The sequence below is a fragment of the Anomaloglossus baeobatrachus genome, chromosome 1, assembly GCF_048569485.1.
Source record: "Anomaloglossus baeobatrachus isolate aAnoBae1 chromosome 1, aAnoBae1.hap1, whole genome shotgun sequence".
NCBI lineage: Eukaryota > Metazoa > Chordata > Amphibia > Anura > Aromobatidae > Anomaloglossus > Anomaloglossus baeobatrachus.
The window spans coordinates 638,905,624-638,977,712 of record NC_134353.1 but is presented as its reverse complement, the minus strand read 5'-3'; the positions used below and the strand labels follow the sequence as shown (position 1 = coordinate 638,977,712).

The 72,089-nt window shown below is 47.5% G+C and overlaps 2 gene segments (V, D, J or C); both read left to right on the top strand.

Annotated features, from left to right (window-relative positions):
- Window positions 1–28,070: 28,070 nt before the first annotated feature.
- LOC142243370 (Ig heavy chain V region 914-like) lies at window positions 28,071–28,559 on the top strand. The segment is given in 2 exon segments: window positions 28,071–28,116; window positions 28,219–28,559. Coding segments are annotated over 2 exon segments (387 nt in total).
- Window positions 28,560–46,599: 18,040 nt separating this feature from the next.
- LOC142243298 (Ig heavy chain V region 914-like) lies at window positions 46,600–47,085 on the top strand. The segment is given in 2 exon segments: window positions 46,600–46,645; window positions 46,748–47,085. Coding segments are annotated over 2 exon segments (384 nt in total).
- Window positions 47,086–72,089: the final 25,004 nt, after the last annotated feature.

Sequence of the window (72,089 nt, the reverse complement as noted above, 5' to 3'; positions counted from 1 at the left end):
TTGCACTAGTGTGACTATAGCAAAGTCCAATAGCCACGTTTAGGATGCCACTAGGTACACTGAGTGTTTGCTAGTATAATGGCTTAGTTATAATGAGTTGGAGTGTGCAATGCAGGCAGACGTGCTCTGCAAATGTCTTTGCACTAGTGTGACTATAGCAAAGTCCAATAGCCACGTTTAGGATGCCACTAGGTACACTGAGTGTTTGCTAGTATAATGGCTTAGTTATAATGAGTTGGAGTGTGCAATGCAGGCAGACGTGCTCTGCAAATGTCTTTGCACTAGTGGGACTATAGCAAAGTCCAATAGCCACGTTTAGGATGCCACTAGGTATACTGAGTGTTTGCTAGTATAATGGCTTAATTATAATGAGTTGGAGTGTGCAATGCAGGCAGACTTGCTCTGCAAATGTCTTTGCACTAGTGTGACTATAGCAAAGTCCAATAGCCACGTTTAGGATGCCACTAGGTACACTGAGTGTTTGCTAGTATAATGGCTTAGTTATAATGAGTTGGAGTGTGCAATGCAGGCAGACGTGCTCTGCAAATGTCTTTGCACTAGTGTGACTATAGCAAAGTCCAATAGCCACGTTTAGGATGCCACTAGGTACACTGAGTGTTTGCTAGTATAATGGCTTAGTTATAATGAGTTGGAGTGTGCAATGCAGGCAGACGTGCTCTGCAAATGTCTTTGCACTAGTGTGACTATAGCAAAGTCCAATAGCCACGTTTAGGATGCCACTAGGTACACTGAGTGTTTGCTAGTATAATGGCTTAGTTATAATGAGTTGGAGTGTGCAATGCAGGCAGACGTGCTCTGCAAATGTCTTTGCACTAGTGTGACTATAGCAAAGTCCAATAGCCACGTTTAGGATGCCACTAGGTACACTGAGTGTTTGCTAGTATAATGGCTTAGTTATAATGAGTTGGAGTGTGCAATGCAGGCAGACGTGCTCTGCAAATGTCTTTGCACTAGTGTGACTATAGCAAAGTCCAATAGCCACGTTTAGGATGCCACTAGGTACACTGAGTGTTTGCTAGTATAATGGCTTAGTTATAATGAGTTGGAGTGTGCAATGCAGGCAGACGTGCTCTGCAAATGTCTTTGCACTAGTGTGAGTATAGCAAAGTCCAATAGCCACGTTTAGGATGCCACTAGGTACACTGAGTGTTTGCTAGCATAATGGCTTAGTTATAATGAGTTGGAGTGTGCAATGCAGGCAGACGTGCTCTGCAAATGTCTTTGCACTAGTGTGACTATAGCAAAGTCCAATAGCCACGTTTAGGATGCCACTAGGTACACTGAGTGTTTACTAGCATAATGGCTTAGTTATAATGAGTTGGAGTGTGCAATGCAGGCAGACGTGCTCTGCAAATGTCTTTGCACTAGTGTGACTATAGCAAAGTCCAATAGCCACGTTTAGGATGCCACTAGGTACACTGAGTGTTTGCTAGTATAATGGCTTAGTTATAATGAGTTGGAGTGTGCAATGCAGGCAGACGTGCTCTGCAAATGTCTTTGCACTAGTGTGACTATAGCAAAGTCCAATAGCCACGTTTAGGATGCCACTAGGTACACTGAGTGTTTGCTAGTATAATGGCTTAGTTATAATGAGTTGGAGTGTGCAATGCAGGCAGACGTGCTCTGCAAATGTCTTTGCACTAGTGTGACTATAGCAAAGTTCAATAGCCACGTTTAGGATGCCACTAGGTACACTGAGTGTTTGCTAGTATAATGGCTTAGTTATAATGAGTTGGAGTGTGCAATGCAGGCAGACGTGCTCTGCAAATGTCTTTGCACTAGTGTGACTATAGCAAAGTCCAATAGCCACGTTTAGGATGCCACTAGGTACACTGAGTGTTTGCTAGTATAATGGCTTAGTTATAATGAGTTGGAGTGTGCAATGCAGGCAGACGTGCTCTGCAAATGTCTTTGCACTAGTGTGACTATAGCAAAGTCCAATAGCCACGTTTAGGATGCCACTAGGTACACTGAGTGTTTGCTAGTATATTGGCTTAGTTATAATGAGTTGGAGTGTGCAATGCAGGCAGACGTGCTCTGCAAATGTCTTTGCACTAGTGTGACTATAGCAAAGTCCAATAGCCACGTTTAGGATGCCACTAGGTACACTGAGTGTTTGCTAGTATAATGGCGTAGTTATAATGAGTTGGAGTGTGCAATGCAGGCAGACGTGCTCTGCAAATGTCTTTGCACTAGTGTGACTATAGCAAAGTCCAATAGCCACGTCTAGGATGCCACTAGGTACACTGAGTGTTTGCTAGTATAATGGCTTAGTTATAATGAGTTGGAGTGTGCAATGCAGGCAGACGTGCTCTGCAAATGTCTTTGCACTAGTGTGACTATAGCAAAGTCCAATAGCCACGTTTAGGATGCCACTAGGTACACTGAGTGTTTGCTCGCATAATGGCTTAGTTATAATGAGTTGGAGTGTGCAATGCAGGCAGACGTGCTCTGCAAATGTCTTTGCACTAGTGGGACTATAGCAAAGTCCAATAGCCACGTTTAGGATGCCACTAGGTACACTGAGTGTTTGCTAGTATAATGGCTTAGTTATAATGAGTTGGAGTGTGCAATGCAGGCAGACGTGCTCTGCAAATGTCTTTGCACTAGTGTGACTATAGCAAAGTCCAATAGCCACGTTTAGGATGCCACTAGGTACACTGAGTGTTTGCTAGTATAATGGCTTAGTTATAATGAGTTGGAGTGTGCAATGCAGGCAGACGTGCTCTGCAAATGTCTTTGCACTAGTGGGACTATAGCAAAGTCCAATAGCCACGTTTAGGATGCCACTAGGTACACTGAGTGTTTGCTAGTATAATGGCTTAGTTATAATGAGTTGGAGTGTGCAATGCAGGCAGACGTGCTCTGCAAATGTCTTTGCACTAGTGTGACTATAGCAAAGTCCAATAGGCACGTTTAGGATGCCACTAGGTACACTGAGTGTTTGCTAGTATAATGGCTTAGTTATAATGAGTTGGAGTGTGCAATGCAGGCAGACGTGCTCTGCAAATGTCTTTGTACTAGTGTGACTATAGCAAAATCCAATAGCCACGTTTAGGATGCCACTAGGTACACTGAGTGTTTGCTAGTATAATGGCTTAGTTATAATGAGTTGGAGTGTGCAATGCAGGCAGACGTGCTCTGCAAATGTCTTTGCACTAGTGGGACTATAGCAAAGTCCAATAGCCACGTTTAGGATGCCACTAAGTACTCTGAGTGTTTGCTAGTATAATGGCTTAGTTATAATGAGTTGGAGTGTGCAATGCAGGCAGACGTGCTCTGCAAATGTCTTTGCACTAGTGTGACTATAGCAAAGTCCAATAGCCACGTTTAGGATGCCACTAGGTACACTAAGTGTTTGCTAGTATAATGGCTTAGTTATAATGAGTTGGAGTGTGCAATGCAGGCAGACGTGCTCTGAAAATGTCTTTGCACTAGTGTGACTATAGCAAAGTCCAATAGCCACGTTTAGGATGCCACTAGGTACACTGAGTGTTTGCTAGTATAATGGCTTAGTTATAATGAGTTGGAGTGTGCAATGCAGGCAGACGTGCTCTGCAAATGTCTTTGCACTAGTGGGACTATAGCAAAGTCCAATAGCCACGTTTAGGATGCCACTAGGTACACTGAGTGTTTGCTAGTATAATGGCTTAGTTATAATGAGTTGGAGTGTGCAATGCAGGCAGACGTGCTCTGCAAATGTCTTTGCACTAGTGTGACTATAGCAAAGTCCAATAGCCACGTTTAGGATGCCACTAGGTACACTGAGTGTTTGCTAGTATAATGGCTTAGTTATAATGAGTTGGAGTGTGCAATGCAGACAGACGTGCTCTGCAAATGTCTTTGCACTAGTGTGACTATAGCAAAGTCCAATAGCCACGTTTAGGATGCCACTAGGTACACTGAGTGTTTGCTAGTATAATGGCTTAGTTATAATGAGTTGGAGTGTGCAGAGGGCAGGAGGGTACAGTGCCAGGATTGTGGGGCTCTGGGTAGAGGAATGGAAGCCTGCCTTTCTATTCCCTCCTAATAGGGAAATGCAGGGAGGAAATTCCTGACCTTGGCTACACAGACGCTGTCGCTGTTTTCAGGACCTGTCACCTTAACTCTGACCCTGCCGGTTTGAGCCCTTAAAAGGACTGCTAGAAAGTGCTCTCCCTAAGCTGTCCAGCGCTGTGTATGGAGCGCATACAGCTGTATCAGCGATAGGACAAAGGACGGAGCTGCGACAGTGATGTCTGACACCAAAGACGCAGAAGAGATAATGGCGTCCTGGAGGAAAATGTCCGGTTTTATAATGCAGGGACATGTGACATGGACATCCTATCACACATGCCGTTGCTTCTCTGGCTAAAAGTCCACTTAGCTGTGTGTGTGTCTGTGATTGGCTGACATGCTGGCCCGCCCCACTACACGCGCGCGCTTAGGGAAGGAAGACAAGGAAAAAAAAAAAAAAAAAAATGGCGATCGCCATTATAGAAACAGCAGTGATCTGAAGGCGCTGTTCTTGCACACTATACACTGAAATGTCATAATAGTGTGATTCACAGAGTGACTTACACTATTACAGCGGAAACCAAGCTAGGAATTAGCTGTTTTTTTGCTGCTAGAACCGTTCTCGAACGTTTCTAGAACTATCGAGCTTTTTTCTAGTTCGATCTAGAACAGGGCCCAAAATCACTCGAGCCTAGAACTGGAGAACCTCGAACCACGAACCGCGCTCAACTCTAGTCAAGAGGCCCGAGTACCAGCCCGGCCCCCTCCCCCGGCCGACACCGTGAATATGGAGTAAGTCAGCGGAGCCCCGCTGCAAGTTGTCCCCGTTGGGACCATCAGTACCGTGTTAAAAGTTTTGAATGATAAGTAAATCAACAGAAGATGTCACCTGATTGGAACTTTGATTGAACTGGCCATTGCCGGCAACTGGTCCCCGTAGGGACTGTCTGCAACCGTTGCGTAAAGGACTTCTTACGGACAAGCCCGAGAACTGGCAGGGCAACCACAAACTAGTGGGATGTAAATAAAAATTGTTGGCTTGATACCGTTACCGCCTCCGGAGAGGCTGATTTGGGAGGATGGGCCTGGAGGAAAGGGATGGCCCAGGCCCGCCACTACTGTAACCGGTGGCGATCCTCCGGGGGTTCAGGGGTCCCCCATGGACGTGGGTCCCCTGAAAGAGACCTTACCCGCTCGGGCAGCCTGGTGATGGACTGGGGCAAAAGGTTCTGCCCATTTGCTTAGGGGCAGCATCAGGGCCAGGTTGTTTGGGTGGGTGACTGAAGGACCCGTTCCGTTGTTATTAAAAGTGTATTATTGTTGCAACGGTTGAAGTGATATGCCTCCCGTAAGGGAAGTTGTATGAAAAAAAAAAATGCATGTGTGAAAATGTTTAAAAACGTTTTATTCTTTTTCAGTTCGTGAAAAATAAAACAGGTGATGCACAGGCAGCCCGCGGACGGTCTGCATTTTACTAAGGGGGAATGTGGCTCCCTGGACAAGCCAGGGGCCACAGGTAACAACACACACACACCCCCACCCCCAGCAGTTCACAGCAGTCATCCCCAGTGAGACCTGATTTCTTCCCTCGGGTTCAGACAGACACACCAGGTGGGCGGAGTCAGGCAGATAGGCACGCCCACCGAGTAGCTGGCCTGATGCAAAAACCAGCTCAGACAAGACCAGGCAGAGGAAGAGAGAGGAGGTCTGCAGAGAGGCAGACGCAGACTGGGGCCTAGGTTGGAGCCTAGGGCCCTCGTGTAGCCAGTGAGGCAGACGGTAGTGGCCGTCTGCAGGAGCCGGGAAGACAGTCTTGATGGAACCGTAGGTAGCCGGGACAGGGTAGTGGCCCGTCCGGTACCGAGCCGGGGAGCCAGCTGGAAACCGGAGCACAGGAGGAGCGTACACGAGGGTGAAGGAAAGGACTTACACTACCAACCTGGGGTCAGGGGAAAAACACCGCAGCCGTCTGTGGGACCCGTCCATCCAGCCGTTTCTTTTACCGGATCTTGTACAGAAAAGATCTGGCTCGACCACTAGTATAAATAGGTGCTCTGGAGAAAAATCGATACAATAGCAAATATACTCCGGCACACTGAGAAAGATATGAGAGGAGTCCAAAATGGTGCTCAAAAAAATGTTTTTATTAATCTATATTCTTATAATGTCCATTGTCCAACGTTTCAACCCGGAGGTTTTCTTCAAGGACTAATTTTTTTATATACAAAGAAAAGAAAAAGAATATACATCGTCATACATATGCAATATACATGAATATTTTACAGGAAAGGAAGACATACATATTACATTAGTAAGATGAAAAACAAAAAAGAGATGAGCTCTCCATAGGGATGTACATAGAGAGTTCCCATGGTAACAGTAATAACACTAATAGGGTTTACAAAGTATGCTATACAACGTAACAAAGAGCAGAGATGGGTGACATACCTATGTCAAATTTGAGTAAATTTTTGAATGAATTTTCAGAGGAGCACCCAGGCGTATCAGGCAAATACGGGAATTCTCATGTCAGAATTACGCTATGAGGGCGAAAAGTACATTATGTCAATACATGTCACTAGATTTAGTAAAGGGGGGAAAAAAAGGGGGGAGGGGGAAGGGATAGAGTGGTATCAAGGGCATATCTGTTGCAGTAATTACTAGCTGTCAAGACATCGAGTAAGTTAATAAGATGTAGAGGGGAAAGGACCAAGTCCGTCTAGTGAACCAAATCGAGAAATACATGAGTACAAAAAAATAGTATGAGGTTACCGTGGTGTAAGTATCATATGTGGATCTACCTTGTATGTAAAGATAGGTGGACTTAAGGTCTGGAGTATTATTTTATTCACCAAAGAAGAGCCTTTGTGGGTCCGTATGGATGTTACTGTAGCAGTAAGAATAAACAGGTTCGTTAGATCCCACATGGGGTAGAAGGAGTACCACTAATGATATGGACACTATGAAACAAGGGTCCCAAATGAATCAAATATTATATGCAATATTGTAGTTACCATGAGTATTCAGGATGAATCCACAAGGGTCATGAATTGGCTGATAACAGAGAAAAAAAGGAGGGGGGTTTATGAGCTCAAATGGTTATAGGAAAAGGAGGGTAGATAGGGATACGGCATACCTCAAAGGATGGCATTCATATTGAAAATGTCATGAAGTATAGGTTTAAAGCAGGCTCAGGGTAATGCATCAGGGGTCATATGATGTGGGTATACAACCTGTTATAACTGATAAGAGGATAATATAAGGAGCATGAGGTGATTAAATCAGTGAGGTGAATAGGTAGAAACAATAACATACCTTCCTAGCAGGCTGTGCAAGGTGCACTAGTCGTGAGCTGGCCAAAGCCTCTATAGGAGGGAGAGGAGAGGGAGTTAGTAATAATCTGTGTGGGAGCTAGGGGTTGTGGAAGCTGGTACATACCTTCGTGGTGAGGGAACCTCAGGTGGAGCGTCAGGTGACGCGTTTATGCCAGTGGATGGGCTATTTATGCTGTGAAGGGGGGCGTCCACTTTCTGTGTGGATTAGAACGCACCTGTGATCCACATGTGAACGCCGATGCGATGACGCAATGCCCCGCGCATGCGCGGTGGAGCAGGACGCTGAGGACTCGGCGTCCCGCCCCGTGCATGCGTGGAAGGCAGAGCGCTCGCATCAGCGCATAGTGAAGCCTGAGCGCGTGCATGCTAGGGCACACAGCCAGCGCGAGCCCCGTGGGGAGGGGCGCCATAGTGACACCGCGCCTCGTGAGCGTGCGGAGGGCAGGGGACCCCGCGCACGCGCTGCAGAATACGTGAGCTAGAGCAGTGGGGGGCGGTGTCACTATACAAACCTATACTGGGGTGAGCAATGTAGTGGGGGTGACGTGCTGGAGACAGGTGCAATCAGGTGACATGGGAGACCTAAGGGTGAAAAAAAGAAAGAATTAGTGGATTATAACATCGCATATACGGCTAGACAAGTGTATCCTTATATATATATATATATATCTCGCTCTGCTGTAAGAGGTGAAAAAATACATGAGCACAGTAGGAAGCAAACATGAATACAGCAAAGAAGCTAGTGGATTACGTCATATTCCCTATTTAACCCATTGGGTTCCAGGGTTCTCAAAGTATGTATCCAGAAAGCTTCACGTTGTTTTAGGGTTCTAATCCTATTACCACCCCTTCTTATTGGAGGTACATGTTCGATAATTTGGTATTTGAGTTGGGCCACGCTGTGTCCATGTGTCACAAAGTGATGTGGAATAGGTAATAACACCTGTTGGCAACGGATGGTCGATTTATGTTTATTGATCCGGCTATGTGGGCTGGATAGCCTCTGGACATAACTTTAGAACCCATTTCTTGGAGTCTCAACTCGCGCTTGTCAGGGTCGGATACAATTCTTTCCACTCTTTTGTGTTGTGAGATGGGAAGAGCTTTTTTGGTGTGAGTCGGATGACAGAATTGTATCCGACCCTGACAAGCGCGAGTTGAGACTCCAAGAAATGGGTTCTAAATTTATGTCTAGAGGCTATCCAGCCCACATAGCCAACAACCGCGGGTCACGATCCGATACAGAACGAACTGATATACCCCGTCTAGCGTGTGTTAATACCTACCACCCGTTTTCACCGTTGATCAAAGGCATTATTGCAAAACATTGGCCACTATTACATACCTCATATCCCACTGTGTCCGAGTTTTCCCAACCTCCTTTATTCTGCTACAAGAGACCCAAGAACCTAAGAGACAACTTAGTGAGGGCCGATATTGGGTCCTCCACAGGAGTATCAAGTCAAACTTTTCTAGGAACCCCTAAGGTTGGCAATTATCCATGCCTACATTGTTTACAGTGTAATAACTTAACTCGGGGAGACACGTTCACCCATCCTCATACGGGTAAAGTATTCCACATTCGTGACTACCTGACATGTGACTCCTCATTCTTAGTATATCTTATAAAGTGTCCCTGTGGTCTCGGATATGTTGGGGAGACCACCCAACATATCCGAGACCGGATCAATAAACATAAATCGACCATCCGTTGCCAACAGGTGTTATTACCTATTCCACATCAGTTTGTGACACACGGACACAGCGTGGCCCAACTCAAATACCAAATTATCGAACATGTACCTCTAATAAGAAGGGGTGGTAATAGGATTAGAACCCTAAAACAATGTGAAGCTTTCTGGATACATACTTTGAGAACCCTGGAACCCAATGGGTTAAATAGGGAATATGACGTAATCCACTAGCTTCTTTGCTGTATTCATGTTTGCTTCCTACTGTGCTCATGTATTTTTTCACCTCTTACAGCAGAGCGAGAGATATATATATATATATAAGGATACACTTGTCTAGCCATATATGCCATGTTATAATCCACTAATTCTTTCTTTTTTTCCCCCTTAGGTCTCCCATGTCACCTGATTGCACCTGTCTCCAGCACGTCACCCCCACTACATTGCTCACCCCAGTATAGGTTTGTATAGTGACACCGCCCCCCACTGCTCTAGCTCACGTATTCTGCAGCGCGTGCGCGTGGTCCCCTGCCCTCCGCGCGCTCACGAGGCGCGGCGTCACTATGGCGCCCCACCCCACGGTGTGATACCAATGTGATATGACTGAAGACTGAATGTGATTTAGATAGGGATCATCAAAAGATAGGAGTGATCCCAGATATTATTTGACCTATCAATAATTCAGTATCAAAGAGATGTCCTCTGGATTGCCAATTTCTATGATGACCAAAGAATACATGTCAAACAGATAATGAGGAAGTAACATTTACAGTTCCACTTACCGGAAACTTGTGGTTGGCTTAAAGACAGGTTTAAGGAAGCTTGCATATGAAATTTACGGCTCATTGCAATATTTCACTAACACTATAGTCAACTGTGGTCGGCCAGTTGACAACTGGCTAAATGTGCAGGAAATGTGCAGGAAGCTGCTGGTGCCCACAGCAGTTTGTGGTCAAGTTACATGAACATGACTCAGCTGTCACATGCTGGTGACCATTTAAACACAACCTACAAAGTTTTCCTATAAAAATACACCGGACTCGCTTAATGTTAGGGAAACCTTCCAGGACATTGAAGTGTACGCACTGCTCCTGTGATGCAAGATGCCATGTTGTTTCCTTATCATTAAATCGAGTTCCCTCCGATGTGAAAGGATTGCTACAACAAACGGTAATGTTGATGCATATTTCTGTTATTGTATAAGATTCTATGACTATAGTTCTAAATGCCTATGTACCATTAACTATTCATGTGCTATTAAAATAAATAGTATCTTGCTATAAAGAATATTAGTATTCGTGCCTGATTAGGATATCAGTGAGTGCTTCGTAAGTACAGGCTTTCAGCCCCCTTTTTAGTAGAATTTAGCAAGACATAAATTGGCGTAGTCGGCAGGATTACTTCTATAAGAATTAACGAATTTTAATTAAAAACATATATTTGGCAAATTTCCAGATATTTTTTTTTAATCTTTTTGCATAGTGTCAAAATGTTCAGAAAACGTAAGGATAATGTTCAGGAGGTCGTTGTGGAGATCCCGAGCTGGACTGAGGCTCCCTACAATTTTATAGCACATGAATTGGTCGATTGTGGATTGGCAGAACAATGGCAGAATAAGCTCAAGGATAGTGAAGCTACTGATGTTGTGAATGTACTCAGTGGTGCCCCTATGAAAGCAGGTGATGTAGTGTCTTGTGGATTGGCAGAACAATGGCAGGACAAGCTTATGGGTAGTGAAGCTACTGATGTTGTGAATGTACTCAGTGGTGCCCCTGTGAAAGCAGGTGATGTAGCGTCTTGTGAATTGGCAGAACAATGGCAGGATAAGCTTAAGGGTTGTGAAGCTACTGATGTTGTGAATGTATTCGGTAGTGTCCCTGTGAAAGCAGGTGATGTAGTGTCTTTAGCACGGCACATCTGGATTTTGGCAAGTGCATATAGTGTAATGCATGAGCGTAATCTAAAGATGCAGAAGAAAAGTTCCCAGATGGAACAAAAGATGATAGAATTAGGTGGCCTGAAAACAGTTATGGAATGTAATACCCGACTGTTGAAGGATAAATTGGAACATTATCAGAATGTGGCAGAAAAAGCTGCCATAAAAATTGCTCAAAATAGGTACAAGAAAAGAAGAGGAAAAGTAAATAAAACCAAAGTACATAAAAGTATCGTCTCAGCTTCTATTAACTGGGATCCCGATACTTGGGATGGGGATGTGTGGGATTCATCTTCATCATCTGATGAGGAGGATTACCATAAAGGGAAGATTCAGGCTAATCCCGTAAGGAGGCGCCTAGAGAGGACAGAGAATGAGATCATCCGGGAACATGTCCGGGATGGTCAGGGGAATCTGCAATATGACGAAGATGGTAATGCCATCACAAATGAGAGAACGATTCCTCATGTAAAAAATCGAGTAACCATTGAAGATTACTCTCAAGGAGAAGTTGATAGCATTTTAACACAGTTTAGACAAAAACCAGGAGAAGGAGAAATTCCCTGGTTGGTCAGGGTGCATGATCTCGGAGGAGGTGGAGTGCACTTTGACGCCGGAGACGTGGCAAAATTTGTCACCATGTCTCAGGACCCAGTAATTCAGAGATCAATAAAAAATTATTTTGTTCATCATAATGAGCATGGTACTCAAAACTTATCATGATCTTAGCCCATGCTTTTCTGGACAAATACCCATCAGAAGCAGACTTTCCTATCAATGATAAACCTTGGTATACCTTAAAAGATGGTATGGAAAGGCTGAAGGAAGAAGCAATGAGGAATGCTCTTCCTCTTTTGGGAATGGATGATGATTATCTCCAGTACCCATTGACAGCCAGCATAAGAAATAGGCTGGTTAAACATGCTCCTCCAGCATATAAAACAGTTATTTTAACCTTAACTGTAGCGCTGACTGGAGAATCAATCGGTGTAGTTCTAGGGAGGATGAGGGAGTTACAGGATATGGGACAGTGGGATAAACCGTCCCCTGGAGGCCATGTTGGTAACAGTAAGCCAAACAATCCTGATTGTAAAGAGAAATCAGTAGAGGAGGCCTCACGGGTGTCTCGCAAAGACATGTTCCAGGCTTTGCTTAAAGCCGGGATCAATAAGGAAAGGATTGATGGAAAGGAGACAGGAGAATTATGGAAGTTGTACAAACAGAAAGTTCTATCCGCAAAGAAAGTGACCACTACAAATGTGGAAGGGGGTTCAAAAACCCCCAAGGTAAAGAAATCAGAGGGAAAAGGGGAAAAAACCCCAAAGAAAGTGTCTTGGGAAGATTTTCAGTCAGTTTATCCATGGGAAGAACTGGCTGCAGCCGTGGCCACAAAGGTCACGGAAGGAAGGGCTGATACACAGACTGAAGTCTATGTGAATGAAAGTTCAGAAGGAAGTGATTTACCATAGGTAACCAGCCAAGCCCCCCTATTGATAAAAAGGGACGAACGTCCCTACGTCAATCTTAGCATACATTGGAAAGGGGGAAATGTTCAGAGAGTCCCAGCTTTGATTGACACGGGGGCGGAGGCTACTTTAATTCATGGAAACCCAGAAACAATAAAAGGACCTCGAGTAAAAATTGCTGGACTAGGTGGTCAAGTGATCACCGGGGTTCAGACACAGGTAGCTTTGAAGATAGGTAAATTACCTATCAAGGAGTATACGGTACTGGTAGTACCTATACCAGAATATATTTTGGGAATTGATATCCTAAAATGGATGACTCTTAATCTAACCAAAGGAAAATTCTCCTTTGGGGTTATGTCTTGTCATAAGGAAATGCATATCTCACATTATATCAATGATATAATGATACAAGGACAAGATGAGCAAAGTGTGAAAGATCAATTGACAAAACTGGTTGCTCATATGAGGAGTAAAGGATGGGAAATCAATGATGCCAAGGTTCAAGGACCGTCTCAGGTGGTAACATGTCTAGGGATTCAGTGGAACAAGGGGCACAGAGAGATCTTGCCCAATGCCAGACAGAAAATTATTAATTTTCTGGTCCCTAAATCCAAACAGGAGACTCAGTCTTATATTGGATTGTTTGATTTTTGGAGACAACATATCCCTCATTTGGGACAAATGTTGGCTCATGTGTACAAAGTAACGAGGAAAAAATATGACTTCCACTGGGGAGAGGAACAGCAAAATGTGTTTGAGATGGTCAGGGAAGTGTGGCAAGACATTGAAGGGATTATTCAATCTACCAAGACCACTGTATTTCATTTCGATGCTCATGTCCCTACTAACTCACTTGAACGTTTGTTTAATTCAGAAGCAGATAAAGCAGCAGCCATCAGACAAATCAGTCCAACAGTTGACAAGGCAAGGTACAGCTGTTTGGGCACACCAGAAAGAGCGACACCTTATTCAGCAGGTTTAGACCTCAGTACATTGGAAACTGTCGTGGTACCCCCAGGTAAGGTAAAACCAATTTCAACAGGATTGGGTTGCCAGATACCAAAGGATCATTGTGGTCAAATAGCCACTCATTCTAGTTTAGTGTTAAAAGGAGCCATAGTGGTGGGAGGGGTAATAGAGGCAGATTATCAGGGAGAAATCAAGGTACTGATGTTAAATTTGGGAAATGAACCTTTGATTTTGGTGAAACACCAGAGGGTTGCTCAGATGTTGATAATCCCAATAAACTTGTCTGAAATAAGAGAAGGAACTGCCCCGGCAGAATTAACAATATGGGGTACTAAAGGTTTTGGATCCTCTAATATTACAAATGTAGGAGCAAAAATATGGATTCAAAACCTCCAAGGACCGCCCTCAGAGACAGCGGTAATAGCGGTCGGAAAAGATCGTACTTTCCTGATGAGACCAGGAGTGGGGAAGTGGGAATATGTCCCACAAGAAAAATGTTATTTACGAGAATAATAGTGTATCTTTATTTGCAGAAGGTGTTGTAAATAAGCGGAATCCATGGTATCGGTTACTGGGAAGAGCTCGATAGTGATGAGATGGAGAAATTCCTGTGTTTGATGTTTGCCTCTTTGGTCGTTGGATGGACAAGTCTACATCAGGAGGAACCTATGGCGAATAAATTTCTGATGCACCATCACATTTTCAACACACAGATTGCTGGATCTGTACACATTCTTCGGTTAGAGCCACCAGTATCCCTTATCTGGATGTCCTGGTATCGATGGAGGAAATCTTAAAGTAGAAAAGTTGTTCTGATCATCTTGCTGATAAAGACACTCGAAGTGTTCGTCTATAGAATACTACAGTACCCATTTCCATAGTGGGATGGATCAATCTTCCATGGTGGCAAGGCAATTTGAATGCAACAGTCACCAATTTGCAATATCTGGCTTTTAAGGGAGGAATTTGAGTACCAAGAAATAAGACTGGACTGACTAACCTGGGATTCATCCCTATGGGGAATATAAAAATAAGTTTTGGGACAGCTATAAATACTGTAGATGCTTTTAAACCCAGCTTAGTGGAAAGGACAATTCATGATATGTTATGGCCTTATGCCAATATGTTCATAAATGGGACTAGTGAAACTTGTAGTAACATATCGGGAAATGTATTGTGTAATGATTCCTTTGAATATCGAGCAAATGCCAAAACACATGATATTCAAGGGAGCTTTTCAGATAATATTGTTTTTAGTTTTAATATACTGTACAAAGTAGTGAAAGAGATTATATTTGTGATTCAACGTTTATCCAAACAAACCAAGAAATCAAAATCTGTGGCAAAGTCAATGTTAGTGTCCTATTAAAAGCGATATTTCTTGGTCATGGTATGGTATATTCCGAGTTATCTTCCTCTAGTGGAATACTGATGATGGAAAATAATCCCTGGGATCAAGGACCGATTGTGATACCAATGTGATATGACTGAAGACTGAATGTGATTTAGATAGGGATCATCAAAAGATAGGAGTGATCCCAGATATTATTTGACCTATCAATAATTCAGTATCAAAGAGATGTCCTCTGGATAGCCAATTTCTATGATGACCAAAGAATACATGTCAAACAGATAATGAGGAAGTAACATTTACAGTTCCACTTACCGGAAACTTGTGGTTGGCTTAAAGACAGGTTTAAGGAAGCTTGCATATGAAATTTATGGCTCATTGCAATATTTCACTAACACTATAGTCAACTGTGGTCGGCCAGTTGACAACTGGCTAAATGTGCAGGAAATGTGCAGGAAGCTGCTGGTGCCCACAGCAGTTTGTGGTCAAGTTACATGAACATGACTCAGCTGTCACATGCTGGTGACCATTTAAACACAACCTACAAAGTTTTCCTATAAAAATACACCGGACTCGCTTAATGTTAGGGAAACCTTCCAGGACATTGAAGTGTACGCACTGCTCCTGTGATGCAAGATGCCATGTTGTTTCCTTATCATTAAATCGAGTTCCCGCCGATGTGAAAGGATTGCTACAACAAACGGTAATGTTGATGCATATTTCTGTTATTGTATAAGATTCTATGACTATAGTTCTAAATGCCTATGTACCATTAACTATTCATGTGCTATTAAAATAAATAGTATCTTGCTATAAAGAATATTAGTATTCGTGCCTGATTAGGATATCAGTGAGCGCTTCGTAAGTACAAGCTTTCAGCCCCCTTTTTAGTAGAATTTAGCAAGACAGTTTCATAGTGTCCATATCATTAGTGGTACTCCTTCTACCCCATGTGGGATCTAACAAACCTGTTTATTCTTATTGCTACAGTAACATCCATACGGACCCACAAAGGCTCTTCTTTGGTGAATAAAATAACACTCCAGACCTTAAGTCCACCTATCTTTACATACAAGGTAGATCCACATATGATACTCACACTACGGTGACCTCATACTATTTTTTTGTACTCATATATTTCTCGATTTGGTTCACTAGACGGACTTGGTCCTTTCCCCTCTACATCCTATTAACTTACTCGATGTCTTGACACCTAGTAATTACTGCAACAGATATGCCCTTGATACCCCTCTATCCCTTCCCCCTCCCCCCTTTTTTCCGCCCTGTACTAAATCTAGTGACATGTATTGACATAATGTACTTTTCGCCCTCATAGCGTAATTCTGACATGAGAATTCCCGTATTTGCCTGATACGCCTGGGTGCTCCTCTGAAAATTCATTCAAAAATTTACTCTAATTTGACATAGGTATGTCACCCATCTCTGCTCTTTGTTACGTTGTATAACATACTTTGTAAACCCTATTAGTGTTATTACTGTTACCATGGGAACTCTCTATGTACATCCCTATGGAGAGCTCATCTCTTTTTTGTTTTTCATCTTACTAATGTAATATGTATGTCTTCCTTTCCTGTAAAATATTCATGTATATTGCATATGTATGACGATGTATATTCTTTTTCTTTTCTTTGTATATAAAAAAATTAGTCCTTGAAGAAAACCTCCGGGTTAAAACGTTGGACAATGGACATTATAAGAATATAGATTAATAAAAAAAAGTTTTGAGCACCATTTTGGACTCCTCTCATATCTTTCTCAGTGTGCCGGAGTATATTTGCTATTGTTTGTTTTACCGGAGACTTTGTATACATCATTGGCTGAGTGAGTACCACGGTGCCGTGCGGCCCTGCACCTCACCAGGCCCCGTAACCCGCCTGCCATTCCTCCCTCACCGGGCCCCGGGACAACCAACCCCCCTACCCACGGAGGGGCAGAAAACAACATCTGAGCTGCTCCCCGTCATCGATCCCGGGATCCCCATCCAGAGCAGCGGTGGTGTCACAACCTCACCACAACCGTGGGTGGCGTCACGGACAATAAACCCCCAATACCATTTCCCCTTTTCACTCACGGGCGAGGAGCGCCGCTCGAGTACCCGGGATCCGGCCCACCGCTCGAGCCACCGACCGAGCAGCAGCAGCAGCCAGACCCGAGCAGTGGGTGAGCGCAGCGTCCCCTCCCCGCCCGCGACATGGAGGCAGACATTGGAAATATCCAACATGGAGGGGGGGCCAGTGGGGCACAGTGTGCTGGGGTGAGCCACCCGTGCAGTTGCAATCCTCCATTCCCTATATATATATATATACATTATATATCTTCCCAGGGGGCAATGCTCTAGAATCACTGCGTTGAGAAACACGTGATGGTGTCTCCGCAGTGGATATGTTGATCTCCCTAAGGTCAACAATGCTTGCTTAAGTAGTCTTTTACTAGGCATTGCCCCCACTAGCCAGATTCCTACTCCACACTGATGAGGGGCAAATACCCCGAAACGGCTGTCTGTGGATGGATACCATGTTTGGTATAGGTGGTCTCCTTGACTGGAGACTGCCCTTCCCGTGGTTGTTCCTTCCCGGTGAAAGACCTGGCTAGTTTCCTGGCAGCGTTGAGAAACACGTGATGGTGTCTCCGCGGCTTTCTTATTTGCATACTTCCCAGGGGGCAATGCTCTAGAATCACTGCGTTGAGAAACACGTGATGGTGTCTCCGCAGTGGATATGTTGATCTCCCTAAGGTCAACAATGCTTGCTTAAGTATACATATATATATATATATATATATATATATATATATATATATATATATATATATATATATATATATATATATATATATATATATAATTGCCTTATTCTGTCTGTCTGTCTGTCTGTCATGCTCCAGAATTGTGTCCTTACGGTGACACAAAGCTGATTGGCCGCTGGGCTCGCCATGGCCCCGCCCCCCCACACGGATTGGCCTCTCGCCCCGGCTCTCTGCAGGACCCGCCCCCCTCACGCAATGCACGCTCGCTCTGGCCCAACTGACACGGAGCTCCGACTCCCAGGTGAGTACACACACACACATCAGATCACACTCACTCTCACACACACCTCACACATCACATCCACACACTCACAACATCCTGGGATATCGCTTGCTTCTACACCGGCTCCGTCACGATCCCAGCAGCGCCAGACATAACCTTGCGATGCTGGGATCTTGACGGAGCCCGTGAACACTGGTAACCATTATACACATCGGGTAACTAAGGTCCCTTAGTTACCCGATGTGTATCATAGTTACCAGTGTACACCGGCTCCCGGTACACATGTGCAGGGAGCCGGCATTATACTCCTCTCCCCCCAGGACTACTCCTCCTATTACAGTCCTCCTATTATACTCCTCTCTGAGTATAATAGGAGAACTATTATAGCATGGGGGATGTAGCACGATGGGGTGCGCAGCATGGGGGATGTAGCACGATGGGGAGTGCGCAGCATGGGGGATGTAGCACGATGGGGAGTGCGCAGCATGGGGGATGTAGGACGATGGGGGGTGCGCAGCATGGGGGATGTAGCACGATGGGGAGTGTGCAGCATGGGGGATGTAGCACGATGGGGGGTGCGCAGCATGGCGGATGGAGCACGTTTGGGAGTGCGCAGCATGGGGGATGTAGCACGATGGGGTGCGCAGCATGGGGGATGTAGCACGATGGGGAGTGCGCAGCATGGGGGATGTAGCATGATGGGGAGTGCGCAGCATGGGGGATGTAGCACGATGGGGGGTGCGCAGCATGGGGGATGGAGCATGATGGGGAGTGCGCAGCATGGGGGATGTAGCACGATGGGGGGGTGCGCAGCATGGGGGATGGAGCACGATGGGGGGTGCGCAGCATGGGGGATGTAGCACGATGGGGAGTGCGCAGCATGGGGGATGTAGCACGATGGGGAGTGCGCAGCATGGGGGATGTAGCACGATGGGGAGTGCGCAGCATGGGGATGTAGCATGATGGGGAGTGTGCAGCATGGGGGATGTAGCACGATGGGGAGTACGCAGCATGGGGGATGTAGCACGATGGGGAGTACGCAGCATGGGGGATGTAGCACGATGGGGAGGTTTGCAGCATGGGGGATGTAGCACGATGGGGAGTGCGCAGCATGGGGGATGTAGCACGATGGGGAGTGCGCAGCATGGCGGATGGAGCACGATGGCGGGTGCGCAGCATGGGGGATGTAGCACGATGGGGAGTGCGCAGCATGGGGGATGTAGCACGATGGGGGATGTAGCACGATGGGGGGTGCACAGCATGGGGGATGTAGCACGATGGGGAGTACGCAGCATGGGGGATGTAGCACGATGGGGAGTGCGCAGCGTGGGGGATGTAGCACGATGGGGAGTGCGCAGCATGGGGGATGTAGCACGATGGGGAGTGCGCAGCATGGCGGATGTAGCACGATGGGGAGTGCGCAGCATGGCGGATGGAGCACGATGGCGGGTGCGCAGCATGGGGGATGTAGCACGATGGGGAGTGCGCAGCATGGGGGATGTAGCACGATGGGGGATGTAGCACGATGGGAGATGTAGCACGATGGGGGGTGCGCAGCATGGGGGATGTAGCACGATGGGGAATGCGCAGCATGGGGGATGTAGCACGATGGGGAGTGTGCAGCATGGGGGATGTAGCACGATGGGGGGGTGCGCAGCATGGGGGATGTAGCACGATGGGGGGTGCGCAGCATGGGGGATGTAGCATGATGGGGAGTGCGCAGCATGGAGGATGGAGCATGATGGGGAGTGCGCAGCATGGAGGATGGAGCACGATGGGGAGTGCACAGCATGGAGGATGGAGCACGATGGGGAGTGCGCAGCATGGGGGATGGAGCACGATGGGGGGTGCGCAGCATGGGGTATGGAGCACGATGGGGAATGCGCAGCATAGGGGATGGGGCATGATGGGGGGGTGCGCAGCATGGGGGATGGAGCACGATGGGAGGTGCACACCTCCCCCCAACACACACACACACAGGGAACCACAAACACCGCCATACACAGACACCCACACACACAGACAACGCTGCACACACACAACACCCAGCACACAAACACCGCAGCATACATAAATATACGCACATACCGCACAACACACACATTGCACAAAACATACCTCCCCAAAACACACCACACCCACACAAACCGCGCAACACACACACACACACAACGCGACAGACACACAGCGCTCCACAAACAACGCAACACACATACAACACCGCTCTCACCCCCCGTCACACCCAGACAACACCCAGAACATGTACAGCGCCCTACACAAACACTTGGTAACTACACACAACAACATACACAATCATACATGAACTACACAATACGTAAATTCTAGAATACCCGATGCGTAGAATAGGGCCACCTTCTAGTATATATATATATATATATATATATATATATATATATATATATATATATATATATATATATATAAATAATGGTGCATGGATTGGGAATGGAGGATTGAAACTACATAGATCAGATGCCCAAGAACACTTTGATCTTTGATAGAAGACACCTTCGTCCCCCCCCACCTTACAGAAAATTACATTCCCCCCTTTCACATAGTGTGCCGCCGTTGGTTGCCCCTAGTGAACAGGTCGGCAGGCACCTCCACAGAACAGGTCACCACTCAATGGTCCGTCTTCACAGGGGCGGACACTGACAGTTTGGGGCTCCTGTGCAAGAAATTGTGCCTGCCTCCTCCCCTCCGTTTCTGGCGACAAAGATACAAATACAGATATAGATACAATATATTACATAGTTCCCTCTCTTGTTATGTATATTAGCATACCTTACATGTAATGAATTGTGGAGTGGGGAGGACACTGAGGACTATATAATGAATTGTGGGTTAGGGAGGACACTGAAGACCCCATAATGAATTGTGGGGTGGGGAGTACAGGATCAGGGCCATATTATGAATTGTGGGATGGGGAGGACACTGAGAACTATATAATGAATTGTGGGGTAGGGAGGACTTCCCCACATACGTAACATCACCCCCTTCTCCACATATGAAACACTACCCACTTCCCCACATAAGTAACCATAATCCTTCACCATTCAGCCCCACCAGCACGATGCCCCCCACGTATAATATAATCCCCTTTCCTATACAGCCCCATGCATATAACATTACTCCCTTCACCACACAGCCTCCCAGCAAGCAGCATCACCCTCTTCTCCATGCAGCCCCCTAGCTTGCAGCCCCAAGCAAGTAAATCTAACCCTAACCCTTCCCCACTCAGTCCGTTAGCAGGTAGTACCCCAGCATGAAGCCCCAAAGTACGCAGCCCCCTAACAACCGTAACATCACCCCCTCCTTCCCCAAGAGTGTAACATCACCCCCTTTCCTGCACAGCATCCCAGTACGCAGCCGCACACATACAAGATCACCCCTCTTCCCATCCAGTCTCATATATATATATATATATATATATATCTATATATATATAATTGCCTTATTCTGTCTGTCTGTCTGTCTGTCTTGCTCCAAAATTGTGTCCTTACGGTGACACAAAGATGATTGGCTGCTGGGCTCGCCATGGCCCCGCCCCCCCGCACGGATTGGCCGCTCGCCCAGGCTGCGCCCCCACACGGATTGGCCGGCCGCTCGCCCAAGCTCCGCCCCCCCACAGATTGGCCTCTCGCCCCGGCACCCTAGCAGGCATTGGCAACTCGGCCACGCCCCGCCCCCCTCACGCAATGCACGCTAGCTCTGGCCCCGCCTTCCCCCCCCCACATTCCCCGAACCGACACGGTCACGGAGCCACGACTACCAGGTGAGTACTGTACCCCCGGGAGCCCACATCAGCGTACGCCGCCAAACCAGCCGACACATACCCTCGCATTGCTGGGGCTGGTCGGCGTATGCTGGTGTGGGCTCCCGTGCGAGCGGGGGACGAGATGCGCTGGTAACCATGGTAGCATAGTTACCAGCGCATCAAGGTCCTGCAGCGGCGGAAAATACACACACGCACACACATAACAGCACACACACACACACACTCACACACACACATCACATCGCATCCACATACTCACAACATCCTGGGATATCGCTTGCTTCTCGGCGGCGATATTGTGCTGTGAGCTTCCAGGACCTGCCGGAGGATCACATGGCCAGAAGCATGTGGTATCTCCGGATGTTGTGAGTATGAGCGCGTATGTGCAATATCGTCAATGTGTGTGTGCGTGAGTGTATGCGATCGGGTGTGTGTGAGTGTATGCGATCGGGTGTGTGTGAGTGTATGCGATCGGGTGTGTGTGAGTGTATGCGATCGGGTGTGTGTAAGTGTATGCGATCGGGTGTGTGTGGGTGTGTGTTAGTGTATGCGAGGGTGTGTGTGAGTGTATGCGAGGGTGTGTGTGAGTGTATGCGATCGGATCTGTGAGTGTCGGCAGAGGAGCACGGCGTGCTGGAGGAGGCTGGGAGAAGAGAGGCTGATCCTGGGGAAGGCTGGGATGGGGAGGCTGAGAGAAGAGAGGCTGATGCTGGGGGAGGCTGAGGCTGGCTGATGCTGGGATGAGAGAGGCTGATGCTGGGATGAGAGAGGCTGATGCTGGGGACAGAGAGGCTGATGCTGGGGACAGAGAGGCTGATGCTGGGAGGAGAGAGGCTGATGCTGGGAGGAGAGAGGCTGATGCTGGGGACAGAGAGGCTGATGCTGGGGACAGAGAGGCTGATGCTGGGAGGAGAGAGGCTGATGCTGGGAGGAGAGAGGCTGATGCTGGGAGGAGAGAGGCTGATGCTGGGAGGAGAGAGGCTGATGCTGGGATGAGAGAGGCTGATGCTGGGAGGAGAGAGGCTGATGCTGGGGACAGAGAGGCTGATGCTGGGGACAGAGAGGCTGATACTGGGAGGAGAGAGGCTGATGCTGGGAGGAGAGAGGCTGATGCTGGGAGGAGAGAGGCTGATGCTGGGAGGAGAGAGGCTGATGCTGGGATGAGAGAGGCTGATGCTGGGATGAGAGAGGCTGATGCTGGGATGAGAGAGGCTGATGCTGGGGACAGAGAGGCTGATGCTGGGGACAGAGAGGCTGATGCTGGGGACAGAGAGGCTGATGCTGGGGACAGAGAGGCTGATGCTGGGGACAGAGAGGCTGATGCTGGGAGGAGAGAGGCTGATGCTGGGAGGAGAGAGGCTGATGCTGGGAGGAGAGAGGCTGATGCTGGGATGAGAGAGGCTGATGCTGGGATGAGAGAGGCTGATGCTGGGGACAGAGAGGCTGATGCTGGGGACAGAGAGGCTGATGCTGGGAGGAGAGAGGCTGATGCTGGGAGGAGAGAGGCTGATGCTGGGAGGAGAGAGGCTGATGCTGGGGACAGAGAGGCTGATGCTGGGGACAGAGGCTGATGCTGGGGACAGAGAGGCTGATGCTGGGGACAGAAAGGCTGATGCTGGGATGAGAGAGGCTGATGCTCCGGGTAGAAAGGCTGATGCTGCGGGCAGAGAGGCTGATGCTGCGGGTAAAGAGGCTGATGCTGGTGCAGCATGGGGGATGGAGCACGATGGGGGGTGCGCAGCATGGGGGATGGAGCATGTTTGGGAGTGCGCAGCATGGAGCACGTTTGGGAGTGCGCAGCATGGCGGATGGAGCACGTTTGGGAGTGCGCAGCATGGCGGATGGAGCACGTTTGGGAGTGCGCAGCATGGCGGATGGAGCACGTTTGGGAGTGCGCAGCATGGCGGATGGAGCACGTTTGGGAGTGCGCAGCATGGCGGATGGAGCACGTTTGGGAGTGCGCAGCATGGGGATGCAGCACGATGGGGAGTGCGGAGTATGGCGGATGGAGCAGATTTGGGAGTGCGCAGCATGGCGGATGGAGCACGTTTGGGAGTGCGCAGCATGGGAGATGGAGCACGATGGGGTGTGCGCAGCATAGGGGATGGAGCACGATGGGGAGTGCGCTGCATGGGGGATGGAGCACGATGGGGAGTGCGGAGTATGGAGGATGGAGCATGTTTGGGAGTGCGCAGCATGGCGGATGGAGCACGTTTGGGAGTGCGCACCATGGCGGATGGAGCATGTTTGGGAGTGCGCAGCATGGCGGATGGAGCATGTTTGGGAGTGCGCAGCATGGGAGATGGAGCACGATGGGGGGTGCGCAGCATAGGGGATGGAGCACGATGGGGAGTGCGCTGCATGGGGGATGGAGCACGATGGGAAGTGCACACCTCCCCCCAACACGCGCGCGCACTGCACAACACACCACACACACACACTGGGAACCACAAACAACTGCCGTACACAGACACCCACACACACAGACAACGCTGCACACACAAATATACGCACATACCGCACAACACACACATTGCACAAAACATACCTCCCCCAAAACACACCACACACACAAACCGCGCAACACACACACAACGCTACAGACACACAGCGCTCCACAAACAACGCAACACACTTACAACACCGCTCTCACCCCCCGTCACACCCAGACAACACCCAGAACATGTACAGCGCCCTACACAAACACTTGGTAACTACACATAACAACATCTATATATATATATATAACAAAATCATACATGAACTACACAATACGTAAATTCTAGAATACCCAATGCGTAGAATCGGGCCACCTTCTAGTATATATATATATATATCACCCTTTCCCTGCACAATTCCCAATATGAAGCACTTTCACTGTACAATCCCCCATTATGCAGACCCATACTGTGCAATCCCTCAATATGCAGGCCCATACTGTACAATCCCCCCATTATGCAGACCCATACTGTGCAATCCCTCAATATGCAGGCCCATACTGTACAATCCCCCATTATGCAGGCCCATACTGTACAATCCCCCATTATGCAGGCCAATACTGTGCAATCCCCCATTATGCAGGCCCATACTGTACAATCCCCCATTATGCAGGCCAATACTGTGCAATCCCCCATTATGCAGGCCCATACTGTACAATCCCCCATTATGCAGGCCCATACTGTACAATCCTTAAAGGGAACTTGTCAGGTCAAAAAAGCGTTATAACCTACAAGCAGGAGCCTGTGTGAGCTATTAACCCCTTCCTACCCATCCCTTTCTTTTAACATTGTACATTATGAAGGTAATAAAATAAGTTTTATTACTTACATACTCCCTATGTAAATAGCATAGGTCTTTAGCCCCATGGGCGTTGCATCACCCTGTGGGTGTTGTGAGGTATCAACCAGCTGTATTACAAAGGGCCGGCATGTTTTGCAGAAGCGTGGGTGCTCTGCAATGTGAAGCTGGCTGGGACCTATGGTTCCACAGGATTGCATTACATGTAGAGCCATGGAAGGGTGTGTGATGCTGATTACACACTCCTTACCACCTGTGGGTGTGGCTCCAGGGGTTAAAGCAATCCTGTCTCTGAACCTGGGAGAAGTGTGTCTAGGGCAGTCTAGAGAGAGACTGGCTCTAGATGTCCAGTGTGTGGACTGGAAACAAGCGAGAGCAGAGCCGAGAGCTTTGGGTGTATCAGCCTGCATGGAGGCTGATCACAAGGCTCTGATATTGAGTGTGAGGTGAGTGCAGCCAGGCCAGGGCTGTAGGGCCGAATCTCTCCAGGAGGAGAGACAGACAGGGGTCTGCAGAGGGCCCTGGGTGATGGAAGGAACCTTGGCTAGAGTTGTACGCTGGCAGGAGCCAGAGAGTGGGGAAGTTGCTAAACTTCCATTATGGACTTATTGTTTATGTTTGAGGGCAGTTTATGCTGAGTGTTTTTAATAAACTGCCAGAATTTCTATGAAGAGACTGTGTACATGTGTTGCTGAAGCTACCTCACACCGCTGCAAGCGAGTGAAACCCCCACGTTGCAGGGCGCAACGTTACAGCGTCTACATGCTTTCCATGATATCACGCTCCTGTGGATGTGATACCATGGATTTACATGAGCGACGTCATGTCTGCACTTTCAGAATCTCGCATGCGTGAGCTTACCATTCTCACTGCCGCCTCATCCTGGTGTTTGCTGGTCGGTTTCTGACGCGCATTGCGCATGACAGGAACCGCAGGAGTCTTCTGAGCATGCGCAGTGCGCGTCAGAAGCCGACATGCAAACACCAGGATGAGGTGGTGAGAATGGTAAGCGCGCACGCACGAGATTCTGAAGGAGCTGACGTGATGTCGCTCATGTAAATCCATGGTATCACGCCCACAGGACGATGTGAGACTCATGGGGCTAGAGACCCTGCTCATTTACATAGGGAATATGTAAGTAATAAAACGTTATTTTATTACTTTCTTATTACACAATATAACAACACAGGGATGGGTAGGAAGGGGTTAATAGCTCACACAGGCTGCTGCTTGTAGGTCAGAACGCTTTTTTGCCCTGACAGGTTACCTTTAATATGCAGGCCCATGTTGGAAAATCCAGCTATACTGTGACCCCCCAAAAAAACAAACACCTCCTCACATTACTCACCCTTACTCCTCTATATGAGGCCCCTCGCTCCATGGTGCAGCCCCCCAGCCTCTCCAGCAGCCACAGTACACACAGTGATCATAGGTCCCGCACTGGATGAGGAAGCCCCGCCCCCTCCGGTTACATCATCACCTCACAGGAGCAAATACATTCTAGCAACAGGGGGATTCCTCCGGCTCCGCTCTGCAGAAGAATTGCTCCCGGCGCGGTGCACCGCTGATAACAGATGAGGACAATCTGGGCATGGGCCCCCCCGAAACCTCAGACTCCGAACACTTGGCCAGATTGCCATCATTACTAACTGCCCTGAATGGGTCCCCTGGAGCCTTGGGCCCCGGGCGGTAGCCCAGATTGCCCTCATTATAATCCGCCTATGGGTAGGCCCTCCGCAGGTAGGGCCCTGCCTGGGAGATGTAGTGGGACAATAATGGAGACCACACCAGGTTGTCTATAACAGTCTCTACTCACTGTGGACCCAGGGATTGCTGGTTCAGGTCCCAGGAGTATCAGTGCCAATGTAGTGACCCAGGTTGCTCTGTCCCCGGCACTCTCTGTAGATTGAGTCCCGAAAGCATGGAGCGTTTGGGAACCCCGACTGTCCCTTTTGGGGTACAGTCTCCTTCTCCGTACGGCGGGCAGTGCAGACCCTGTGTGGAGGAAAGTGTCCGAACCCTGATCCTAGTTTACTGCTGATGCCCCCGGATTATTTGGTCTTATGAAGTCCGTGAAGGTGTCCTCACCGTGGAGGTGTTTATCAAACCGTTTGAAACTCGACATTTGACCTAAGGCCCTGTGCCCCGTTCGTGCTCAGAACCCAGCGATATCTCTGTACCCGTCCTGGCGACCTCTCTCCTGTGCCCCCGGGGTCACTGTTACACGGACCCAGGTCAGGCACATCTGCACACCTCTCCTGTGTGCTTCACTCTCCTCTTCCTCACTACCATTGACCCCTCCCACTATACCCAGGGACTCTCTCATGGCGACCATCACCTTACATGGTTAACCCTCTATGCCCAGTGTGGAGAGAACTAGGATTTTAGATGTGTGTTGGTGGAATCGGCACTGGTGCTCCAGGTCCCAGGGGGTAGGTCCTGCATCCCCAAGAGGATGCAGTTCCCTGTACTGCCCTGAGGGTCTCATGGGTGCTACAAATGATTGACTGCAGCATTGTCAGCTTGTCATTACCACTGCAGACGATTAACAAAGACCAGAACAACTGTGAAAGGCAGTGCTGAATCCCAATAGGGCAAGTAAAATATCACTTTTCTTTTTTATATTGACTTTTTTTATATTTTTATGTAGTAATAACCTTTGAGAAGAGACAACCCATTAAGTTTTCTTGCACTAAGGTCAAGTAACTTCTTTTTTTTTTCTCAGACATTTTAGAGGGGGGAATCAAATATGATCGCTCCAGTGGAATAAACAATAGACTCTGCATTATTATTACTATATGTCCAGCGTATCTGGCACAAGTGACTTTTTAAAGATTTATCAAACACTTATAAATTAATTATCTTTCATATCTTTACTTCATTACAAAAAAATTCTTCATCTCTTATGTTGACTTGTAACTGATGGTTAAATCTTTATTAATGTGGAAATCGCTGATATAATCAGTGACACAGATAAAGCAATAAAACACATACTGGTCCATAGCACCACACACATACTGTATATGATAGAGTCACACCAATATATGTCTCACAATATGATAATGAGCTGACGTCACTTCCTTCTGGGACATCTCCTACATAATAAAGACAGCGCTGATGGATCACACATCACCTCCTAGAAGTAACCCCAGCAGTAATGGAGACTTTCCTGCTCCTCTTTATATCACTGGCCGGCGTGTCAGGTGACATTACTACAGACATTACTAGAACATTAGTAGAAAGATATTACTAGCACTATGATGAGATGTGGATATGGAGGTAACCTTATTCTGTGTATTCTCCAGGTGTCCGCTCTGAAGAACGACTTGTCCAGCCATCGGACCCCGTAGTGATAAAGCCTGGAAATTCAAATAGACTCTCATGTGAAGGATTTGGATTCACCTTCAGTAGCTATACCATGCAATGGTTCAGACAGACTCCTGATACAAGGTTACAGTGGGTGGCTGCTATTAGCAGTGATGGGAGAAGCACTTATTATGCAGATTCTGTTAAAGGACGATTCACAATCTCCAGAGATAACAATAAGAACATGGGACATCTACAAATGACCAATGTGAAGAATGAGGACACTGCCGTGTATTACTGTTCTAGAGACACACTGATAGAAGACAATGTACGGGAGTGACATAAACTGGAGGAAAGATTCATCATTTCCCCACTAGGGGGCAGCACTAATACTAGAATATTGCAGTGAGGTGAAGAAATAACATTTTAAGTGAATTATCAATAGAAATATTGTGTAAAACTGAATCACAAAGATTCATTTTTTAATTCTTGTATTAGTTATATTTTCCTGAAAAATTTCCAAGAATAAATAAGATATTTCCGGCTTAGGAGAGCACAGGATATAATCAGATTCAGAAAGATTCACAATAATTAAAGTAGTCTTCAGGTTTTAGCATACCTTGTGCCCAGTTTGTCAGAGCGGCCGAGCTGTCGATGTGATGACAGCGCTGCAGACAATAACAGACACCATTACCGGCGGAGGAAGAGACACAGCACTGGAGCAAGGAGGGGAAGGCACAAATTAAAAAATAAAACAAATTGAAGTTGGGGAGAAAAGATCTTCAGAAATTGGAAAACCCCTTTAATTGTGTGATAAGGATAAGGCCATCAGGTTTTGGTATCATGAACCATAGTCACATGTTTGTATTGCAGCATCACAAGTATTATTAATGTGGCTTTTTACACAACAGCAAAATGACAGTTGTAAAAGTTCAATATCTGCTGGATAATTGGTTTGCCTGCTACTCATATGTGACAGGTCCGCAGCTTTTTTTTTGTGATGGAAAGGAACAATGAAACAATAAAGAACTACTGATATGTGAACAAATCTGAGCAAAATACAGAAAAACAAGCATAATCCATATACAAAAAGTGCAAATCCAAATAACATGCAAAATATGACGATATTTATTAAATGTAATTGTATAGAACAGATAAGACAAACATCAATTTAAGTTACAACAATCTAAAAAGAGACATAAAACCATATGATGACAACAAACATAGTCTTCTACAAGCAAACCATCCAATATCTTACATGGCAATACTACAAGCAATATCTAGAGGTAAATAGAAGGTGCAGCAAAGTCTGTAATAAGAGGGCTCTAGAACTAAAGGGAAAAAAAACAAAAGAGCAAAAATGAAAAATCATCCCATCATTAAAGGGGTTGTCCCAAGAACAAAGGTCATTTTAATCAATAGATCTTGGAATAATAATAATTTTCACAATTGGATGTGTTTAAAGCAATCATAATGTCGTACCTATCCCACAATGGTATAAATAACAATGTCAGCTCAGGATGTGGAAAACAAGACCTCACAGCCCCATGGACTGAAACTGTAAAATGTTCCGATTCTTGCAAAATGGCGAAATAAGTGAATTTTACATTTTCACAAATTTAAATTTTTTCTTTCCCCACTTAAACTGTGCATGTTTGGTATCATTGTGATTGACAAAACCCAAAAGACAATTGCAAACATTGTGCTTTTTTTTATTTCTCGGTTTCTTTTTGGCACACTTGGAATATTTTTCTTGCTGTAGAATACATTTCATATTAAAATGATTGGTAACATTCAAAAGTACAAGTTGTCATACAAAAATCAAGCCCTCATATGGCTAAGTCGATGGAAAATATAAGAAAAGTTATGTCTCTCGGAAAAGAGGAGGAAAAAAATAAAATTACACTAATGAAAATTGTCCCGTCAGGAAATGATTAAATATATTACTCCATAGGTATAAAGAGAATATATGAGCAGGTTTTTGCTATGTAATCTGAGGATACTAAATTCAGTGATGTGTAGCTTATTAAGCAGTGTGCTGTTTAGTTACAAATCAAGATTTTATCACCAGGAGATTATTACTACTTAAACCACAATTCAAGCAACTGCTAGACTGACTATGTCCCCTCCTCTGATAAGCAGCTCACTATCAATAGACAACGTATATAGAAAGCTGTGTTGTGGGCAGTTATCTTTCTGAGCTCCATGCCGAATCTAAGGCCGGCTTCACACTTGTGATTAACTTACTCGAGTGCACTGCGGGAAAATCTCGCATTGCACTTGGACCAATGTTAAATCAATGAGGCAGCTCTCATCTGCTATTTTTTTCTCAGTCCAAATCGAACTAAAAAAAAAATAATCGCAGCATGCTGCGTTTTGGTGAGTTTATCGTGCGTGTCTCCCCAATGATACTCTATGGGTGCGTGGAAAAAAAATGGATGTCACACGGACGGCACACACACCATCCCAGTGACATGCGTTTTTCTAAATACATAATCGCATGTTGCAGAAAACACTGGAAATGAGTGCGGTCTTTCGATGTCGGTCAATTTCTATCTCTGTTAGTCGGTCTGTCTCTCTCTCGGTCGGTCTCTCGGTCTCTCTCTCTGTCTGTCTATCCCTCTCCCTCCCTCTCTCATACTCACGATCCCCGATCACCGTTGCGGCGCTGCAAGGCTGTCACACTGCTCCGGCGGCTTTTCCTCTTTTGAAAAAGCCAGCCGCTCATTATTCCATCTCGCATTCACTGCTTTTCCGCCCACCGGCGCCTATGATTGGTTGCAGTCAGACACGCCCCCACATTGAGTGACAGCTGTCTCACTGCAACCAATCACAGCCGCCGCTGGGCGGGTCTATATCGTGCAGTAAATTAAATAAATAATTAAAAAAAAACGGCATGCGGTTCCCCCCAATTTTCATACCAGCCAAAGTACAGACATACGGCTGGAGGCTGGTATTGTCAGGATGGGGAGCGCCACGTTATGAGGAGCCCCCCACCCTAAAAATATCAGCCTGCAGTCGCCCAGAATTGCCGCATCCATTAGATGCGACAGTCCCGGGACTGTACCCGGCTCATCCCGAATAGCCCTGGTGCGGTGGCAATCGGGGTAATAAGGAGTTAATGGCAGCAGCCCAAAGCTGCCATTAAGTCCTAGGTTAATCATGGCAGGCGTCTCCCCGAGATACCTTCCATGATTAACCTATAAGTTAAAACAAAAATAAAGACATACACCCAAAAATCCTTTATTTGAAATAAATGACAAAAAAGAAACACCCTCTTTCACCACTTTATTCAAGTCCCCAAATACTCCTCCAGATCCGACGTAATCCACAGAGGTCCCACGACGCTTTCAGTTCTGCTACAGCAGAAGCTGACAGAGAGCGATCACAGACCATGACCACTCTCTGTGAGCTCCCCGCAGCAACTGAAGTGAGTCGTGCTATCAGCAGTGCCATCCCTCACGTTACCTGCAGCCACAGATCTCAGCTGGAGGACTGCAGCTGTGGCCGTGGGTAACCTCAGTGACGGCACCACTGATAGCAGAGATCACTTCAGTCACTCAGGGGATTTGCGATCACCGGTGAGACCTTCACCGGTGACCGAAAATAAGGCCACGACACACAGACAGAGCCGCGGGATGACAATGAAGTCGGGTGAAGTTCATCCGACTTCATTCTGATCGTGCAGCTCTTTCTGTGTCTGCTGTCAGCGGCCATGTAGCAGAGCTGAATGTCGGATTACATAGCGGCTGAGAATAAAAACGGATCACATACGCATCAAACACGGATTGCACACGGACTACAATCAATTGAAAAATCACAGAATCGCATTGCTGTTGCATTGCACACTGATCAAGACTTGAACAGAGCTCATGCTATTTTCTAGCATGAGACTCGGTCCGATTTTACACTCGCAAGTGTGATTCCAGCCAGTGGCGTAACTAGAGTTTGATGGGCCCCGATGCAAAGTTCAGACCTGGGCCCCCCCTCCACATACACCGACACTTCTGGTACTGGATAATGACACCGACACTTGGGGTACGGGATAATGACGCTGACACTTGGGGTACGGGAAAATGACACCGACACTTGGGGTACGGGAAAATGACACTGACACTCTGGGTACAGGATAATGATGCTGACACTTGGCTCTTACCCACAGCACCCAGATTTCCCATGATCTGAAATCCCTCTATCAGCACCCAGCTTTCCTATGTTATGATATCCATCTTGTCCTCTGCACCCAGCTTCCCCATGCTCTCCTATACATCATTCCCTCAGCACCCAGCTTTCCCATATCAGAGCATGGGAAAGCTGGGTGCTGAGGGAAAGAGCCCTTTTCCCTCAGCACCAAATGTTCCCATCCCCTGATTGTATCTTTGTCCCTCTTGTATATAGTTCTCCAAATACAATAATGGCCCCCCACATAGCGTTCCAAATAGTATGTAGAGTCCCACATAACTCTTCATATATTAAAATGCACTTCCATAGTCCTCCATGTATTATAATGCATTTCCCATAGTTCTCCATGTATTATAATTCACCCCATAGTACTCAATATATAATACTGCACCACATAGTCCTCCATATATTATAATGCACCCAGCCCTCCATGTATAATAATGTAGCCAGCCTTCCAAGACCTCCATGTATAATAATGCAGCCAGCCTCCCCCGGCCTCCATGAATAATATAGCAGCCAGCCTCTCCAGCCCTCCATGTATAATAATGCAGCCAGCCTCCCCAGACCTCCATGTATAATGATGCAGCCAGCCTCCATATATAATATAGCAGCCAGCCTCTCCAGCCCTCCATGTATAATAATGCAGCCAGCCTCCCCAGACCTCCATGTATAATAATGCAGCCAGCCTCGCCCGGAATCCACGTATAATAAAGCAGCCAGCCTCTCCAGCCCTCCATGTATAATAATGTAGCCAGCCTCCCCAGACCTCCATGTATAATAATGCAGCCAGCCTCCCCAGACCTCCATGTATAATATAGCAGCCAGCCTCTGCAACCCTCCATGTATAATAATGCAGCCAGCATCCCCAAACCTCCATGTATAATAATGCAGCCAGCCTCCATGTATAATAATGCACCCAGCCTCCCGAGGCCTCCATGTATATTAATGCAGCCAGCCTCCCCAGACCACCATCTATAATAATGCAGCCAGCCACGCCAGTCCTCCATGTATAATAATGCATCCAGCTTCCCCAGACCTCCATGTATAATAATACAGGCAGCCTCCCCGGGCCTCCATGTATAATGCAGCCTCCCCAGGCCTCCATGTATAATGCAGCCTCTCCAGGCCTCCATGTATAATGCAGCCGATCCAGGCCTTCATGTATAATGCAGCCTCCCCAGGCCTCCATGTATAATAATGCAGCCTCCCCAGGCCTCCTTGTATAATGCAGCCTCTCCAGGCCTCCATGTATAATGCAGCCTCTCTAGGCCTCCATGTATAATGCAGCCTCTCCAGGCCTTCATGTATAGTGCAGCCTCTCCAGGCCTCCATGTATAATATTTCAGCCTCTCCAGGCCTACATGTATAATGCAGCCTATCCAGGCCTCCATGTATAATGCAGCCTCTCCAGGCCTCCATGTATAATGCAGCCTCTCCAGGCCTCCATGTATAATGCAGCCTTCCCAAGCCTCTGGCCACCGTGTACTCACTAATTTATATTAAAAAAAAAAGTACTCACCCTCTCTCTTCCTTCCATTGCTGCTCTGTTTTCACGTCTCCTCGTTTCACCGCTGCTGTCCTCACCGCTCTCCTCATTCCCCAGCCGCTGCTCGTACTCCCCTCTCCTCATTCTCCCGGTGCTCCGGTCGGCATCCTCCTGTCCTGCGCTCTGTGCACTCAGCACAGCAGTTGGACAGAAGTGACGTCACCGCGCAGGCACAGGGGGAGAATGATGATGCATAGCGCGGCACCAGGCGTGCTATGCTTCATCATTACTGTGCGCGGTGACGGGGGAGCCGCCGCAGCCGCTGACATCAGGCAAGGGGGCCCGGTGTCGGCGGCGTCAGCGGGTCATATAGCGGTCGCGGGGTCTGCGGCATAACAGCGCAGCTCTTCTCTCACTGAAAGGAGCTGGCTGCTGATCTGCTGGGCGGCCGCCGGGCCCCTAACCTCCCGGGTCCGGTCGCAATGGCGACCACTGCGACCGCGGTAGTTACGCCCCTGATTCCAGCCAAAGAACTCTGATTGTGTCACTACTGCTGCACCCAGTAAACTAAGTGCTATATTATTGGTATCAGGGTCTCTTTTCCTACATAATGCTGCACTTAGATGAGGTAGCAAAAATATGCTGACAGATTCCCTTTAAGGGAATAAAATGGAAACAAAAGATTTTACATCCCCTACCATTGTTCACACTATATAAGTGCTGCTTAAATCTTCATTGATCAATTGCAGCATTGGCTTCATGTCTACCGTGCCTACAGCCATTCGCTGAGCTCAGTAGCTCTGCTGACATAGACAGCAGGAGTGATTGACTGCAGCAGTCAGCTTGTCATCACCACTGCAGACGATTAACAAAGACCAGAACAACTGTGTAAGGCAGTGCTGAATCCCAATAGGGCAAGTAAAGATCACCTTTTTTTTATATTTGTATTTACTTTTTTATATTTTTATGTAGTAATAACCTTTGAGAAGAGACAACCCATTAAGTTTTCTTGCACTAAGATCAAGTAACTTCTTTTTATTTCTCAGACATTTTAGAGTGGGGAATCAAATATGATCGCTCCAGTGGAATAAACAATAGACTCTGCATTATTATTACTATATGTCCAGCGTATCTGGAACAAGTGACTTTTCACAGATTTATCAAACACTTATAAACTAATTATCCTTTATATCTTTACTTCATTACAAAAAAAATCTTCATCTCTTATGCTGACTTGTAACTGATGGTTAAATCTTTATTATTGTGGAAATCACTGATATAATCAGTGACATAGATAAAGTAATAAAACACATACTGGTCCATAGCACCGCACACATACTGTATATGATAGAGTCACACCTATATATGTCTCACAATATGGTAATGAGCTGACGTCACTTCCTTCTGGGACATCTCCTACATAATAAAGACAGCGCTGATGGATCACACATCACCTCCTAGAAGTGACCCCAGCAGTAATGGAGACTTTCCTGCTCCTCTTTATATCACTGGCCGGCGTGTCAGGTGACATTACTACAGACATTACTAGAACAGTAGAAAGATATTACTAGCACTATGATGAGATGTGGATATGGATGTAACCTTATTCTGTGTATTTGTCGCGGGCGGAGGAGGAGGACGCTGCGCTCACCACGCTCGGGTCCGGCACTGCTACTGCTTCGCTGCTCGGTGGCTCGAGCGGTGGGCCGGATCCGGGGACTCGAGCGACGCTCCTCGCCCATGAGTGAAAAGGTGAATGGTTTTGGGGATTTATTGTCCGTGACGCCACCCACGGTTGTGGTGAGGTTGTGACACCACCGCTGCTCTGGACGGGGATCCCGGGAGCGATGACAGGGAGCAGCGCAGTTGTTGTTTTCCCCTCCGTGGGTAGGGGGGTTGGTTGTCCCGGGGCCCGGTGAGGGAGGGATGTGTGGCAGGCGGGTTACGGGGCCTGGTGAGGTGCAGGGTTGCGGGGGCAGCGCGGTGCCGCACGACACAGTAGTACTCACTCAGCCAATGATGAATGCAAGGTCCTTGGTAAAACACACGGCTGGATGGACGGGGCCCACTGACGGCTGCGGTGGTTTCTGCTCCCGGTAGGGTGGCAGTGACTGCCTTTCCCTGCACCTGTAGAATGATTTGGTACTGATGGCTTCCCACCGGTAACCCGCTCCCCAGCTTGGATGGATGCTGAGGGAGCCCCTTTTGCCCGCAGGCTCTGGCCCTGGGAACTGTAGCCTTGGCGGTGACTGTGTTTCCCTTGACGGTGTGAGCTGTTGCCTTCAATCGGGTCTTGACTGCTGGGAAATCCAGGAGGTTCTCTTCGCTAACGGATTTGACCGTTTTTTTCGGTGACTGCAAGCCTGGTCGGGGTCCGTAAGCCCTGCCGAATGGTGCTGCCTTCTCTTCGTTCCCCGATCCGGTACCGGCGGGCCACCGCCCGTCCCCGGCCCTTACGGTTCACTCCAATCGGCCTCTCCTGCAGACGGTCACCACCGTCTGCCAACCTTGCTGTATGTGCCCGGGCCACGTACCCGGACACGGTCAGTCTGCTCTACTACCACCTCACTCTCTCTCCTCCAACTACACTCACTCCTCTCTCTTCCTTTTCCCGCCTCCAGGACTGTGAACTCCTTTGAGTGTGGGGCCAACCGCCTGACTCCACCCCCTGGTGTAGACATCAGCCCCTGGAGGGAGGCAACAAGGATTTTTGTCTGACTTCGGTGTGCCTAGTCGGGGTGTGGGGTGTGTTGGTGTAGTACCTGTGACGACCTGGCTTGTCCAGGGCGCCACATATTCTTTAGGTGTCCGCTCTGAAGAACGACTTGACCAGCCATCGGAACCCATGGTGATAAAGCCCGGGAATTCCTATACACTCTTATGTGAAGGATTTGGATTCACCTTCAGTAGCTATAACATGCACTGGATCAGACAGACTCCTGATACAAGGTTACAGTGGTTGGGCTATATAGGTGGTGGGGGTGACACAAGCTATGAAGATTCTGTTAAAGGACGATTCACAATCTCCAGAGATAACAGTAAAAACATGTTACATCTACAAATGACCAATGTGAAGAATGAGAACACTGCCGTGTATTACTGTTCTAGAGACACACAATCATAGAAGACAATGTCCGAGTGTGACATAAACTGGAAGAAAGATTCATCATTTCCCCACTAGGGGGCAGCACTAACTCTAGAATATTGCAGTGAGGGGAAGAAATAACATTTTAAGTGATTTATAAATAGAAATATTGTGTAAAACAGGATCACAAAGCTTAATTTTTTTATTCTTGTATTAGTTATATTTTCCTGAAAAATTTCCAAGAATAAATAAGATATTTCCGGCTTAGGAGAGCACAGGAGATATCAAATTCTGAAAGAGTCACAATTATTAAAGTAGTCTTCAGGTTTTAGCATACCTTGTGCCCAGTTTGTCAGAGCGGCCGAGCAGTCGACATGATGACATCGCTGCAGACAATAACAGACACCATTACCGACGGAGGAAGAGACACAGAACTGGAGCAAGGAGGGGAAGGCACAAATTAAAATATAAAACAAACTGAAGTTGGGGAGAAAAGATCTTCAGAAATTGGAAAACCCCTTTAATTGTGTGATAAGGATGAGGCCATCTCTGGTTTTGGTATCATGAACCATAGTCACATGTTTGTATTGCAGCATCACAAGTATTATTAATGTGGCTTTTTACACCACAGCAAAATGACAGTTGTTAAACTTCAATATCGGCTTGCCTGCTACTCATTTGTGACAGGTCCGCAGCTATTTTTTTGTGATGGAAAGAAACAATCTATATATATAATTGCCTTATTCTGTCTGTCTGTCTGTCCTGCTCCAAAATTGTGTCACGTGACAGTGTCACCGTAAGTGTCATAAAAATGACAACTGTCGGATAGGCCGTTGGGCTCGGCCTGGCCCCGCCCCACCCCACGGATTGGTCGCTCGCCTCGGCCTGGCCCCGCCCCCCGCATGGATTAGCCGCTCTGGGCTCGGCCTGGCTCCGCCCCCCCACGGATTGGCCGCTCGCCTCGGCCTGGCCCCGCCCCCCACATGGATGAGCCATTCGCCCCCAGACCTCCGCACGTAGGGAACCGGCATACGCTACGGTCAATAATGAAGTGTCATGCAGCGGTGACAGAGTTAAAGACACTGCAAGACACTTCATTATAGGCAGCGGGCACCCCCATAAGAGAGAAGAGAGAAGACAGAAGACCCCCGATCATACTTACCAGACGCCGACCGCAGGCAGGTGAGTGCATCAAGGTCCTGCAGCGGCAGAACACACACACAAGCACACACATAAGAACAGACACACACACATCAGATCACACTCACTCACTCTCACACACACCTCACACACATCAGATCGCATCCACACACTCACAACATCCAGTGATATCGCTTACTTCTCGGTGGCGATACTGTGCGTGCAGTGACCTTACAGGACCTGCCAGAAGATCACATGGCCGGAAGCATGTGGTATCTCCGAATGTTGTGAGTGTGTGAGCGCGTATGTGCGATATCGTCAGTGTGTGTGTGCGTGTATGCGATCGGATGTGTGCGTGTATGCGATCGGATGTGTGCGTGTATGTGATCGGATGTGTGCGTGTATGCGATCGGATGTGTGCGTGTATGCGATCGGATGTGTGCGTGTCGGCAGAAGGCAGAGGAGCACGGCGTGCAGCACAGCTGCTGGGACCACCCACCGGAGGGCACAGGGAGAAGTGGGGTGTGAGTGTATCCGATCAGATGTGTGACTGTGGAGCACGATGGGGAGTGTGCAGCATAGGGGATGGAGCACGATAGGGGGTGCGCAGCATGGGGGATGGAGCACGATGGGGGGTGCGCAGCATGGGGAATGGAGCACGATGGGGGGTGCGCAGCATGGAGGATGGAGCACGATGGGGGGTGCGCAGCATGGGGGATGGAGCACGATGCGGAGTGCACAGCATGGGGAATGGAGCACGATGGGAGTGTGCAGCATGGGGGATGGAGCACGATGGGGGGTGCGCAGCATAAGGGATGGAGCACGATGGGGGTGTGCAGCATGGGGGTTGGAGCACGATGGGGGGTGCGCAGCATGGGGGATGGAGCACGATGGGGGGAGCGCAGCATGGGGAATGGAGCACGATGGGGGGTGCACAGCATGGGGAATGGAGCACGATGGGGGGTGCGGAGCATGGAGGATGGAGCACGATGGGGAGTGCGCAGCATGGGGGATGGAGCACAATGGGGGGTGCGCAGCATGGGGAATGGAGCACGATGGGGGGTGCGCAGCATGGGGAATGGAGCACGATGGGGGGTGCGCAGCATGGGGGATGGAGCACGATGGGGAGTGTGCAGCATACGGGATGGAGCACGATGGGGATTGCGCAGCATGGGGGATGAAGCATGATGGGGAGTGTGCAGCATGGGGGATGGAGTACGATGGGAGTGCGCAGCATGGGGGGATGGAGCACGATGGGGGGTGCGCAGCATGGTGGATGGAGCATGATGGGGGTGCGCAGCATGGGGGATGGAGCACGATGGGGGTGCGCAGTATGTGGGATGGAGCACGATGGGGGTGCACACCTCCCCCCAAAACACACACACAGCGCCACACGCGCACCACACAACACACCACACACACACACTGGGAACCACAAACACCGCCCTACACACCCACACACAGACAACGCCGCACACACACAACACCCAACACACAAACATCGTGGCATACACAAATATACGCACATACCGCGCAACACACACACTGCACAAAACATACCTCCCCCAAAACACACACACGCACTCCACACCCACACAAACCGCGCAACACACACAGCACCACATACACAGAACGCTGCAGACACACAGCGCTCCACAAACAACGCAACACACACAACACAACACACAAACAACACCGCTCTCACACCCCCCACACCCAGACAACACCCAGAACATTTACAGTGCCCTACACAAACACTGACAACTACACTCAACAACATCGATATATATATATATATAACAAAAAACATACATTAACTACACAATAAATTCTAGAATACCCGATGCGTTAGAATCGGGCCACCTTCTAGTGAAACAATAAAGAACTACTGATATGTGAACAAATCTGAGCAAAATATAGAAAAACCAGCATAATCCATATACAAAAGGTGCACATCCAAATAACATGCAAAATATGACGATATTTATTACATGTAATTATATAGAACAGATAAGACAAACATCAATTTAAGTTAAAACAATAAAAAAAAGACATAAAACCATATGATGACAACAAACGTAATCTTCTACAAGCAAACCATCCAATATCTTAAATGGCAATACTACAAGCAATATCTAGAGGTAAATAGAAGGTGCAGCAAAGTCTGTAATAAGAGGGCTCTAGCATTAAAGGGAAGAAAAACAAAAGAGCAAAAATGAAAAATCATCCCATCATTAAAGGGGTTGTCCCAAGAACAAAGGTCATTTTAAACAATAGATCTTAGAATAATAATAATTTTCACAATTGGATGTGTTTAAAGCAATCATAATGTCGTACCTATCCGAAAACGGTATAAATAACAATGTCAGCTCAGGATGCAGAAAACAAGACCTCACAGCCCCATGGACTGAAAATGTAAAATGTCCCGATCTTGCAAAATGAAGAAATAAGTGAATGTTACATTTTCACAAATTTTTAATTTTTCTTTCACCACTCAAACTGTGCATTGTTTGGTGTCATTGTGACTGACAAAACCCAAAAGACAATTGCAAACATTGTGCTTTTTTTTTTATTTCTCTCTTTTTTTGGCACACTTGGAATATTTTTCTTGCTGCAGAATACATTTCATATTAAAATGATTGGTAACATTCAAAAGTACAACTTGTCATACAAAAATCAAGCCCTCATATGGCTAAGTCGATGGAAAATATAAAAAAAGTTATGTCTCTCGGAAAAGGGGAAGAAAAAGTAAAATTACACTAATGAAAATTTGTCCAGTCAGGAAGTGATTAAAGATATTACCGTATTTTTCGGACCATAAGAGGCACTTTTTTTTCCCCAAATGTTGGGGGAAAGTGGGGGGTGCGTCTTATGGTCTGAATGTGGCTGCGGGGAATGTGGGTGCTGCGGTGGAGCGGGTCATCGGGGGCACGAGCAGGCTGTAGCAGCCTGCCATGACCACGTGGACCCGCTCATTTAATATGCACGCCCATCCTCCCACCCATCATCTCTCAGCGCTGAAGCAGGCACTGACAGGTGGGCGGGATGATGGGCGGGGGTTTAACAGCCGGCCCGCATGATCACCCCTGGCAACTACGGCCTGGAGTGATCATGTGCGGCTGTATTCACTGCTCCCCGCGCATCATCATGAGCGCGGGGAGCAGTGAATCAGTGTACAGTACTCACCGTTCCCCTGCAGCATCGCTCGTCCTCCCGTCTGTGTCAGCGGCAGCGCCAGACGTCATCACCGTGCGCACGTATCCACACGCAGCCACCGGCACAGACACAGGAGATGATCGCGATGCAGCAGGGTAACGGGGATGGCTCCACTCAGCGGCGCTGCCGCTGACACAGACGGCAGGACGAGCGATGCTGCAGGGAGCGAGGTAAGGTGAGGTGAGTATGAACGTTTATTTTTTTTATGTGCCACAGGATGCTGCCATACACCAGGATGGGGGTATATTATGAGCAAGATGGGGTCATATGTGCAGGATGGGGTCATATGATCAGGATGGGTGCATAGCAGCATGGGGGTATATGAGCAGGATGGGTCATATGAGCAGGATGGGGTCATATGAGCAGGATGGGGTCATATGAGCAGGATGGGGTCATATGAGCAGGATGGGGGAATATCAGCAGGATGGGGGTATATGAGCAGGATGGGGTCATACGAGCAGGCTGGGGTCATATGAGCAGGATGGGATATATTATGAGCAGGATGGGGGTATATGAGCAGGATGGGGGCATATTATGAGAAGGATGGGGGTATATAGCAGGATGGGGCCATATGCCAGTATATAGCAGGATGCAGCCATATGGCAGGATGACGGTATATAGCAGGATGAGGGACATATACTGTATATACAAGGCAGGAGGATCATTACCAGGATGCGGCACCTTAGTAGAGAATTTGGGGACATTACCCCCATAACAGTGGCGTAGCAGAGGGGAGGCGGAGGGGGCGGTCCGCCCCGGGCGGCATGTGTCAGGGGGGCGGCATTTTGGCCACTCGCCTTCAGTTTGCTGCCCCCGGGCCGAGTTCCGGGGACCGGAGTCCTCGGCAGGAAACTGTGGCTGCCGTCTCTTTAAGGCGTGCAGACCACAGCGTCCTGCTGGATTGAGCTTCATCTGTGGGCGGAGCTACCGCCCGGCATCCTGCTCAGTCCCACAGATGAAGGAGTGTCAGCCAGCGACCCCCAGCACAGCGCTGGCTTCCGGCACTGTGTGGGCCCCCTCTCCTCCGTGAACGAGCGGTAAGTGCTACCCCCCCTCCCCCCTCGACCTGTATACTCCCTCCCAGCCACCCTGTTTATGGGCCCCAGTGAGCTGCATGGGCTTTCCCCCAACCAGGAGATGCATGTGCGGGCCCCCAGAAGCCGCGTGTGTCGGTGCAGGCTCAGCTCTGCTACATCTGCCCTGTGCTTGGTGCAGGCTCAGCTCTGCTACATCTGCCCTGTGCTCGGTGCAGGCTCTGCTCTGCTACATCTGCCCTGTGCTTGGTGCAGGCTCAGCTCTGCTACATCTGCCCTGTGCTTGGTGCAGGCTCAGCTCTGCTACATCTGCCCTGTGCTTGGTGCAGCCTCAGCTCTGCAGCAGCCGCATGTGCGGGCCCCCAAAAGCCGCGTGTGTGTCTATATGTGCAGCAGAGTTGTGTGTGTATGTATGTATGTATGTATGTATGCAGTAGAGCTGTGTCTGTCTGTATGTATGTAGCAGAGTTGTGTATGTATGCATGTATGCAGCAGCTACAGAGTTGTGTGTGTCTGCATGTATGCATGTATGCAGCAGCTACAGAGTTGTGTGTGTCTGTATGTATGCATGTATGCAGCAGCTACAGAGTTGTGTGTGTCTGTATGCATGCATGTATGCAGCAGCTACAGAGTTGTGTGTGTCTGTATGCATCAGCTGCAGAGTTGTGTGTGCCTGTATATATATATATATATATATATATATATATGTATGCAGCAGCTGCAGAATTGTGTGTCTGTCTGTATGTATGCAGTTGTGTGTGTCTGTATGCAGCAGAGCTCTGTGTGTGTGTCTGTATGCAGCAGAGTTGTGTGTCTGTCTGTTTGTATGCAGTAGAGCTGTGTCTGTCTGTATGTATGCAGTAGAGTTGTGTGTCTGGCTGTATGTATGCAGTAGAGCTGTGTGTCTGTATGTATGCAGTAGAGCTGTGTGTTTGTATGTATGCAGTAGAGCTATGTGTCTGTATGTATGCAGTAGAGCTGTGTGTGTCTGTATGTATGCAGTAGAGCTGTGTGTGTCTGTCTGTATGTATGCAGTAGAGTTGTGTGTGTATGTATGTATGCAGTAGAGTTGTGTGTCTGTATGTATGCTGCAGAGTTGTGTGTCTGTCTGTATGTATGCAAAAGAGCTGTGTGTCTGTATGTATGCAGTAGAAGTGTGTGTCTGTATGTATGCAGTAGTGCTGTGTGTCTGTATGTATGCTGCAGAGTTGTGTGTCTGTCTGTATGTATGCAGTAGAGCTGTGTGTCTGTATGTATGCAGTAGAGCTGTGTGTCTGTATGTATGCAGTAGAGCTGTGTGTGTCTGTATGTATGCTGCAGAGTTGTTTGTCTGTCTGTATGTATGCAGTAGAGCTGTGTGTCTGTATGTGTGCAGTAGAGGTGTGTGTCTGTATGTATGCAGTAGAGCTGTGTGTGTCTGTATGCATGCAGCAGAGCTGTGTGTGTCTATGTATGCAGCAGAGCTGTGTGTGTGTGTGTATAATAGGCCTACATGTGTGTAAGAAGGTGAAAGTCTAGGACTAATGTCGCGGGCGGGGAGTGCGCTGCTCGACCGCGCTTGCGGCTTGGGTCCGGCTGCTGCTGCTGCTGCTCGGTGGCTCGAGTGGTGGGCCGGATCCCGGGGGACTCGAGCGGCCCTCCTCGCCCGTGAGTTAAAGGGTGATTGGTTGTTGGGGTTTGGGATGTCGGTTTGTGACGCCACCCACGGTGTGTGGTGAGGTTGGGGCACCACCGCTGCTCTGTACCGGGATCCCGGGAGCGATGACAGGGAGCAGCTGGGATGTTTCTCTCCCCTCCGTGGGTAGGGGGATTTTGGTGGTCCCGGGGCCCGGTGATGTGGACTGGGAGGTGGATTGCGGGGCTTGGCCAGGTGCAGGGTTGCGGGGGGCAGCACAGTGCCAGATGGCACAGTGGTACTCACTCAGCCAGTAACGCACACGGAGTCTCTGGTAAAACAAACGGCTGGATGGACAAGTCCCACAGTCGGCTGCGGCGGTCACTCCCGGTAGGTTGGCGGTAACTGTCTCTCCCTGCACCTGTGTTGTGTTTTCAGCCCCGATGGCTTCCCACCGGTAGCCCGCTCCCCAGCGGTGTGTTTGCCAGAGGAGCCTCTGTTTGCCCGCAGGCGCTGGCCCTGGGAACTCTAGCTGTGGCGGTAGCTGTATTTCCCTTCACGGTTGAGCGGTTGCCTTCAGTCGGGTCTTTACTGCTGGGAAACCCCGGAGGTTCCCGTCTCTGACGGATTTGACCGGTTTAACGGCGACTCCAGCCTGGTCGGGGTCCGTAGGCCCTGTCGAGTGGTGCTGGCTTCTCTTCGCTCCCCGGTTCAGTACCAGCGGGCCACCGCTCGACCCCGGTCCTTACGGTTGTGCGTCAATAGGCCTCGCCTGCAGACGGTCACCACCGTCTGCCAACCTTGCTGTATGTGCCCGGGCCACGTACCCGGACACGGTCAGACTGCTCCTTTACCACTTCCCTACTTCACTTTCCTTACTCCAAAACTACACTGACTTCCTTTCTCGCCTCCAGGACTGTGAACTCCTCAGTGGGTGGGGCCAACCGCCTGGCTCCTCCCCACCTGGTGTGGACATCAGCCCCTGGAGGGAGGCAACAAGGATTTGTGTGCGGCTGATGTGCCTAACCGGGGTGTGGGGTGGGTTGTTGCAGTAGCTGTGACGTCCTGGCTTGTCCAGGGCGCCACACTAATAATAGCAGTCTACAATTAAATCTTTGATTGTAGTTCCATAAAAAATACATTTTTTGATGGTTTTCCGGATTTTTTGAAAGTTTCTGGATTATCAACGGCCAACGGAGGGGGGCAGCAAATTTGACGACCGCCCCGGGCGGCAAAAGCAGTAGCTACGCCACTGCCCCATAACAGTGTCAGCAGCAGATCTTCGCCCCATAGCAGTGTGTCATGACCACATTTTTTGTTTAAAATTTTATTTTCCTATTTTTCTCCTCTAAAAACAGGGTGCGTCTTATAGTCCGGTGCGTCCGAAAAATACAGTACTTCATAGGTATAAAGAGAATACGGTATATGAGCAAGTTTTTGCTATGTAATCTGAGGATACTAAATTCAGTGATGTGAAACTTATTAAGCAGTGTGTTGTTTACTTACAATGAAGATTTAATCACCAGGAGATTATTACTGCTTACACCACAGTTCAAGCAACTGGTATACTGACTACGTCCCCTTCTCTGATAAGCAGCTCACTGTCGATAGACAATGTATATGGAGAGCTGTGTTGTGGGCAGTTATCTTTCTGAGCTCCATGCTGAATCTAAGAACTCTAATTGTGTCACTACTGCTGCACCCATTAAACTACGTGCTATATTATTGGTATCAGGGTCTCTTTTCCTACATAATGCTGCTCTTAGATGAGGTAGCGAAAATATGCTGATAGATTCCCTTTAAGGGAATAAAATGGAAACAAAAGATTTTACATCCTCTACCGTTGTTCACACTATATAAGTGCTGCTTAAATCTTCGTTGATCGATTGCAGCATTGACTTCATGTCTATCGTGCCTACAGCCATCGCTAAGCTCAGTAGCTGTGCTGACATAGACAGCAGGAGTGATTGACTGCAGCAGTCAGCTTGTCATCACCACTGCAGACGATTAACAAAGACCAGAACAACTGTGAAAGGCAGTGCTGAATCCCAATAGGGCAAGTAAAGATCACCTTTCATTTTTATATTTTTATTGACTTTTTTTTATATTTTTATGTAGTAATAACCTTTGAGAAGAGACAACCCATTAAGTTTTCTTGCACTAAGGTCAAGTAACTTCCTTTTTTTTTCTCAGACATTTTAGAGTGGGGAATCAAATATGATCGCTCCAGTGGAATAAACAATAGACTCTGCATTATTATTACTATATGTCCAGTGTATTTGGAACAAGTGACTTTTCACAGATTTATCAAAGACTTATAAATTAGTTATCTTTTATATCTTTACTTCATTACAAAAAAATTCTTCATCTCTTATGTTGACTTGTAACTGATGGTTAAATCTTTATTAATGTGGAAATCGCTGATATAATCAGTGACACAGATAAAGTAATAAAATACATACTGGTCCATAGCACCGCACACATACTGTATATGAGAGTTACACTTGTATATATGTCTCACAATATGATAATGAGCTGACGTCACTTCCTTCTGGGACATCTACATAATAAAGACAGCGCTGATGGATCACACATCACCTCCTAGAAGTGACCCCAGCAGTAATGGAGACTTTCCTGCTCCTCTTTATATCACTGGCCGGCGTGTCAGGTGACATTACTACAGACATTACTAGAACATTAGTAGAAAGATATTACTAGCACTATGATGAGATGTGGATATGGATGTAACCTTATTCTGTGTATTCTCCAGGTGTCCGCTCTGAAGAACGACTTGTCCAACCATTGGAACCCGTGGTGATAAAGCCTGGAAATTCCTATATACTCTCATGTGAGGGATTTGGATTCACCTTCAGTAGCCACTGGATGAGCTGGATCAGACAGACTCCTGATACAAGGTTACAGTGGTTGGGATATATAAGTGATGGGGGCAGCACAAGCTATGAAGATTCTATTAAAGGACGATTCACAATCTCCAGAGATAACAGTAAAAACATGTTACATCTACAAGTGACCAATGTGAAGAATGAGGACACTGCCGTGTATTACTGTTCTAGATACACACTGATAGAAGACAATGTACGGGAGTGACATAAAGTGGAGGAAAGATTCATCATTTCCCCACTAGGTGCCAGCAGTAATTCTAGAATCTAATATATAAAGCTCATTGTATGTGTGTATGTGTGTTTGTGTGTGTATGTGTGTTTGTGTGTATGTCCGCTAAAGGAATCCGCACCGTCGCATGTACAATCACGAAATTTTGCACAGAGACTCCATGTGATTCAGGGAACATCATAGACTATGTTTGGGCGGGAAAATTTAACCCCGTCTTTTCCAGTTACTCTACAAAAATCCTGCAGCTATTAAACTGAATGGAGCTGGGAGCTCCATGCAATAAATAGCAACTGTCAGTGGTTGCAATATGAACAAAATAAACTGTTAGTATACGAAGCTTATGTGTGAGGTAAAAAGATGTCGGTGGTGAGACAGATAGAGAAAGACAGAGACAGATGAGCAAAGAGACAGACGGGCAAAGAGACAGATGTCCGAAGAGACAGACGCCCGAAGAGACAGAGCGGGAAAGAGATAGAGCGGGAAAGAGACAGCCCTTGAAAGAGACAGCCCTGGAAAGAAACAGCCCTGGAAAAAAACAGTCCTAGAAAGAGACAGTCCTAGAAAGAGACAGACCTAGAAAGAGACAGACCTGGAAAGAGACAGACCTGGAAAGAGACAGACCTGGAAAGAGACAGACCTGGAAAAAGACAGACCTGGAAATAGACAGACGGGGAAAGAGACAGCCCTGGAAAGAGACAGATGAGCAAAGAGACAGACTGGCAAAGAGACAGCCCTGGAAAGAGACAGCCCTGGAAAGAAACAGCCCTGGAAAGAGCCAGCCCTGGAAAGAGCCAGCCCGGGAAAGAGCCAGAGTGGGAAAGAGCCAGATTGGGAAAGAGCCAGAGTGGGCAAAGAGACAGAGTGGGCAAAGAGACAGTGAGAGAGACAGACAGATACAGAGATTGAGACAGATAGACTGATGCAAATACAGAGAGATAGAAACAGACAGACAAGGAAAGAGACAGACAGCGAGACAGACAGACAGCGACACACAGACAGAGACTGGGAGAGAGACAGAGAGACAGTTACTATCCCGGGCATAGTACAGCTAGTATTACATATGAGGTGAAAAAATAACATTTTAAGTGCATTATCAATAGAAATATTGTGTAAAACAGGATCACAAAGCTTCATTTTTTTTATTTTTGTTAGTTATGTTTTCCTGAAAAAGTTCCAAGAATGAATAAGTGATTTCCGGCTTAGGAGAGCACAGGAGATATCTCCTGAAGAGTTATTAAAGTAGCTTTCTGATTTTAGCATACCTTGTTCCCAGTTTGTCAGAGCGGCTGAGCTGTCGACATGATGACAGCGCTGCAGACAATAACAGACACCATTACCGGCGGAGGAAGAAACACAGCACTGGAGCAAGGAGGGTAAAGGCCCCGTTACACGCTACGATATATCGGGCGATATGTCGTCGGGGTCACGGATTCCGTGACGCACATCCGGCATCGTTTGACATATTGTAGCGGGTGACAGCTACGAGCGACTGTTAACGAGCAAAAATACTCACCTATCGTTGCTCGTTGACACGTCGTTCATTTTCAAAATATCGATCACATTCCTGAAATTTAATCCCAGTAAAACACGTTGCACGGAACCCAAGATCCGTTTTGTTTCATCGTTCAACTGTCAGTGGGACCACATCAGAGGCATCCTTACTAAACACTGGCCTGTTTTGCAAACAGAGCAAGTGTTGAGAAACACTCTGCCCGAACGTCCTCTTATGACGGCCCGTCGTGGCCATAGCTTACGTGATATGCTGGTCCACAGTCATTATTTAACACGCAACAAACTACCTTTTTCTATTGGACATCCTGTATGTGGCTCGTTCCCCTGTGGATCATGCATCGCGTGCCGCCATGGTAATATCATTCGGGCAACCTCTTTTATTTCCTCTAGTGGCTCTAGGACATTTGAGATACGACAGTATCATTCTTGTAATAGCACGGGCGTAATTTATTACGCCACGTGTGAATGCAATCTAATATATGTCGGGCTTACTAGCCGGGAACTTAGAGTCCGGACGAGGGAACATATAAGAGACTTTATTGCCGTGAGACAGGTTAAACCTGAGGATGCCGACACTCTTAAGACCATTCTCCGCCATTTCAGGTTGCATCACCGGTCGGACCCCTCAGGATTTAAGGTGAGGGGGATCGACCAGGTACACCTTGGACTCAGAGGTGGGGATATACATAAGATGTTGGCAAGGGCGGAGTGTCGGTGGATTTTCCTCCTGGATATAGTGGTACCCAACGGATTGAATGAAAGACAAACTTTTGCGTCTTTTTTATAAACCAGTACGTCTCTTCCTCTGCGGTCTTTGATGATATTCGGTTCTAGTTGGTTGCAATTTCCATGTGTTGTTCTCGTTTTTCTGAGTCTTTTTAATATATACTATATTTTTTATGCCCCCTTTTTAATTTCACCTTTCTGTGTTTTCTTTTTTCACAGTTCACTTTTCCTTCTGTTTAATATCCCTGCCGGATTTTTCCATACCATTTTTGAAGTTATTGTTCTAGTATTTGGAACATTGAATATGCATAAGAAAAAGGAAAATGGAATTCTTTATAAAAACTATTTTGGATCATCAACGCAGCGAATTCTGTGTATTATAATCTGGCTAATGCTGATGTTTTTATTCTGTACTTTGATGTGATGTATTTGATCTAATGCATGTATTTTTAGCTATCGTTGTGGCTGTACACTTTTGTATATTCAACTACAGTATATTACTTATATTGATTAGCTATGATACTTTTGGGTTGTCTTTGCCAGTATTAACATGTACTGTATATAATGCTCACAGCTGTACACATGATTTACCATCTATATCTATTATACGTGATGTCCCTTCTAGGATATCTACTTGCGTTTACTTGCCCTCACCTTTGCTAGGACTTAATATGGCATTCGCGATCGCACTTCCTGGTTGCGGGATCGCGCATGCGCAGTGGGTACGGCTCTCCTTCCGGCATCCCCTGGGTTTACTGACGTCAATAAGGGAATTTCCCTCACCCAGATGACGCTGCATTAGCCGCCCACACTGACGCCGCGCCTCCCTGCCCCATGGAATTGCGACATGTGCTGCTAATCCCATATGAGCATGGCAGGTATATTAAGCTCACTCCTTCCCCTGTTGTCCACAGCCCCTGAAGAAGTCACCACACGAAACACGTGTTGGGACTATCCCCATGTTTGCCTGCATGCCCCTCCACGCTACTCTGGTAAGCTCTATACTGGTTCCTGGTTTTGTGCTGTGTTGATTGTGTATCTTTTCTTAGCTAGTACGCTGATTTGTTCAGCTGTTACCCCTTCAGGTTTGCACTATGATGTATTATTAACCCCTTTCCAGCACTGACCATACCAGTGAGCTACACTTAACTATTTTGGTATGCTATTGCATGCAGCCACATATGGGGAACCAATCACCCCCTATGTCTTTGTAACCTACCTATATATTTATTATATTATTCATGCCTTGTACTACACTATTGTCTGTTAAATAAAGAATATTTTTTATCTGCACACTAGTGCCTATGACTATCTTTTGTTTCTGACTATGACGTACGTGGTTATTTTGGCAAAATGAAAGACTTCCATCCTCCCTGTATACATTTATGTCCTCAGAAGTTGTTGCCTTTTACTGCTGTTAAGATCCAGTTGTACTGTTCTACGTTTTTTAATTGTATATTTCTGTGTCTTTTCACAGTGTTGATATTGAATAGTATGGACTATAGGGCCCGCGAAACTACGTGGCAGACCCAGTTGAATAAGGTCTTTGACACCGAGGGTGAAGTGGACAATACGGCTGACTCTAGATCACACAGGGAACTCTGCAACCAACTTAAGCTTTTATAAAACCGCAGAATGAGACTATGGTGGAACAAGGCGTTTATGCAGCGCTATGTTGATCGAGATTTGATACCCAGAGGCCTTAGGGTGCAAGTCTTTTCCTCCTTTAGTGTCACAGACGAGGCCTTTAAACGAGACTGGGAGGACGCAGCCTCTGCGTGCTCTAAGTCCTTTATGTTACTATTGATTAAAAACAACGAGGCCTCTCTCCGTGACCTTGATGGAGAGATTGCTACCCTACTGGACCGGTTACCCAAGGAACTAACCCCCTTGGAATTGTCCAGTTTCAATGAAACGATGGACAAAGAATTTGTCAAATGGGAAATGGAGCTGGTCTCGAATAAAACTAAAAAATATCAACGGGACGATACCGATTATAAGAATCAACAGGTATACCGCTGGAGGGGAAATGTGCATCGTAGAAGGCATTTTGTCGGTTTGGCAGCCTCTGTATCTGCCTCCTCGGTCTCTTCGTGGGAGGATGAGAACTTGACATCTCAAGCCCTATCGAGACCTGTGACCAGAGGGTTTGTGGGGAAAAGTCGATCCAGCAAGGCACCTCCTGCCCCCCCTAAATCCCCTTTGGGTGCAATTGCCAAGAAAGGCAATACTAACGAACTGGAGGTGATTAATTTGTCCCAAATCGTACTTTCTGATGACCAGGTTGAAGTGTTAAAATTAGGGTTAACTTTTGTACCTGACTGTAATTTTGATCTCTTTACAGTTTCAAAGGACTTGAACCTGTTCCTCAGAAAGCTGGTCCTCCACAAGTTACATTCTAAGAAGTCTGGGCCTGGTCTGTCCATCACTGAGGCCGAGGAGGAGGCAGTACGCACACTTGAGGAACTCGAGGGTCAGGCGTCTGGTGAGTTGTCTGGTATCTTCCCCACGCATTTGCACCCGCGCTCCACCATGTTCCCCCCACTTTCGCTATGCCCAAAGGTTCAGATCTTCCATGACCTAGTCATGGGAGACCTGAAATCACTCTCCAAGAGTAACCCATCCAATAATCTTTCGGTAAAACATCAACGGGCTCTTGAGGAACTGAAGAAGTTAGAAGGGGTTGTGATTAAACCAGTGGATAAGGGGGGTAACGTGGTGATCTGGCCTACCACCATGTACGAGCGCGAGGTGTATAGGCAACTGAAGAATGCTGACTTCTACCAGATGCTTCCCTCGAATCCGACTAATGCCTACGCAACCCAGTTGACTCTCATACTCGAAGATGCTCTTACTGCAGGCACCATCACAAAAACGATCTATGATGGTCTACTTCCAAGGTTGCCAGTGACGCCCACGTTCTACCTATTGCCTAAAATACATAAGAACCCTCGGGTTCCCCCTGGGCGTCCGATTGTCTCTGGCATGGGAGGGCTGTGCGATGCAGTTTGCAAGTTTATAGATTTTTATCTCCAACCTTTGGTTGAGACGCTGCCCTCCCATGTCAGAGACACCTCGGACGTCCTCAGGAGGCTTAATGGCCTGACGGCGGACGTGGGCGTATCAATGGTGACCTTGGACGTTGAGACATTATACACCAATATCCATCATGAACATGGTTTGCAGGCGGTTGAGTATTTTCTGAGTATGAGCAACTGGGCACCTCCTCTGCAACAGTTGATTTTGGAGTTATTGGAGTTCATACTGACGCACAATGCCTTCACCTTCGGGGAACGGTTCTACCTCCAGCGGCATGGCACTGCGATGGGGGCGGCTTGTGCGCCATCGTACGGAAACCTCTTCCTGGGCTACTGGGAGAGGGAGGTTTTCGGCGGTGGCGTGCCGGCTAGCTCCCATGTGCAGTGCTGGCTCCGCTATATCGATGACACCTTTGTCATCTGGGGGTAACCACCTCGGAGCTTGAGGGGTTTGTGCGTCACTTGAACTCCAACTCTTTTAACATCTACCTTACTTTCCATGCTGACTTGAATAAGGTGGACTTCCTGGATATTAATATATCCATTGCTGACCAGCGTCTCTTGTCTACTGACATTTATCGTAAGCCCTCCTCCGTTAATGCCCTTCTCCACGCATCCTCTGGTCATCCGAAATCTACTATTAATGCCATCCCTACAGGACAATTTATCCGCCTTAAACGGATCTGTTCTGATACAGGTGTATTCGAGAATCGAGCTGGTGAGATGCGTGATAGGTTTAGGGAGAGAGGTTACAGTACGAGATCCATAAAGAAGGCATATAGACGTGCAAGGTCAGCCCCACGAGACCAGCTCCTTTTAAGATTTAATCCCAGTAAGACACTTTGCACGGAACCCAAGATCCGTTTTGTTTCATCGTTCAATTGTCAGTGGGACCACATCAGAGGCATCCTTACTAAACACTGGCCTGTTTTGCAAACAGAGCAAGTGTTGAGAAACACTCTGCCCGAACGTCCTCTTATGACGGCCCGTCGTGGCCATAGCTTACGTGATATGCTGTTCCACAGTCATTATTTAACACGCAACAAACTACCTTTTTCTATTGGACGTCCTGTATGTGGCTCGTTCCCCTGTGGATCATGCATCGCGTGCCGCCATGGTAATATCATTTGGGCAACCTCTTTTATTTCCTCAAGTGGCTCTAGCACATTTGAGATATGACAGTATATTTCTTGCAATAGCACGGGCAAAATTTATTACGCCACATGTGAATGCAATCTAATATATGTCGGGCTTACTAGCCGGGAACTTAGAGTCCGGACGAGGGAACATATAAGAGACATTATTGCCGCGAAACAGGTTAAACCTGAGGATGCCGACACTCTTAAGACCATTCCCCGCCATTTCAGGTTGCATCACCGGTCGGACCCCTCAGGATTTAAGGTGAGGGGGATCGACCAGGTACACCTTGGACTCAGAGGTGGGGATATACATAAGATGTTGGCAAGGGCGGAGTGTCGGTGGATTTTCCTCCTGGATACAGTGGTACCCAACAGATTGAACGAAAGACAAACTTTTGCGTCTTTTTTATAAACCAGTGCGTCTCTTCCTCTGCAGTCTTTGATGATATTCGGTTCTGGTTGGTTACGATTTCCATATGCTGTTCGCGTTTTTCTGAGTCTTTTTAATATATACTATAATTTTTATGCCCCCTTTTTAACTTCACCTTTCTGTGTTTTCCTTTTTCACAGTTCACTTTTCCTTCTGTTTAATATCCCTGCCGGATTTTTCCATACCATTTTTGAAGTTATTGTTCTAGTATTTGGAACATTGAATATGCATAAGAAAAAGGAAAATGGAATTCTTTATAAAAACTATTTTGGATCATCAACGCAGCGAATTCTGTGTATTATAATGTGGCTAACGCTGATGTTTTTATTCTGTACTCTGATGTGAAGTATTTGATCTAATGCATGTATTTTTAGCTATCGTTGTGGCTGTACACTTTTGTATATTCAACTACAGTATATTACTTATATTGATTAGCTATGATACATTAACATGTACTGTATCTAATGCTCACCGCTGTACACATGATTTACCATCTATATCTATTATACGTGATGTCCCTTCTAGGATATCTACTTGCGTTTACTTGCCCTCACCTTTGCCAGGACTTAATATGGCATTCGCGATCGCACTTCCTGGTTGCGGGATCGCGCATGCGCAGTGGGTACGGCTCTCCTTCCGGCGTCCCCTGGGTTTACTGACGTTAATAAGGGAATTTCCCCCTCCCAGATGATGCTGGAGTAGCCGCCCACACTGACGCCGTGCCTCCCTGCCCCATGGAATTGCGACATGTGCTGCTAATCCCATATGAGCACGGCAGGTATATTAAGCTCACTCCTTCCCCTGTTGTCCACATTCCCCTGAAGAAGTCACCACACGAAACACGTGTTGGGACTATCCCCGTGTGTGCCTGCATGCCCCTCCACGCTTCTCTGGTAAGCTCTATACTGGTTCCTGGTTTTGGGCTGTGTTGATTGTGTATCTTTTCTTAGCTGGTACGCTGATTTGTTCAGCTGTTACCCCTTCAGGTTTGCACTATGATGTATTATTAACCCCTTTCCAGCACTGACCATACCAGTGAGCTACACTTAACTATTTTGGTATGCTATTGCATGCAGCCACATATGGGAAACCAATCACCCCCTATGTCTTTGTAACCTACCTATATATTTATTATATTATTCATGCCTTGTACTACACTATTGTCTGTTCAATAAAGAATATTTTTTATCTGCACACTAGTGCCTATGACTATCTTTTGTTTCTGACTATGAGGTATGTGGTTATTTTGGCAAAATGAAAGACTTCCATCCTCCCTGTATACATTTAAGTCCTAGAAAGAGACAGACCTGGAAAGAGACAGACCTGGAAAAAGACAGAAGGGCAAAGAGACAGACTGGCAAAGAGACAGACGGGGAAAGAGACAGATCAGGAAAGAGACAGCCCTGGAAAGAGACAGTCCTGGAAAGAGACAGTCCTAGAAAGAGACAGTCGTAGAAAGAGACAGTCCTAGAAAGAGATAGACCTGAAAAGAGACAGACCTGGAAAAAGACAGACATAGAAAGAGACAGACGGGGAAAGAGACAGCCCTGGAAAGAGACAGATGGGCAAAAGACAGACCAGGAAAGAGAAAGCCCTGGAAAGAGACAGCCCTGGAAAGAAAGAGCCCTGGAAAGAGCCAGTCCTGGAAAGAGCCAGCCCGGGAAAGAGCCAGAGTGGGAAAGAGACAGAGTGGGCAAAGAGCCAGAGTGGGCAAAGAGACAGAGTGGGCAAAGAGACAGTGAGAGAGACAGACAGATACAGAGATTGAGACAGATAGACTGATGCAAATACAGAGAGATAGAAACAGACAAACAAGGAAAGAGACAGACAGCGAGACAGACAGACAGCGACACACAGACAGAGACTGGGAGAGAGACAGAGAGACAGTTCCTATCCTGGGCAACGCCCGGGTACTACAGCTAGTATTACATATGAGGTGAAAAAATAACATTTTAAGTGCATTATCAATAGAAATATTGTGTAAAACAGGATCACAAAGCTTCATTTTTTTATTTTTGTTAGTTATATTTTCCTGAAAAATTTCCAAGAATGAATAAGTGATTTCCGGCTTAGGAGAGCACAGGAGATATCTCCTGAAGAGTTATTAAAGTAGCTTTCTGATTTTAGCATACCTTGTTCCCAGTTTGTCAGCGCGGCTGAGCTGTCGACATGATGACAGCGCTGCAGACAATAACAGACACCATTACCGGCAGAGGAAGAAACACAGCACTGGAGCAAGGAGGGTAAAGGCCCCGTTACACGCTACGATATATCGGGCGATATGTCGTCGGGGTCACGGATTCCGTGACGCACATCCGGCATCGTTTGACATATTGTAGCGGGTGACAGCTACGAGCGAGTGTTAACGAGCAAAAATACTCACCTTATCGTTGCTCGTTGACACGTCGTTCACTTTCAAAATATCGATCACATTCCTGAATGCAGGTTGTTCGTTGTTCCTGAGGCAGCACACATCGCTCTGTGTGACACCTCGGGAACAACAAACACAGCTTACCTGCGTCCCGCCGGCAATGAGGAAGAAAGGAGTTGGGCGGGATGTTACGTCCCGCTCATATCCGCCCCTCCGCTTCTATTGGGCGGCCGCTGTGTGACGTCGCTGTGACGCCGAACGTCCCTCCTCTTCCAGGAAGAGAATGTTTGCCGCCCACAGCAAGGTCGTTCGGGAGGTTAATACGTGTGACAGGGGTGACCGACTTTGTGTGACACGGGCAACAAATTGCCCGTGATGCACAAACGATGGGGGCAGGTGCGATCGCACATGCGATCGCACGATAAATCGACGCGTGTAACGGGGCCTTTATCGTTGCTCGTTGACACGTCGTTCATTTTCAAAATATCAGTCACATTCCTGGATGCAGGTTGTTCGTCGTTCCTGAGGCAGCACACATCGCTCCGTGTGACACCTTGGGAACGACGAACACAGCTTACCTGCGTCCCGCCGGCAATGAGGAAGGAAGGAGGTGGGCGGGATGTTACGTTCCGCTCATCTCCGCTTCTATTGGCCGGCCGCTGTGTGACGTCGCTGTGACGCCGAACATCCCTCCTCCTTCAGGAAGAGGATATTTGCCACCCACAGCAACGTTGTCCGGGAGGTAAGTACGTGCGACAGGGGTTTAATGACTTTGTGCGCCACTGGCAATTAATTGCCCATGACACATGATCGCACGATAGATTGTACCATGTGACGCCGCCCTAAGGCACAATTTAAAAAATAAAACAAATTGAAGTTGGGGAGAAAAGATCTTGGAAATTTGAAAACCCCTTTAATTTTGTGATAAGGATAACACCATCTCTGGTTTTGGTATCATGAACCATAGTCACATGTTTGTATTGCAGCATCACAAGTACTATTTGTCACGCTCCCCGGGTCCCGGTGCTGCCTGTCACTCACCGCCCCGCTCATGGGTTCTCCTGCCCATGGCTCTGCGTCATGCTCTTCCTCCTGTGCATCCCCCGTGCCTTCTGCCCGCCGGCCCCGGCGTGCAGCTGCATCCCGGATCTCTCTGATTGGCTCCCCTGCATCTCCTTCACTGCTTCCTGCACTGGTCTCCGGCACCCGGACCTTGCGCTTGCGCATTAGGGCATGCGATCACTCACCTCTTCTTAAAGGGCCAGCGTCCCGGAAACAGGATATGGGTGAATTGAGGTACAGGCTATTTAAGACCTCCTTTTTAATATGGCCGGTGCCTGATCAACGTGTTCCCTGAGCTAGATGTTCAGGTCTCTCTGTGCCTTGCACTTGGATTAACCCTCTCTCATCCACAGAGTCCACCTGCCACCCTGACCTGGTCCCAGAGTGCCGATCTCCCAGGAAGTGTCCCGGTGACTGTTTGCTGAGGATCCCGTCATCTCCCGTCAGCCTGAACCCATCACGTGGACTTCACCTGGATACATCAGCCTGCACGTCCCGCTGGATCCAGACCCCGTCGGCTGGGACTGCTCTGCACCTGTACCCGGTTCCCGTCATCTGTCCGGCCTCCGGTTCCCGTTGGACTCTTGGTCATCTCTTGTGCCAATCTCTGAAGGACCCGTACCTCGTACTCACTGTGTTCCGGCGGCCGTGCATCTAGGCCCTCTGGTGGGGTGACCAGACAGTCCCTGTATAGGGGTTAGCTCTTGGTTGCCTCTCTGGGGGAGTCCGGTGCACGGTCCCGTGTATCCACATCCAGGACGTTACACTATGAATGTGAGTTTTTACACAACAGCAAAATTACAGTTGTAAAAGTTCAATACCTGCTGGATAATTGGTTTGCCTGCTACTCATATGTGACAGGTCCGCAGCTATTTTTTGTGATGGAAAGGAACAATGAAACAATAAAGAACTACTGCTATGTGAACAAATCTGAGCAAAATACAGAAAAACAAGCAGAATCCATATACAAAAAGTGCAAAACCAAATAACATGCAAAATATGACGATATTTATTAAATGTAATTGTATAGAACAGATAAGACAAACATCAATTTAAGTTAAAACAATCTAAAGAGAGACATAAAACCATATGACGACAACAAACGTGTTCTACAAGCAAACCATCCAATATATTTACATCCTCTACCATTGTTCACACTATATAAGTGCTGCTTCAATCTTCAGTGATCGATTGCAGCATTGACTTCATGTCTACCATGACTTCATGTCTACCGTTCCTACAGCCATTCACTGAACTTAGAAGCTCTGCTGACATAGACAGCATGAATGTGTAGCGCCCAAAGAAGTGGGTACTCGGTCCCAGGCGGTAACAAACAGGGATGTCACTCTGCTGGCCGTTGCCCGGTCCCATGCTCTGTGCCCCTTTTGTTAATGGGGGGTATTTACAGGGGAGATAAGAGTTTTTGTCATGTGACGCCACCTGCGGGTTGCGGTTAATTATGGACAACCGCTGCTGCTCAATGTGGGTACTCCCTGGGATGGTGGTAGCGGCAGCTGTGATGGTAGGCCCTCCGCAGGTAGTGCCGTGCCTGGGAGATGTAGTGGGACAATAATGAAGACCACACCAGGTTGTCTTTAACAGTCTCTACTCACTGTGGACCCAGGGATTGCTGGTTCAGGTCCCAGGAGGACCAGTGCCAATGTAGTGACCCAGATTTCTCCGTTCCCGGCACTCTCTGTTGATTGAGTCCCCGTAGCGTGGAGCGTTTGGGAACCCCGACTGTCCCTTTTGGGGTACAGTCTCCTTCTCCGTATGGCAGGCAGTGCAGACCCTGTGGGGAGTAACTGTCCAAACCCTGATCCTAGTTTACTGCTGATGCCCCCGGATTATTTGGTTTTATGAAGTCCGTGAAGTTGTCCTCACCGTGCAGGTATTTATCAAACCGTTTGAAACTCGACATTTGACCTAGGGCCCTGTGCCCCGTTCGTGCTCAGAACCCAGCGATATCTCGGTACTAGTGATGAGCGAGTATGCTTGTTACTACTCGGTACTCGCACGAATATCACTGTACTCGGGCTACTCGGCGGGGACCGAGTAATCTCGCGATACTCGTGCTGTACTCGTGGTCTTCATCCCTGCATGTTGGCGCTCTTTTGAGAGCCAGCCCTCATGCAGGGATTGGCTGGCAGACCACTGCAATGCCACAGCCCTGTTAGTTGTGGAATTGCAGTGATTGGCCGGCCTGCACAGCGTGACCGAGCCTTTATACCGGCGGGCGCGCTGTGCTCTGCACACAGCCATCCAGACAGTAAGTGCAGGGAGAGTGTTGCTGCTTCAGGGAAAGGTTTGCGGCCCTTTATAGCTATTTCCGTAGCAGGGCTGCAAACAGTGTGACCAGAAGTCCTTCTCAGGACTATTATAGTTGTATACAGGCAGGCAGGGTATAGCCAGGTCGGAGTACAGTAGCAGAGTCCTTCTCAGGACTATTGTTGCTGTATACAGGCAGGGTATAGCCAGGTCGGAATACAGGCTAGTGACCAGAAGAGTCCTTGTCAGGACTATTGTAGCAGTATACAGGCAGGCAGGCAGGCAGGCAGGGTATATAGCCATTCCTAGTGGTGACCGTATACCAGCCTTCATCATATCTGGGGCTGGTGTACACAGTCTAAAACAGTCCAGATAGTGTCAGACTTCTCAGTAATTGTCGCTCCTAAAAACCTGTTAGGTTCTTAGTGCGTCCGTGCTTGCATTTAAAAACCGCACGTGTGTGCCTGTCGGTGGCAGCGTACAGGTGCACGATTTGCACAAACTATTATATAACGCACAAGTCTAGTGTATATTACACGTCAGTCAGCAGTGTCTCATAGTGTCAGACTTCTCAGTAATTGTCGCTCCTAAAAACCTGTTAGGTTCTTAGTGCGTCCGTGCTTGCATTTAAAAACCGCACGTGTGTGCCTGTCGGTGGCAGCGTACAGGTGCACGTTTTGCACAAACTTGGATATAATGCACAAGTCTAGTGAATACACGTCAGCACAGCATTGCAAAATGCGCAAGGGCGTTGGCAACGAACAAGGAAGTGGACGTGATGGTGGTGCAGGCAGAGGCCGAGGTCGTGGGCAAGCTCTAATTTCGCCACAACAAAGGGCCACATCTAGTCGCTCGCACGTCCTGTCCCAAATTCTTGGGGACTGCAGCAGTACACCGCTCTTGAACCAAGACCAGTGTCAACAGGTTGTTAGTTGAATAGCGGATAATGCTTCCAGTCAGATTGGCACCACTACAAACACTCTGTCTTCCACATGGTCAAGTGTCAGTAGCCGTGATACTGCACCGCACATTTCAGAACCTGATCCTCCTTCCTACCACAAGGCTGAGTACACGTCCTCGGACATTACTGATCCCACACTTGGACACTCGGAAGAGCTGTTCATGTTTCCATTCGCACATTCTGGCCTCTCGCCAGCTCATGTTGAAGTGGGTCATGAGGAGATCGTATGTACAGATGCCCAAATATTTGAGCAGCCACGTTCTCACGAAGTTGGCAACGTGTCTCAACAAGGGGTGGACGATGATGAGACACAATTGTCAGGAAGTCAGGAGGAGGAGCAGGGTGCGGAAGAGGAAGACGACGTGGTGGATGATCCAGTAACTGACCCAACCTGGCAGGAGGATATGCAGAGTGAGGACAGCAGTGCACAGGGGGAGGGAGGCATAGCATCCCAACAGGCAGTAAGAAGCAGGGTGGTGGCTCCAGGCAGAAGTCAGGCAACCGTTCCCCGGAACAACAACACGACACAAGGTGACTGTACAAATGTTAGGTCTTCCCGAGTCTGGCAGCCAAGCACCCGACTTTGTGGGAAGTACAACAGAGTCGAGGAGCAGTGCTTGCTGATGTCACTGCTACGTCTTCGCTTGTTGTGCATGCGAGCCAATCCCCTGTCCATGCTGCCTGCGAACAAGCCTCCTCCGGTCCTGCACCTGCAGTTGCCTACGCAAAAATAACACCATCATCAAGCACGTCCTTGTCCCAGCGCAGCGTTCAGTTATCCATTCAGCAAACCTTTGAACGCAGGCGCAAATACACTGCCAACGCCCCACATGCCACAGTTTTAAATGCTAACATTTCGCGACTGCTTGTGCTGGAAATGTTGCCTTTTAGGCTGGTGGAGACAGAAGCATTCCGCGACCTGATGGCGGCAGCTGTCCCACGTTACTCGGTCCCCAGCCGCCACTATTTCTCCCGGTGTGCCGTCCCCGCGTTGCATAACCACGTGTCACAAAACATCACACGTGCCCTGAACAACGCTGTTTCACCCAAAGTCCACCTAACCACAGACACGTGGACAAGTGCTTGTGGGCAAGGCCGCTACATCTCGTTGACGGCACACTGGGTTAATATTGTGGAAGCTGGGACCCAGTCTGAGCGAGGGACGGAACACGTCCCTCCCACACCAAGGTTTGCAGGCCCTACCTCAGTCAGGGTTTCACCCACACTCTACAGCTCCGGAATGTCATGCTCTTCAGCCTCCTCCTCCTCCTGCGCATCCTCATCCACTTTACCCTCCACACCAGTCCCAAGCTGGAAGCACTGCAGCACTGCCTCGGCGAAGCGGCAACAGGCTGTGCTGAAGCTAATCTGCATAGGTGACAAACCCCACAATGCAGAAGAGGTGTGGACAGCTCTGAAACAGCAGGCAGATCACTGGCTCACACCTCTGAACCTAAAGCCAGGAAAGGTCGTGTGTGACAATGGCCGGAACCTGGTGGCGGCTTTGAGGCGAGGCCAGCTGACACATGTTCCATGCGTGGCCCATGTGCTCAACCTCGTGGTTCAGCGGTTTATAAAGTCATACCCAGAGCTGTCTGATCTGCTGGTAAAAGTTCGCCGCCTGTCTGCACATTTTCGAAAGTCACCTACTGCTTCAGCCAGCCTTGCCGGCTTTCAGCGCCGTTTGCATCTTCCGGCTCACAGACTGGTGTGTGATGTCCCCACGCATTGGAATTCAACTCTGCACATGTTGGTCAGGATATGTGAGCAGAAGAGGGCAGTTGTTGAGTACCTGCATCACCTAAGCCGTCGGGAAATGGGTCAAACTCCACACATAACACCTGAGGAGTGGAGATGGATGTCCAACCTATGTACCATCCTCCAAAACTTTGAGGACTCCACCAAGATGGTGAGTGGTGATGACGCCATTATTAGCGTCACCATACCGCTTCTCTGCCTTCAAAAACGGTCTCTGCTCAAAAACAAACATGATGCATTGCAGGCGGAGCGCGATGAGTTGGAGCAAGAAACAGTAGTGGGTGTGGGTGATAACACACAGCCCAGCCTCGTCTCATCAAAACGTGCAGTGGAGGACTATGACGAGGAGGAGGATGAAGACATGGAGCAACTCTCCGGCCAAATTGAGGATATGACATGCACACCAGTCATATCCTCGGTTCAGCGTGGCTGGCCAGAGGACAGGGTAGATGAGGAGGAGGAGGAGGAGGACAGCATGTTCAGTCATCGTGTTGGTCAGGATACTGAAGTACTGGCTGTTAAGAGTCTGGCGCACATGGCTGACTTTATGGTAAGCTGCCTGTCTCGTGACCCTCGCGTTAAGAACATCTTGGCTGACAATCATTACTGGTTGGTAACACTGTTAGACCCACGCTACAAGGAGAACTTTATGTCTCTTATTCCCGAGGCGGAGAGGTCAACCAAAATGCAGCAGTTCCGGAAGGCCATAGTCACGGAAGTAGGCAAAGCATTCCCCTCACAAAACGCTAGCGGCATAGGTCAGGAATCAGTGGACAACCAAGGCGTACAGCCGAGAGAGGCACAAGTCCAATCCGCCAGAGGTAGGGGAACAGTCTTTAAGATGTGGGACAGTTTTCTCAGCCCCTCACGTACCACAGCCCCTGAGGTGCGGGGTAGTGCCACAAGAAATCCTAAGTTTGCCCAGATGCTCAAGGAGTACCTTGCAGATCGAACAACTGTACTCCGACATTCCTCTGTGCCTTACAATTATTGGGTATCCAAAGTGGACACGTGGCATGAATTGGCTCTCTACGCCTTGGAAGTCCTGGCCTGCCCTGCCGCTAGCGTTTTGTCAGAGCGTGTTTTTAGTGCCGCAGGTGGAATCATTACAGATAAACGCACCCGCCTGTCAACTGAAAATGCTGACAGGCTGACTCTGATCAAGATGAACAAGGGTTGGATTGGGCCAGACTTCACCACACCACCAGCAAATGAGAGTAGAATTTAAAGTTTGTAACGGGAATTTGCCATGTACCTCCACTCACCCATGGGTACACACTTCTGGACTTTGGATAATCGCTGGACTGCTCCTCCTTCTCCTCATGCGCCACCATGATGACCGTTACAATAGTTAGGCCTTTGTTTCAGGTATACCCCCAGTGGTAAATTTTTTCGCCCATTCTTTCAGAATGGACATTACAACGACAGGAGACCCGCTCCTTTGCAATGGGAACAATGTTTTGAGGCCCTCATGCACGTCTCTATCCAGGGACAATGTGGAGCCTCCCAATTTTTGGCTGCCCTGCCTAAGGGCTATACTACAATACACCCACTTCCTGACAATGGACACTTCAGGTTTACAGGCCCTCATGCACGTCTCTATCCAGGGACAACGTTGAGCCTCCCAATTTTTGGCTGGCCTGCCAAAGGGCTATACTACAATAGACCCACTTCCTTACAATAGGCACTTCAGGTTTACAGGCCCTCATGCACGTCTCTATCCAGGGACAACGTGGAGCCTCCCAATTTTTGGCTGCCCTGCCAAAGGGCTATACTACAATAGACCCACTTCCTTACAATAGGCACTTCAGGTTTACAGGCCCTCATGCACGTCTCTATCCAGAGACAACGTGGAGCCTCCCAATTTTTGGCTGCCCTGCCTAAGGGCTATACTACAATACACCCACTTCTTGACAATGGACACTTCAGGTTTACAGGCCCTCATGCACGTCTCTATCCAGGGACAACGTGGAGCCTCCCATTTTTTGGCTGCCCTGCCTAAGAGCTATACTACAATACACCCACTTCCTGACAATGGACACTTCAGGTTTACAGGCCCTCATGCACGTCTCTATCCAGGGATAACGTGGAGCCTCCCAATTTTTGGCTGGCCTGCCAAAGGGCTATACTACAAATAGACCCACTTCCTTACAATAGGCACTTCAGGTTTACAGGCCCTCATGCACGTCTCTATCCAGGGACAACGTGGAGCCTCCCAATTTTTGGCTGCCCTGCCAAAGGTCTATACTACAATAGACCCACTTCCTTACAATAGGCACTTCAGGTTTACAGGCCCTCATGCACGTCTCTATCCAGGGACAATGTGGAGCCTCCCAATTTTTGGCTGCCCTGCCTAAGGGCTATACTACAATACACCCACTTCCTGACAATGTACACTTCAGGCTTACAGGCCCTCATGCACGTCTCTATCCAGGGACAACGTGGAGCCTCCCAATTTTTGGCTGCCCTGCCAAAGGGCTATACTAAAATAGACCCACTTCCTTACAATAGGCACTTCAGGTTTACAGGCCCTCATGCACGTCTCTATCCAGGGACAACGTGGAGCCTCCCAATTTTTGGCTGGCCTGCCAAAGGGCTATACTACAATAGACCCACTTCCTTACAATAGGCACTTCAGGTTTACAGGCCCTCATGCACGTCTCTATCCAGGGACAACGTGGAGCCTCCCAATTTTTGGCTGCCCTGCCAAAGGGCTATACTACAATAGACCCACTTCCTTACAATAGGCACTTCAGGTTTACAGGCCCTCATGCACGTCTCTATCCAGGGACAATGTGGAGCCTCCCAATTTTTGGCTGCCCTGCCTAAGGGCTATACTACAATACACCCACTTCCTGACAATGTACACTTCAGGCTTACAGGCCCTCATGCACGTCTCTATCCAGGGACAACGTGGAGCCTCCCAATTTTTGGCTGCCCTGCCAAAGGGCTATACTAAAATAGACCCACTTCCTTACAATAGGCACTTCAGGTTTACAGGCCCTCATGCACGTCTCTATCCAGGGACAACGTGGAGCCTCCCAATTTTTGGCTGCCCTGCCTAAGGGCTATACTACAATACACCCACTTCCTGACAATGGACACTTCAGGTTTACAGGCCCTCATGCACGTCTCTATCCAAGGACAACGTGGAGCCTCCCAATTTTTGGCTGCCCTGCCTAAGGGCTATACTACAATACACCCACTTCCTGACAATGGACACTTCAGGTTTACAGGCCCTCATGCACGTCTCTATCCAGGGACAACGTGGAACCTCCCAATTTTTGGCTTCTCTGCCTAAGGGCTATACTACAATAGACCCACTTCCTTACAATAGGCACTTCAGGTTTACAGGCCCTCATGCACGTCTCTATCCAGGGACAACGTGGAGCCTCCCAATTTTTGGCTGCCCTGCCTAAGGGCTATACTACAATACACCCACTTCCTGACAATGGGCACTTCAGGTTTACAGGCCCTCATGCACGTCTCTATCCAGGGACAACGTGGAGCCTCCCAATTTTTGGCTGCCCTGCCAAAGGGCTATACTACAATAGACCCACTTCCTTACAATAGGCACTTCAGGTTTACAGGCCCTCATGCACGTCTCTATCCAGGGACAACGTGGAGCCTCCCAATTTTTGGCTGCCCTGCCAAAGGGCTATACTACAATAGACCCACTTCCTTACAATGGGCACTTCAGGTTTACAGGCCCTCATGCACGTCTGTATGCAGGGGCATTGGTGAACCTCACAATTTTGGACTGCCCTGGCAAAGGAAAATACTACAAAGACTCACTTCCTCAAAATGGGCACATTAGACTCAAGAGGCCTTCATGTACGTCTCTTCTCAGGGACATCGGAGTGCCACACAATGTTTTCACGTAAAATCTTTCATGTAATCTCCAAAAGTAACATACACCAGCTCTATCTCACTATTGGGTACGTGCCCTTAACATTTCCGCCATGAAAATTCATTTTGGTGTCATTTTTGAAGGTTTTCTGGTGAGTCCGTAAAAATGGCGTAAAACGCGGACAAAATTGTTCACAGCTGTGACTTTTGAGTGATAAATGCTTCAAGGGGTCTTCCCCATGCTGTTGCCATGTCATTTGAGCACTCTTCTGAGACTTTTGTGACATTTTTAGGGTTTCTACATGCTGCCGGGGGTCATTTCATAAAAATACTCGGGTCTCCCATAGGATAACATTGGGCTCGGTGCTCGGGCCGAGTACACGAGTATCTTGGGATGCTCGGTCCGAGCCTCGAGCACCCGAGCTTTTTAGTACTCGCTCATCACTACTCGGTACCCGTCCTGGTGACCTCTCTCCTCTGCCCCCGGGGTCACTGTTACATGGACCCAGGTCAGGTACGTCCGCACACCTCTCCGGTGTGCTTCACTCTCCTCTTCCTCACTACTGACTGATTGACCCCTCCCACTATACCCAGGGACTCGTTCTCATGGTGACCATCACCTTACATGGTTAACCCTCTATGCCCAGTGTGGAGAGGAGAACTAGGATTTTAGATGTGTGTTGGTGGAATCGGCACTGGTAATCCAGGTCCCAGGGGGTAGGTCCTGCATCCCCAAGAGGATGCAGTTCCCTGTACTGCCCTGAGGGTCTCATGGGTGCTACAAATGATTGACTGCAGCATTGTCAGCTTGTCATTACCACTGCAGACGATTAACAAAGACCAGAACAACTGAGAAAGGCAGTGCTGAATCCCAATAGGGCAAGTAAAATATCACTTTTCTTTTTTATATTGACTTTTTTTATATTTTTATGTAGTAATAACCTTTGAGAAGAGACAACCCATTAAGTTTTCTTGCACTAAGATCAAGTAACTTCCTTTTTTTTTCTCAGACATTTTAGAGTGGGGAATCAAATATGATCGCTCCAGTGGAATAAACAATAGACTCTGCATTATTATTACTATATGTCCAGCGTATCTGGAACAAGTGACTTTTAAAGATTTATCAAACATTTATAAATTAATTATCTTTTATATCTTTACTTCATTACAAAAAAATCTTCATCTCTTATGTTGACTTGTAACTGATGGTTAAATCTTTATTAATGTGGAAATGACTGATATAATCAGTGACACAGATAAAGTAATAAAACACATACTGGTCCATAGCACCACACACATACTGTATATGATAGAGTCACACCTGTATATGTAACGGGGGCAGGGGGCGCCTCAGGGGGTGTAGTCGCGGTCTCCCACCCAGGGGGCAGCAGGCTGACCCCCGGCCCGGCCGTCACTGTTAAAACGGAGGTGTTGTTTGTGGGGCAGAGTGTGGGTGGCAGGGACACTTCCATGTGGGCAATTTGCTTCTCGGTGACACCTTTTTCTCTCGGCTCACAGGCCTCTTCACCACTCCCAGTAAAGAGCCACAGACAGGCAGTTGATGAACCAAGAAACATTTTGTTGAACACAGCTTCCACTCTTCTTTACACCTTTCAGCATCAAGTCACTTTGGTTTACAGGTTAAACTTCTTGCTGACGGTTTCCTCTTTCCCCGGTAACTTTCCCTCACCTGCAGGGGACATGCGTTAACCCCCTAGTAGCTGCACACTGAACCCTGTTTCACTGTAGGGCAGATCTAGCACAAACTACCGGCTCCGGATAAGTTCTCACCTTTCCACTTCTTTGCCGGGGAACTGCTTCACTTGTTTTCTACGGGCGTTCCCATTTACCTTCACTTCTTTGTCAGGGCACTACCCTTCGCCTACAGGGGCCACTTGTTATCCCCCTGATAGCTGCACTGCACTGTAGTACACACTACCGGCTTTGGGACTAGTCTTGACTCTTCCACTTCTTCTGCCACTGCACCACTTCCACACTCTGCCCCGTCACCTCAGACTTCTTTCTCCAGTCACATCTCACTGCACACTGGACTCTGCATTCAGAACCCTTCCTTCCCCACCTAGGCTGCCCTGCCCCTTCATTCCCTGCCACTGTTACCAGGGGAACCACTGCTCTACACTGGCACCTAGTGGGGAAACAGTTTATGACAGGTCACATTTTACCATTAACATTTACAATTTGCCACCATACTACTGTGGCATCTTCAGGGGGGGAAAAACCGCTCCTTCACTACCAGGGGTCCGACTCCCCCTTACATATATATCTCACAATATGATAATGAGCTGACGTCACTTCCTTCTGGGACATCTCCTACATAATAAAGACAGCGCTGATGGATCACACATCACCTCCTAGAAGTAACCCCGGCAGTAATGGAGACTTTCCTGCTCCTCTTTATATCACTGGCCGGCATGTCAGGTGACATTACTACAGACATTACTAGAACATTAGTAGAAAGATATTACTAGCCCTATGATGAGATGTGGATATGGATGTAACCTTATTCTGTGTATTCTCCAGGTGTCCGGTCTGAGGAACGACTTGTCCAGCCATCGGACCCCATAGTGATAAAGCCCGGGAATTCCCATAGACTCTCATGTGAAGGATTTGGATTCACCTTCAGTAGCTACTGGATGAGCTGGGTCAGACAGACTCCTGACACAAGGTTACAGTGGGTGGCTGAGATTACCAGTGATGGGGGCAGCACTTACTATGAAGATTCTGTTAAAGGACGATTCACAATCTCCAGAGATAACAGTAAGAACATGTTACATCTACAAATGACCAATGTGAAGAATGAGGACACTGCCGTGTATTACTGTGCTAGAGACACACTGATAGAGGACAATGTACGGGAGTGACATAAACTGGAGGAAAGATTCATCATTTCCCCACTAGGGGGCAGCACTAATTCTAGAATATTGCAGTGAGGGGAAGAAATAACATTTTAAGTGAATTATCAATAGAAATATTGTGTAAAACTGGATCACAAATATTCATTTTTTAATTCTTGTATTAGTTATATTTTCCTGAAAAATTTCCAAGAATAAATAAGTTATTTCCGGCTTAGGAGAGCACAGGAGATATCAGATTCAGGAAGAGTCACAATTATTAAAGTAGTCTTCAGGTTTTAGCATAGCTTGTCCCCAGTTTGTCAGAGCGGCCGAGCTGTCGACATGATGACATCGCTGTAGAGAATACCAGACACCATTACCGGCGGAGGAAGAAACACAGCACTGGAGCAAGGAGGGGAAGGCACAAATTAAAAAATAAAACAAATTGAAGTTGGTGAGAAAAGATATTCAGAAATTGGAAAACCTCTTTAATTGTGTGATAAGGATAAGGCCATCAGGTTTTGGTATCATGAACCATAGTCACATGTTTGTATTGCAGCATCACAAGTATTCTTAATGTGGCTTTTTACACAACAGTAAAATGACAGTTGTAAAAGTTCAATACCTACTGGATAATTGGTTTGCCTGCTACTCATTTGTGACAGGTCCGCAGTTTTTTTTTTGTGATGGAAAGGAACAATGAAACAATAAAGAACTACTGATATGTGAACAAATCTGAGCAAAATACAGAAAAACAAGCAGAATCCATATACAAAAGGTGCAAATCTAAATATCATGCGAAATATGACGATATTTATTAAATGTAATTATATAGAACAGATAAGACAAACATCAATTTAAGTTAAAACAATCTAAAAAGAGACATAAAACCATATGACGACAACAAACATAGTCTTCTACAATCAAACCATCCAATATCTTACATGGCAATTCTACAAGCAATATCTAGAGGTAATTAGAAGGTGCAGCAAAGTCTGTAATAAGAGGGCTCTAGGATTAAAGGGAAGAAAAACAAAACAGCAAAAATGAAAAATCACCCCATCATTAAAGGGGTTGTCCCAAGAACAAAGGTCATTTTAAACAATAGATCTTGGAATAATAATAATTTTCACTAGTGGATGTGTTTAACGCAATCATAATGTCGTACCTATCCCAAAATGGTGTAAATAACAATGTCAGCTCAGGATGCAGAAAACAAGACCTCACAGCCCCATGGACTGAAAATGTAAAATGTCCCGATCTTGCAAAATGGCGAAATTAGTGAATGTTACATTTTCACAAATTTTTCTTTCACCACTTGAACTGTGCATTGTTTGGTATCATTGTGATTGACAAAACCCAAAAGACAATTGCAAACATTGTGCTTTTTTTTATTTCTCTCTTTTTTTTGGCAAACTTGGAATTTTTTTCTTGCTGCAGAATACATTTCATATTAAAATGATTGGTAACATTCAAAAGTACAAGTTGTCATACAAAAATCAAGCCCTCATATGGATAAGTCGATGGAAAATATAAGAAAAGTTATGTATCTCGAAAAAGGGGAGGAAAAAATAAAATTGCACTAATGGAAAATTGTCCAGTCAGGAAGTGATTAAATATATTACTCCAGATGTATAAAGAGAATATATGAGCAGGTTTTTGCTATGTAATCTGAGGATACTGACTTCAGTGATGTGTAGCTTATTAAGCTGTGTGCTGTTTACTTACAGTGAAGATTTTATCACCAGGAGATTATCACTGCTTTGGCCACAGTTCAAGCAACTGCTAAACTGACTACTTCCCCTCCTCTGATAAGCAGCTCACTGTCAATAGACAATGTATATGGAGAGCTGTGTTGTGGGCAGTTATCTTTCTGAGCTACAGCTACATATAAGAACTCTGATTGTGTCACTACTGCGGCACCCAGTAAACTAAGTGATATATTGTTGGTATTAGAGTCGCTTTTCCTACATAATGCTGCTCTTAGATGAGGTAGCAAAAATATGCTGATAAATTCCCTTCAAGGGAATAAAATGGAAACAAAAGATTTTACATCCTCTACCATTGTTCACGCTATATAAGTGCTGATTCAATCTTCAGTGATCGATTGCAGCATTGACTTCATGTCTACTGTGCCTACAGCCATCGCAGAGCTCAGTAGCTCTGCTGACATAGACAGCATGAATGTGTAGAGCCCAAAGAAGTGGGTACTCGGTCCGAAGCGGTAACAGACAGGGATGTCACTCTGCTGGCCTTTGCCTGTTCCCGTGCTCTGTGCCCCTTTTGTTAAGGGGGGGTATTTACAGGGGAGATAAGAGTTTTTGTCATGTGACGCCACCTGCGGGTTGCGGTTAATTATGGACAACCGCTGCTGCTCAATGTGGGTACTCCCTGGGATGGTGGTAGCGGCAGCTGTGATGGTAGGCCCTCCACGGGTAGGGCCGTGCCTGGGAGATGTAGTGGAACAATAATGGAGACCACACCAGGTTGTCTTTAACAGTTTCTACTCACTGTGGACCCAGGGATTGCTGGTTTAGGTCCCAGGAGGACCAGTGCCAATGTAGTGACCCAGGTTGCTCTGTCCCCGGCACTCTCTGCAGATTGAGTCCCCGTAGCGTGGAGCATTTGGGAACCCCGAAAGTCACTTTTGGGGTACAGTCTCCTTCTCCATACGGTAGGCAGTGCAGACCCTGTGGGGAGGTAAATATTCGAACCCTGATCCTAGTTTACTTCTGATGTCCCTTGATTATTTGGTTTTATGAAGTCCGTGAAGGTGTCCTCACTAGAAATGAGTGAACCGGTCGCGGTTCGGCTCGAGTTCGGTTCGCCGAACGGAGGTCTCGTTCGAGTTCGGTTCGGCGAACCGGTTCGGCGAACCACTCAAACCGCATAGGAAACAATGGGAGGCAATCACAAACACATAAAAACACCTAGAAAACACCCTCAAAGGTGTCCAAAAGGTGACAAACAACTCACAACACAACACAAACACATGGGAAAGTGACAAGGAC